The following is a 72,089-nucleotide window of genomic DNA, read 5'->3' as shown; positions in this document are numbered from 1 at the left end:
ATTTTATAATATTCTGTTACTATTGATATTACAGTATTTGTTAAATGTTTATTTAAGACTCTTTTGACTCTTTGTCTACTAATTCAATAAATTTTGTCAGTTATTGTTCCTATTCGACTTTTAATGTTATATTTCTTCTATATTAATTGTTTTTTGCCCGGCATTTATTTCTTCTTTCTGTCTTGATGTTAATAATTTTTAATCCTGTTTTTAACATTGTGTAATCGCTACCTGTGTTTATCGTGTTTAACACTATTGTATTTAATACTTCGTTTCTGTCGTTGCATAATATATTGTCTATTTAATTATTTGTTGTCATATCTAGACTTTGTTAGATCCATCGCCTCTTTTTGATGTGATAGTAGTATTTCTCCTCTGTTATTTCTGTCTTCTAATATATAGATTCCTATTAAAATTTCATTTTAGTTTTCTTCTTTTCCCATTTTTGCATTAAAACCGCTCATTAAGATTATATACTTTGTTTTATTTCTCATCATTGCTTCATTCATTTCTCCGTAAAATTTCCTCACCTTGGTCATGTAATGTCGGGGCATATGCCTGAATAATTTTACATGTATAACGTTGGATAATTAGGATATCTACTGATATTACTCTTTTCGATACAGTCTTATACTGAGTGTCCCTGGATGTAACTTTTGTATTAATAAATAATCCTAATAAAATAATATTGTTCTGAAGCTATTTTCTTGTGGCATGTTAAAGTACTTACTATTTAAATGAATCCCTAAGTGAAAATTGAAACGTTAATAAGCGTACTTTAATCTTTAATTGTGACTTATTCCCATTTAAATAGTAATTAATAAAATAATCCTCTACATGTTTTTTTTTTTCTGACACATCTCTACCCTATTCTGGTCTCTTCCAGTCTAGGGTACCATAATAACCCTAGCCGATTCGGCGTGTTATTCGTAGTTCTCTGGTGTTAATAACTGTTAGTATCCGTGCTATACTCCTTATGCTATGTTCATATACATTCGTTCTCATATTCGACGTACGGGGTCGCATGTCTCTCGGTGGTCTAACTTGCATTCTTTGCATAGCCAACTGAAGATTCGACAGTAAGCTCCCACAGTCTTGTTTCGAGAAGGGGCATTTTGTGGTAGTCGCTGCAAAGGGGCGCCTGTACTTGAATGATGAGTGGCATTTTTTCGAGGATTTATGTGAGGAGGTTTGTTTGTGGAAGCGGGAGAAAATATTTTAAATTATTTAATCGTGGCATTCCTGCCTTGTGTTATTCGAATCAAACCCGATCAAAAGTAAACATAACCGATTTATGACTTAATGAACTTTTCCAAATTTGTTTCCCAAAAAAATCAATTATGTAAACTCAATCCTAAATCAAATAATATAGATTTGTTAAAAACCAATGCTATAACCTAATAAATAATTGAAAAGAAAAAAAAATTAACATAAAACAGGCGAAAACAATAATAAATAAAAAGATATTTAAATACAAAAGAAAATGATGTGGAAAGAGAAAAACTAAAAAGAGATTAGACACTAAAATACGAATAAAGAATGTCAATAAAACTATATCGTATATTAAAAAAGATCCGTTTGTGGTATGGTGCCTGTTTTCAGACATTAGCCATTATCTCAATAATAGGTATATCACGGAAACTTTCTTATTACAGAAGATCGAAACACATCGTTCATCTGAAGGCTCGTTTATTATCTTACGTAACTCGACCAAGACAGTTTCCTAAGATCGGTGTTTGTATAGGGTTAAATAGTTTTAGGTGCTTTCTCAATCGGCAAAGTCCTACAAGTATTTTTATTAAAATACGTAGTCGTTTTTTGTGGGCAATTTTATTTACCTACACTGCAGTATATCTGGTAATTTCTAATGGAGTAGCCAAAATCAGGTCTTCCCTGAAATATTTTAAGATGCTAGACAATCAAACAAACAGTTTCTAAAATATATAAAGAGGGAAATGTCACAATTCTGTCATTTTTTGAAGTAGGTCTTGCAATGAGGTGTTTTTTTGAGACCAAATAAATATTGAGTTGCTTTTTTCGTAATTTAAATATAGTATCAAATTGGGCTGCTGTATTAGAACACCAAAAAGGAAGACCACATCGAACATAATACTCTACTACTATTTTTGCAGATGATAAATTGATTTACTTTGAAACAGATCTTATTGCAAAGCAAGCTAAAGCTAGTTTCTTACTTAAGGAATCAGTATGCAAGGACCATTTACGATTACTGTCGATAATAATACCTAGTAAATTTTACGCAATTAACGATTCTGATTTGGCTGTTATTTAAAAACAGGGATTAAATGGCTCCACGTTATCCACGTTAAAGCAAGTAAGTTGGAGTCAGACCAAGCCTTTATTGTCGGTAAATCAGCGGTTATAATTGAATAAAGAATTGAAAGATTCGAGTTGCTTGAGGTGACACTAAAGAAAAATCACTGTTAGTAAAAAGAATCAAGGTGCCACCATAAGCTGAACTTTAACCATCATACCTAGCAGTTGTGGTATATTCTTGAATGAAAATAGGCTCATTATCTTCAAACCAGTAATTCCTCTAGAAACAAAAATATAATAGGAAATATAATAGAATTAAATGAATTTAATGATTCTAGTCCCTCAGAACACGTCGAAATATTAAAAGATTATATTGAGAGGTAACAATCAATCTGAAGACCACTTAAATTGGACTTGTCTAAAAATGACAATTATTTTATTAATGTTGGTAATTTTCTTTTTGAAGTTATACTTCTATACGCGCGCACCAACGTTACAAATTTGTATGGGAGTGAATCTGTGAAATCATTACATATGTAAGATAATGAGTAAGAGAGAGACAGAAGATATATTTTCTCTCTCTTCCTCTCTCGAATATAAAAATATTCCTTTTGTATATATATTTTATATTATATATATTATATGTATATACATATAATATTATATATATAATAAAATATTAATTAATATTATTATTTATAAGATATGTTTTGTATTATTTATTAAATGTTCATAATTATATTAGTCTTTTGTATTTCAAAATAATAATCTCAATAAATCACTGTATGACCCAGAACTGTCAATTTTGAAATAAGTTTGTGTCATGTCCTTGATAGTATAGTAGTCAGTATCCCCGCCTGTCACGCGGGAGACCGGGGTTCGATTTCCAGTCGGACAGGACTTTTTTATTAATATTATTACATGGTAAATTGTATTATTATATTGAATTATGTTGCACTGTATTGTAGTGTATTTTTTTTATGTATATTATTGTCATTTTTAAATACTTATGAATATTGCATTTTAATTTATATTGTATTATTATATTGAATTATGTTGCAGTGTACTTTATTGTGTTTTTATATTAATAACAAAATAAACAATGAATTTTACTGCAGGGTATGTGTAAAAAAATTTTTGCATTCAAGTCCTTTCATACATATATGAAAATAAAAATATACATTTTCATCAAAATATTGATTCAATCCTTCATTTACTATACTCCTATTACAGGTCAAATGTTGTTTATTAATTGTTAGTAGACTTCAAACCATTTTCTAGGTTGTCTTGGTACCTAAGTCTCGGTCTTCCTCTTCTTCGTTGTCCGATCGGCCCTCTTCGGCCAAAAACTTTTCTGACTATGGCATCTTCCTCTCGTCTGATTACATGACCTATCCATCTGAGGCGTGCTACCTTAATGAATTTTACAACGTCAGGTTCTCCAAATCTTCTATACAACTCAAAATTGTAACACCTGCGCCACAAACCTTGGCTCTTTTATGCCTTCATATATTCGTCTTAGTATTTTTAGTTAATATCTTTATACCAATGTCATATGAGTCACTACATTTTTGAATGTTTAAAAAATAAAAATATACACTGTCATTCGTCACCATTGAATGTAATCTTTATGCTGCATTTGTTAATAAAGTTATAAAACGAGTCTATTAAATCGTTTTTCAGAAAGTTTTTTTTTCCAGTTGTTCCAGTTTGTGGTTCTCTCTATCAAAGTCATGTTGTCGTCTTTCACATGGATTACTTCTGTATATAGGTTTAGTAATAGACATACATGACGAAAGATTGACGAAAATTCTAGGAATAGCATTTAATTCCAATTTTGTCTATTTAGGTTTTTCAGCCACAACATGGCCCTCTTTGTCTTTCCATGTATGATGAAGAAAAATGTGTTCAGAATGAAAATGCTTAGCAAACACAAAAGAAGATTTTGTTAGGGTAAAATTGTCTCGTTTGATAGCTTTTAACCACTTATCACATAAGTGTTTATCTTTTGGGAAAGAAAATGTGCCTACAGGCCCATCCAACTTCAGAATGCTGGTGTAATAATTACTTTTGTATCGAGGTACACAACTTTGTCTTTGCATCTGTAAATGTAAAGAACAATACAAGAAATTTGTGGCATTTTAACTATTACGATATTAACCGGAGAATAAACCCACAGTGTGATTTCATTGCACAAAGGGTTAATATATCAAAATAGTTAAAAATTACGTAAATAAATACTACAAATTTAATTCGACACATAGCATAACAATGTTTGTTAGCAAAATTAGCTCACTTGAGAAAGGCACTCTACCGAAACAGCTGTAGTGATAAAAAATTTTGTGGAAGTATTGAAAACAAAAGTTTTCAGTGTTTTATTGCATGATAAAATAAACTTCTATCAAGTAACAGTCAAATCCATCACTAACTTATAATCTGTTGCAACACAAGTTGACTTCTTTTAGATGTGCTAACATAAATTTATATTAAAAGAAAACTTTGTCACATTAAATTCAATTATATAAATACTATAAATTCGCAGATGTTTGACAAAAGTACACAGTTTCAGAAAATTTTACATTTTTTGAAGTATTTTACTAAACTTGTATGTTATTTGGATGTAATAATCCTTTAATTAATTAGAACCTATAATACTAGGGTGGGCCTGGTGATTTTTTTAAATTCTAATAAAAAAAAACAATTTATAGATCTTGCCGTTGAAACGAAGATAAAAAACAATAAATGTGACATTCCTAATAAAACCCCCACCTATTCTCTAAATTTCTCAAACAGCAGTCCGTCCCGGTGACACCGAATATATTTTTTAAATATTATTCATCCTCTTCATTAGAATAAAAAATAATCAGTTAAGGCTTTCGAAAAAAGAAAGATATCTGTTATAATGAAGCAGGTAAAAATAGCTTGGATAATATTTTAAGTTTGTCATAGGAGCGTTATCTGTGGCCCAATCGACGAGTGATGGCTCTTATCTGAACGGTAGATTTTGAGAATGTATACAAAAGATGTTTCATGTAAAAAAAATAGTTCTTCTTGTTTGGTGTAGTTGGGCTTTCCGGTTCTGTTCGTCTTCTAAACATGGTTTTTAAGTGTTTTTAGTACTCGATACATATTTTTTTAACAACTAGACAAACTACTCAGAATATACTAGCGATATAATGTACAAGGAAAATTTATTTAGTGAATAGCATTAAGACACATCTGAACATAAGAAATATATGTTAGCTATGTAATTTATAGACTCATCGCATACAGAAACGTTGGAGAGCTGAATTCATACAATCGTTGGAGACATTCTTCTATTTTGTGTTCAATGGTTGTTTGTCTTGAGAATAAAGTAATTTACTCCATTTGTGTAATACATGTACACAATGATCATGTTACGATGATTTAGTGTGCACCTTTCTGTATTCAGTTGAATCCAGAGTTTCCAATTTATACAGGGCATATTCTGAATAAAGTTCTTCCGGACCTTTAAAGTTCTTACTAGTAATAGTTAGGATCATTTACAAAGATAATGTGTTTTTCGCAACAAGTATTTTGGATGACTGTTGTGTCGAAAGCAGAAACATATAACCAAATCCAAACTACCCTTATATATTTGTTATAACTAATAACGATATATCAATAAAATTTTCCATATGCCTTAGATTTTTTGTATCTTTGAAGCTTTTTTATAATTTGATAGCATTAAAACCACCTTTTCTGTAATTAAAAACTGTGAAATTATTTTTGCTTTCATATATCTTATCCATCAACCTGTTTTACCAACAATTTTTATATTAACTGATTTAAGGTAAGTGTATATTAATATAACAGAAGTAAACTGCGTAAAAGGATTAAAGAAAGATTAAATAATTAAATAGTTATAAACAAAACTCTTTAGATGGGTAAAAATTAACAATAACCAAAGCAACAAGAATCATTCAAACAAGAAATAAAATAATAAGATTCAAAAACCTTACTTAAATTCGTATTAAAGTTTCGATATTTCGATGATCCCCGTCAGATGTCAATTTTTTTAATAGCGTGGGTGTCATATGGCACTTCATTTGGAAGGTCATCAAAATCTGATAATTATTACACTAGTGGTTCTTGCCTACTTAATAATTGATTAAATATTACAAATTAACCTGTTTCATTTTTGATTCATTTATAGTGGTTATATGCCTGTTGTGTTTGTTGTGTTCTGTATTGTAAAAAGGCTTTCTTCTTTTCTTCACATCTCTTTCCTTCCTCTCTAAACCATGGTGTTTTCTTTTTTAATATATTAGTGATCGTTACTTTCCTCTCTTCAAGTGATTCTGTTGCTGCCTTATTTATGTTATTTTTTGAGTTTTTCCCAGCTTTCCTTGATGTCCTTTTCTAATATTTCATATTATTTTCCTGTATAAGTATTCCGTGGATTCCGTATTTAGTCCTTCAACTTTGATTTTTGTTTATGTTGGCACCGCTCTCTTGGGTGGGAAGTATTTCAGGATGATTCTTATTTTACATAATACTAGGCTATGGCCGCTACCTACATCTGCTGAGATGAGGCATCTTACGTCTATTATTTTCGATGGATGTATAATCTCTGTCAGTTATATTAACATAATCTATCATAGATATTTGTCCACGAGTGTTATTAAATGTATATTTGTGTTGGTCTTTGTGGTCAAACAATGTGATGTTGATTCTTAGTTCGTTATTCATGTCGAAATTTATCATCCGTTCTCCATTTTCGTTTTTGACATCCTCGTTATGTTTTTCTTAATTTCGGGTATTACTTGATTGCCTATTCGGGCGTTAAAATCCCCCAATATTATTATCTTCCCTCTGACTTGATCTACTACTTGTTTTAATTGTTCATAAAACGCTTTCGTTGTTGTTTGAGGCTTGTTATTTTCTGGGCGGTATACTTCAATGATGTACAAGTCTTCGTTCTCCATTCTTACTTTTGTCGTTACTATTCTTTCTGATATGTATTGACACTCTTTGATGTAATTTTGGTACTTTTGGTGTATTAGTAAGGCTACACCTTTTTTGTCTCTGTTTTCTTTTGCTACTTAACTGTAGATTAGTATGTATTCACTTAATTTTTGATTATCCTTTTCCTTTCTTGACTGGCAGAACACTGGCAGAGCTTCTTAAAACAGATGGAACACCACTTCTACTTAACACAAAAAGAAATATGAAGAATGATCAGAGGACAAAGAAAAGAGATGAACGAACTAATAAAAACGAATCACATTTAGAAGGAATCATGGGTAGACTGCAATACCTGGGGCATGTTATGCGTAATGAGAGATACAACCTACTTCAATTGATTATACAAGGGAAAATCCAGGGCAAGAGAAGTGTAGGAAGAAGAAGAATCTCATGGTTGCGTAACTTGAGGGAATGGTACGGATGCACATCAATTGAACTATTCAGAGCATCAGCATCTAAGATCAGAATAGCCTTGATGATTGCCAACCTCCGTCGCGGAGATAGCACGTGAAGAAGAAGAAGACTATAATGAACCACCATCAAAGGTGATGACAAACGAAAAAATAAATATTAAGGAGAAAGAGGTAAAGGAAGCATTAAAGAAATTGAAAAATAGAAAATTACCAAGAGAGGACAGAATACCGAACGAACTCCTAGTACGGAGGATTAGACCTGACCAAACAACTATTAGAACTAATCCAAAAAATAATAGAACAAAACAGAATTCCTCAAGAATGGAGATCAAGCATCCTAATACCTCTCTTCAAAAAGAGAGACCAATCGGATCAGGAAAATTACAGAGGAATTAATTTATTAAACACAACACTAAAATTAATAACCAAAGTTATAACAAATAAACTGAATGAAATTATAACACTAGCAGAAGAACAACAAGCTTTTAGGTCGGGAAGATCATGCAACGACGCTATATTAATAATGAGGCAAGTGCAAGAGACCTCAAGGACTATTAGCCGGACGGAACTTACGACGACGACACTGCAAACGAAAAATGGAAATATTAAGATTAGGAACATGGAACACCCGAACCCTGTACCGAGCTGGAGCACTCGCATCTCTACTAGATATAGTGAACATGTACAGAGTACATGTTTTGGCACTGCAGGAAATGCGATGGACGGGAACAGGCATTCTTGATAAGAGAACCCACTCCATATATTACACCTGCAATGAAAACCAACACATAGATGGAGTGGGATTTATAGTAAACCAAAGAACAAAAGGCCTAGTTATTGATTTTAAAGCCTACAGTCAAAGAATGTGCTATTTACGCTTAAAAGGTAAATTCTTTAATTACAGTTTAATTAATGCACATGCCCCGACCAACGACAAACTTCTTCTCGTGCCACTCCTAGCGGAGATTGGAAATCATCATGGCCACTGCGACTTTGTTAGCAGCGCGCCTAAAAAGTTCAATCGAGCTACACCCGAACCATTCACTTAGATTACGAAGCCACGATATTTTTCTTCTTCCCACATTTCTTTTGCCCTTAATTTTGCCCTGCATGATATTTCTTAAAAGTTCGTACTTTTCACCTCTCACAATGTGCCCCAAGTATTAACGACAAACTAGAAGACATTAAAGAACAGTTTTTCGAAGACCTAGAACAAGCCTACAGAAGATGCCCCAGAAATGACATTAAAATAGTGCTAGGTGACATGAATGCAAGAATAGGACGAGAGCAAGTTTTTATGCCGACTATAGGAAGGCATAGCCTACACAACATCAGTAGCGATAATGGATTACGACTGATAAACTTAGCAGCAGCACTGAACATGACCGTCGCTAGCACCTATTTTAAACACAAGAATATACACAAGGTAACCTGGACCTCCCCTGATGGAAGAACAACTAGTCAGATTGGTCACATCTTAATAGATTCAAGACACGGAACGGACATAATAAACTGCAGAAGTTATAGAGGCGCAAACATAGACTCAGACCATTGTTTAGTGATCTCAACACTAAGGGCTAGAATTTTAAACTCCAACAAAGAAAAAGAAATAAATAGAAAGAAATGGAATGTACAGAAGCTGAGAGATGCAACTGTTGCAAAACAGTACTGGGAAAATATTACCAATAGGTTAAGGAATTAAAGTCTAGTCGAAGAAGACCAGAGAGATATAGACTCATTCTGGAATAGCATAAGGGAAGATATTGAGTCAGCAGCACAAGATGAAATAGGAACAGAAACTTGTACCCGAAAAAATCACTGGTTTGACGATGAATGCAAAGACGAAACACAGAAAAAAAATGAAGCCTATGCAAAAATGCTTACCTGCCGAACTAGAACAAGTATAGAGAATTACTAGACAAAGAGAAGAAAAGAAAAGAAAATACACAGAATGAAGAAACGAAACCACTTAAAAAAGGAACTTCAATATATAGAAAACCTCAACAGAGAGAAAGAATTCAGAACATTCTATAAGAAAGTTAACATCAACAGAAAAGAATTTAAGGCAAACAAAAATCAATGTAGAAGTTTAAATGGCGATCTCTTAACAACAAGAACAGACGTACTAAACCGATGGACGAAATATTTTAACCAGATACTTAATATAGAGGAAGAAGAAGAAAACCCGGAAGACGAAAGCTGCGAGGTAAGCGGAGCAGACGAGAGGGAGGAGGATCCACCCACGATCCTGGAAGTTAAAGACGCTGTAAACAAACTAGCCAGAAACAAATCACCCGGAATAGATAATCTCCCAGCGGAATTATATAAAGAAGGTGGCCACGATATCATAATAGCGCTACAGCAGCTTATAAAAGAAATATGGATACAGAAGCCCCTTCCCAATGATTGGAATATTGGAATACTTTGCACCATACACAAAAAGGGAGATATCTTTGAATGCTCTAACCATCGAGGAATTACGCTCCTAAATGCAGCGTATAAAATATTCTCCAATATACTATGCCATCGTATGGCACCATATGCAGAGCGAATAATAGGACAATACCAGGCTGGTTTCAGAGGTGGTAAATCAACAATTCAGCAGATTTCAACCCTGAGACAAATTCTAGAGAAAACACTGGAATACGGTGTAGACACGCACCACATATTTATAGACTACAAGGCAGCCTACGACTCTGTAAATAGAAGAGAATTGTTTAGAGCAATGATAGACCTAGGAGTACCAAATCAATTTTTTAAGTTTAACCAAACAAAGGCGATGGATAGGGACGACTGGAGAAAAATTCTTGGGGAGGCTAGGACCCACACAGGGTTGTAAAGCAAGGGTTGTAAACAGGGTTTGTTTTGTAGATCTTAAGAAGGCATTTGACCGGGTTAAATTAAAAGGCGTTATCTACTTACTGTAAGGAAGATAGATACCTCTAGGAATAATCAAAAGGATCGATAATATCTACCAAAACAACACAATAAAAGTAAAAGTAGAAGAAGAACTAACCGACTCCATTGAAGCTGGTAATGGGATAAGACAGGGAGATTCCCTGAGTCCTCTATTGTTTAACCTGATTATGGATGAAATAATAAAAAAAGTAAGAACTAAAAACGGATACTAAATGGGAGAAAAACAACTCTGCTATGCAGACTACACACTACTACTCTCTTAAAGTGAAGATGATTTACAACGTATGCTGCACCAATTTAATACACCCGCCAGAAAATGTAACATGTTAATTTCCCCAAAAAAGACAAAATGCATGGTTACAACTTTGCAACTAATCCAAATTAAGTAAGATGTAAATTGGAGCTGGAAGGTCAGATAATAGAACAAGTGAGGGAGTTTTAATATATAGGCATTACATTATCTAGCTTCGGAAAGCTCGAAACTAAAGTGGAAGATCAAGTGAACGGAGCAAACAGGGTCGCAGGCTGCCTGAATAAAACAATATGGAGAAATAAAAATATCGGGAAAGAAACGAAAGGCAGAATTTACAAAACAGTCATTAGACCAATAATGACATACGCGGCAGAAACAAAACCTGATACAGAGAGGACAAAAAGTTGTTAGAAACAGCAGAGATGAAAATACTTAGAAAAATTGATGGTAAGACTCTATGGAACAGAGCTGTACAGATATACGACGTAGATGCAAGGTTAAAAACATCAAGAACTGGGTAAGAAATAGAAGAGTAGAATGGGACGATCATATAAGTCGAATGACAACAAATAGAGTAGTAAAGACGGCAAGAGACAGTTCCACAATAGAAAGACGATCAGTAGGAAGACCACGAAAACGATGGAACGACAACTTACAGGAGGCACATTGAAAAACAGACAGAGTCATGTCTATATAAAAAGAAGAAGAAGAAGAAGAAGAAATTAACCTGTGTTTTTTAAACGCAAAAGGTGATAGTCATGAAACTTTTCATACAAGTACAATGATACGTAACGCATCTAAAATAGTGCGATATTTGTTGTTACGACTCTACTTCCGGTTTTACGGAAATACCCTCAACTTAATCCGGAAACGGAAATACCCCAAATATAATTTAAATGCGACACACTGTATATTTTGCAGGCTTAAAAGAAAATTATTCTTAATTCATATATACCAAGTTCGGTAAAAGAAATTAGTTAAAACGAGAATAAAATCACTTTACAGTTAAAGAATAGGTACATTTATTTCCCAAGAGCAGTGAGAATAAATTTAAAAAAAATTCAAACGTTCAGCAAATGCGTCACATGTTTTGTTTTTAACAATATAGTAAGAAATAAAGGAACGCTATCTAGTAGGTAACTATTGACAAACCAAATCACAGTAATTTGTAGAATAAAAATGGTTCACTTAAGTAAAAAGATCGTATTGAAATATTAATAATGATTGTTTATGGTGATCGTTTGTTTTAGAACAGCATCCAAAAAAGTTAAACGTTTGGACGGAAATTGTCCAAAGTAGACACAATTTTTCATAGACGAAAACTTAACTGATTCATTAAACATATTTTTCTATTGCGACTATTCGCTATTTTATGATCAATATAATATACCTCACTTGATTTTTGTGTTCAATACTAAGGAATTTTTAGCAACAACCAGCGTCCTAAATAAAATTCTCATGCAAAGGAAATAGTTGTGGCATACCACAAAACGCCTTCCCATGTGCAATTAAAACCTGCGTTTATGTAGAGTAAAATAACGGCAATAAAGACCAGATTTTATTGATGTTTTATTGCTCAGTAATTTAGGAAAAAACATTTTTGTCGAAAGGCTGGTGGACAACGAGTTTAAGGGTCGTTTAACTCTTTTTGATTCGAAAAAAAAAGAGAGTTAACGCTGTATAAAGGCGATAATTGTTATTTTCAAATACCTACTATAAGAAATTGTTCTGTCGTAACTGGCTGATATAAATGAAAAATTCGTCTTCCGCGTTTAACGCTTTAAGCAAGCAGTGGTAGCGCTTGTTCTTCTTTAAACCATAGTCGTTTAAAGAGTTCCTTTGATTTTAATATTTAAATATCAAATTAAGTTTTTATGACCATTCGAGGACAATGATGATTATAAATGTACCACATGCGATGTTCTTAGTTGTTTCGGATGTGTTTATTTGGTTAAACTTTAGCACAACTATCCTATTGTTCTATATATCCGTAAGATGTGGTTCTGTGATAAGAACTTTCCCATCCAGTTTGTTCTGCTATAAGTACTGGAGAGCTCTTACTCAGTTCAGAGCTTCCACGGGACGGGCAGAGGGGAAATATAAGAAACAATATTTTTATATAAGAAATTAAGAAAATAAAATATGTATAGCGAATTATAGCGATTTATAACGAAACTCATTCAAGAGTAAGTAACTCAAATATTACCTTTAGCGGATGACCCCCCAGATGATATCTTATTGATAAGTGACACAAAACTTGGATTATAAAAAAAACAACGCAATTATTATACGAAAGATGATGCTGGAGTCTGTCAGCATATAACTGAACTTGTTACATCAAGTTTATGTAAAAAAATGACAAACAATTATGTAACATTTCGATGCTATTAGTTCATGTACCAAACAAAAAAGGACGATTCACTTAAGATGTCTTTAATGATCAGTTGGAGGCGATTCTTGTAGCTTAACCCATCTTATAAGAGATTATATTGATTAGAAAGAAAGAGAATTTAGATTTAAAATCGGTTAACACAGTTTAACGAACACTGCAAATAATAATAGACTAAGACTAGTGAATTTGGCAACATCAAATAATCGTCTTATTAAAGATGTTTGGCAAGAAAAATATCGATAATTTGAACTGGTTTCTAATCATGGAATTATGAAAAATTAAATTCGTTCTATTCTGATTAATGCAAAACTTGTCAGTAGCCATGATAACGTTAGAACTCTACGGGCCCTGGGCGCAGAGAGTGACCATTTGCTGGTAGAACCAAATTAATACAAATCATTACTAAACAAAATAACAATAAGCCAGAACAGATTCTGATATGGAACACTAAGGCACAGACCTAAAAATTTAACTAATTATCAAATAAAACTACGAATCACTTTGGGATCCGTAGCAAATCAAAATATTACTAACGCAATGTTGGAACTAATTAAAAATTCCAATACTCATAGTATCCAAACCACTGTAAGCTAAACAAAAAATATTGAAAAGCGTAACTGGATTGACGACGAATAAAACAGATACTTAAAGTTAAGGAACTAGACTCGACAACTAATGCGGCAACATTCAAAGCGTAAAAAAATGATCAAGTTTCCGAAGTAATGGCAAAACTGCCACTAAAAGCCAAAAACAAAAAAAATATTCTCGAACAACTAAATTCTAATCGAATAATCAACAGAAGTAGATATTTCTTCCGGAAGATAAAAATATAAAAAAAAACTTTTAACTAAGAGTTGTAACGGTCAAAAAGAATGACAAAGATAACCAGGTTAAGTCTGAACTGGTAGAGGCCTGGAAAGATGCTTTAGTAGGTGGATAAACGTAAAGGCAGATGACCTCAGGCGGTAGTATAGGTATTACGGCCAAATCCATAGTAGGAAAATCCAAAATGAAAAAAATATTAAAAGCTATTCCCAAACAAAAAAAATTACGAAGCCTCAGAAAATAACACTGTATCTGCTTAATGTTAAAAAACGGACGAGAAACTTTGATACATACTTTTTATCAGATAACTACCAAATTTACATAAAGACGTGGAGCAGGTAAAACGATTCGTAGCAAAATCTGTCAGAATGTGTGCAATTATAATTAAAGGAAAGAGAACATGATATCGCTGGTAAATATACATGCTCCCAGAAGAAAAAGGAGAAGAAGTGAAAGATGAATTTTATGAAGAATAATTAGAGTTATTGTCTAAAGAAATGCCCAGACAAGATATTAAACTTATTATAGGTGACGCCAATGCAAAGGTCGGAGGAGAAGATATATATAAAAACATAAAAGGGGGTAAAAGTACACATATGAATACAAATGATAATGGCCAAATATTGATTACATTCGCAATTGAAAATAGAATAAAAATAATGAGTACCTACCTACGCATTTCAGGAGAAAAAATATACATAAAGGAACGTGGAAAACGGCGAAGAAGTTACCAAGAACAAAAAGATTTAGAAAAAACCACTGGTTCGATGATGAATGTAGAACAGATTTAAAAAAGATCAGATTTGAGATTAAAAGGTTTACGATCGCAAAAACAAGACGACCTAGAAAGGTATGCTGAACAATGAAAAAAAGTAAAGAAAATCCTAAGGGAGCGGAAACGAAAGTATATGGATGATAAAGTAAAGGGTATTAAAGCAAATTACAAGAAAAATGAAATAAAAAATTTTTACAAAGAGGTAAAATACATTAAAACTGGGTATCAGGGAAGAACGATGAATGTAAAAGATAAGCAAGGAAACCTGATAGTGGACGAAGACCAAATATGTGAAAGGTGGAAAGAATATTTCTTAGAGATGCTAAATGACGAAGTGACTGCTGAAGAAAATTATAATGTTTCTAAACCTCAAATAGTAATAGAAGAAATACCAAAGTCCACAAGAGAAGAAATTGAAGAAATAATAAAAGATATGAAAAGTCAAAAAAGCCCTGGGGAGAGTGGCATTGTGGCAGAGAACTTAAAATATGGAGGAGAGGCTTTAATAAACCAACTTAGTGAGCTAATACTAAAAGTGTGGGATGCTGAAGAAATGTCTCAAGAATGGAATAAGTCGATTATAATTCCTATACACAAAAGGGAAGATAGAACTGAATAAGCAAAGTATAGAGCAATATCCTCATTAGAGGTAATATATAAAGTACTCGCCATACTTATTAAAAAACGATTAGAAATATATGTAGAGAAGAATCTAGAAGAATACCAGGGAGGATTTCGGAAAGAAAGATCAACAACCGAACAAATTTTTATGCTAAAACAAATCCTGATCAATTGCTATGAATGCAACATTTCAGTACAAGTACTTTTCATTGATTACAAAGCCGCCTACGATACAATAGACAGAAACAAAATAATAGAAACGCTAAAAGAATTCCAAGTGCCAGAAAAAATGGTAAGATTGGTAAAAATGACAATTAGACAAACCATTTATGCTGTGAAATGCAACGGTACAGTCTCAGAAGAATTCGAAGTGAAAAAAGGTATTCGCCAAGGAGACCCGTTGTCTACATTGCTATTCAATATAGTTCTAGAAAAAATTGTAAGAGTTAGTGGGATCAATAGGTCCGGCACTATTTTATACAAGGAGCACCGATGCTTAGCATACGCTAATGATGTGGTTCTCATTGCAAGAAATGGAAAAGAACTGGCAAATATAGCAAAAAGACTGATTCGGGAAAGCTCTAAAATGGAACTAAAAGTTAATATTCTTAAATTGAAGTACATTAAAATCAGCAAAAAACAAATAAGCACCAGATGATCCTTTAAATTGAAAGTGGAAGATGGATCAATTGTAGAATTCGAGAAGGTGGATGAATATATGTACTTAGGTATTCTTATTGTTCAGACATGTAAAGAAGAAACTGAAATCAACCTGAGACTGATCAAGAGCAACAGGTGTGCTAAAGCCATGAGCAAAATAATTAAGGCCAAAGGTATATCTCGTAAGCAAAAATGGTCCTCCGAAAAGGGGGTTGGTGAGCAAGGTTAGTAGTCTTCTTACTGTCAAAAAAATCAATGCTCAGAGAACCGAAGAGAAGTCTCCGAATTGGACGGATACACAGATGACGAGCCACGCAAGAAAAAGGACAAAGAGACCAAATAATTTACGAATTGGCACTTGGAACATCGCATCGTGGAACAAACAGGAACAGGAAGTTGTGCAGGAATTGGAGCTCCATAAAATTGATATATGTGCCCTGAACGAAACAAAAAAGAAAGGGAAAGAAAGTGCCAATAGAAACAAATTTATATTCCTGTATAGCGGAGTAGATAAAAGCAAACGAGCTCAGGCAGGAGTAGGCCTCTTAATGCACAATAAATATAGTAACAATATTCAAGAAATAAGATACATCAACGAACACATGATGCTGGTTTGACTTAAACTTCACCAGACGATACTTAATATTATCCCTGTATATGCACCGGATAGCAGCAAAAAACAGGGAAGACAAAGATGCTTTTTATGGACAGCTCCAAGATCTACTGGACACCACAATAGCTGGTAGTAAAACAATAATTCTCGGCGACCTAAACGCCAGAGTAGGCAACATACCTGTGGCTGGAGTTACACAAAGATTTAACGAAGAAATGCTCAACGACAACGGAGAAAGACTTCTAGAACTTTGTTAAATGAATAACCTCCGAATTAACAACACATACTTTGACCACCCAAAACAATATAAGATCACCTGGTCAGATACAAGAGGACGTAACCCTATGATTGACTACATTATAACAAACAGACAAATACACCCCAAGAATATAATAGATGTGCGCACTTTATCTTCCGCCAATGTAGGATCCGACCATGCCCTGGTACTAGGAAAAATAAATATAGCAATTACCACAAAAGGCAAGCGAAATACAAAAGTAGAAGAAAAGTTAAACATAGAAAGCTTAGAAGAAGAAAGGACACAAAACTTGTATAGAAACACTAACAGACTAACAGAAAAGCTAAACAGCCATAACCTAGAGACTAAAAAGAATATAGAAGAAACCTGGAAAATTATTAAAAAATGTATCCTACAAGCAGCGGAAGAAGCTTTAGGTAAAAGAAAAGTTAACAGAAATAAACGGGAATAAAAAACACCATGATACGCTGAAAGTACTAGCAAATGAAAAAAAAAACAAGCTTTCCTAACATACAAAGGAGTGAAGACACCGGAGGCACGAGAAGACTACGTGAGAATCAGGAATAAAGTAAACCAAGAAATAGGTAACATAAAAAAAGAATACTAGGAGAAATTTACCAAAGATATGGAATACGACCTCTATGGATCCCAAAAAAAGGTGTGGAAGATGATAAGGAGACAAGAAACAGAAATGAATGAATTTGTACGCATAGATAACATTACGGAGGAACAATAGACTGAGCATTTCACGAAATTATATGGAGAAGGAGAAGAAGAGAACAGAGAAATAATCATTAACGAAACTCACGATAGAGTACTAATATCAGAAGAAGAGCTACAAGAACGAAAAAAAAAATAAAAAACAGAAAAACACCTGGTCCTGATAAGATAAACAATGAACTGCTAAAATATGGAGGAACAACACTACGCAAATGGCTCCTAAAATTATTCGTCAATATAATAAATACCGGAGTAGTACCAGCGGAATGGAAAGAAAGTCTCCTGCTACCGATACTTAATAAGGGAGACTCGAGAAATCCTGAAAATTATAGAGGCATTATTCTGATGAATAGTACATTAAAATTGTTAACGGCAGTCATAAAAGATAAAATCGAGGAAAAAGCGAACATGGCAGATGAACAACAAGGCTTACGGAAGAACCGCAGCACAATACACGCAATTTTTATTATCAGACAAATAATAGAGAAGTCTATTGAATATGGAAAACCAGCATACATGTGCTTTGTAGATTTAAAAAGTGCTTTTGACAGGGTGAAGCGAAATGACATCTTAAATTTATTACAAGCTGAATAAATAGACCATCAGATAATAAGGACAATTAATGAAATTAACAAGAACAACAAGACCAGAGTTATAATGCCAACAGGGGAAACAGAATGCATAAAACTAAAAGGAGGAATCTGCCAAGGAGACTTGCTCAGCCCATTGTTATTCAATATGGCGATGAATCAAATAATTCACGAAGTAAGAAAACGACACGGATACCACATGGGAGCGCATAAAATCACGATACTATGCTATGCCGATGATGCAGTACTAATTACTGATGAAGATAACCTACAAAGGCAGCTCCACACCTTCAATATCACAGCAAACAAACTCAATATGAGAATATCAGTAGAAAAAACTAAATGTATAGTGATCAGAAATAACGAGTACTTTTAAAAAGAGAACACAAATGAAACTCATAGACACCAATGGAAAATTAATCATTGACACCCAAGAGATGAAGGACAAATGGAGAATATATTTGGAGACACTTTTTCAAGATCAAAGAACGGATTATAGGCATCCATTTTCAGAGAGGATGACGGGCCCGGACATACTTAAATCCGAGGTAGAAGAAGCAATAAAACGGATGAAAAGCAGAAAAGCTGTAGGGCCTGATAATATCGAAGCTGAATTTTTAAAACTCTTGGAGGATGAAGGAATAAATTGGATCACGGCTGTCTTCAATAAAATATACAATACAGGAATCATCCCTGATAAATGGCTAGAATCAGAATTCATAGCGATACCTAAAAAACAGGGGGCTAAAAAGTGCGAAGAATATCGAACAATCAGCCGAATGAGCCACATGTTGAAACTGTTTCTTAGAGTCATCCATGGAAGAATTTATAAGAAGTGCGAGGAACAAATATCAGACAGACAGTTCGGCTTCATTAACGCAGTGGGTACCAGAGAGGCACTTTTCGGAGTACAGGTACTGATTCAAAGATGCAGGGACGTTAACTGCGACGTATACGCGGGCTTGATCGACTATGAAAAGGCATTTGACAGAGTTCAACATCAAAAGATGATAAACATTTTAAAAGAAGCAGACCTGGATGACAAAGACCTCAGAATAATTTCAGAACTATACTGGAATCAGACCGCATACATGAAAATTAACGGAGAAGAAACAGATCACATAAAAATACTACGCGGAGTTAGACAGGGATGTATTCTATCGCCGTTGATATTTAATATGTACTCAGAAAAAATTTTTAACGAGGCTCTTTACGGAATAGACGAAGGCATCCTTCTAAATGGTGAAAGAGTAAACAATGTTAGATATGCCGACGACACCATGGTGATAGCAGATAGTTTAGAGGGACTTCAGAGGCTAATGGACAGAATAAACGAGTACAGTCAACAGTACGGACTAAACATTAATACCCACAAAACCAAACAAATGATTGTCAGCAAGGAGAATATAAATGGGGCTCATCTATACATTAATGGGACGCAGATAGAGCGAGTAAATCAGTATTGCTACCTGGGAACTATTATAAACGAACAGTGGAGCAATGTACAGGAAATAAAGTGCCGCATAGGAAAGGCAAGAACGGTCTTTAACAAAATGAGCGCCATCTTCAAAAGTCACAACATATCCCTGGATACAAAAATGAGACATTTGAGATGCTATGTTTTCTCTGTGTTGTTGTACGTGGCGGAGGCATGGACGCTTACAGACACCACTATTAAAAAACTTGAAGCATTTGAGATGTGGCTTTATAGAAGAATGCTGAGAATATCATGGACAGCAAGGATCACGAACAAGGAAGTTCTAGAAAAAATGAAGAAGGAACCAGAGATTGTGTTTACGATCAAACGCATAAAATTGCAATATCTGGGACATGTTATGAGAAATCAGCATTGTTACTCCCTGCTGCAGTCTATATTGCAAGGTAAAGTCAAAGGTAAGCGAGGACCCGGTAGAAGGATAATATCATGGCTGCGGAATTTAAGAACATGGTTTAAGAAAACCTCAACGGAGATGTTTCGAGCCGCAGCGAGCAAGGTCATGATTGCCAATATGATTTCCAACATCCGAAACGGATAGGAACCAGAAGAAGAAGAATAGTGATCAGTAAAGAGCCGCGTAGATGCAAACTAGAGATAGACGGCAAAATTGTAGATCAAGTAATGAAATTTAATTACCTAGGAGTAGAGATCACTAGTGATAGGGATATAAGAACAGAGACCACAAGGCAAGCATCAAAAGTGGCAAGAGTAAGTGGTTGCCTCCGAGAAACCATATGGAGAAACAAATATCTGACCACGGAAAGCAAAATGAAAGTATACAAGACAACAGTAAGACCAATCCTAACATATGCAGCGGAGACAAGGACCGACACAAGAAAGACGAAACAACAAATCAACAATATCGAAATGAAAGTATTAAGATCAATAGCGGGCATATCATTAAGAGACAGACAAACCAACAGAAGTATACGCGAACAATGCAAAATTCAAAATATTAACAGGTGGATAAAAACAAGAAAAAAAAAACTGGAACGAACATGTAAACCGAATGGGACCAGATAGATTAGCGAACATCTGTAAAAACAACAAGCCGTATAGCAGAAGACCCGTTGGAAGGCCGCCAAAAAGGTGGAAAGATAATGTACAGTCAACAACGACGGAAACAGAATAAGAGGCAGACAAACAGGAGTAATCCTAGTCGCGCGAAGAAGAAGAAGAGGTATATCTCGTAACACAAAAATAAGAGTATACAAAACTATTATTAGACCCACAATGCTATACGCTTCCGAGACATGGACTATGAACAAAATCATAGACAACAGATTCTAAGCATGGGATAGAAAGATACTTCGCAAAATGTTTGGTGGAAAAGTAGTAAAGGGAGAATGGAGAAGACGAACTAATTCAGAAGTGTACCATTTGTATGCTAACCCTAAAATAACAAAAATGGTGAAGAAACGTAGACTAGAATGGCTCGGACATCTAGAAAGAATGAAAGGTAATAAACTAGTAAAGAATATTGCTTGGACAGTACATGAGACCAAAAAAAGAGAGGAAAGCCAAGAAAGAAATGGAAAGATGTAATAATGGAAGATGTTAGAGAGATGGGAATCAGAGAAGAACAGACAAAGATGGAAATTATCCATCCAGCAATGAGCCTAAACGGCCTGTTAACGCTGTACATACCTACAACTACCAAATTTGAAAAAAGAGAAAGTCTCAACATATTAAGCTTAAGTAGAGGGATACGTAAGAGCACTAAGACTGAAAGAAAAACTATCGAACTTCTGTGTCCTCTACTGAGAGATTTTTCTTCTTCTTTAAGTTCCGCTCCTATAGGAGATTGGAAATCATTCTGGCAATTATAATGGAAAGATGTAATAATGGAAGATGTTAGAGAGATGGGAATCAGAGAAGAACAGACAAAGATGGAAATTATCCATCCAGCAATGAGCCTAAACGGCCTGTTAACGCTGTACATACCTACAACTACCAAATTTGAAAAAAGAGAAAGTCTCAACATATTAAGCTTAAGTAGAGGGATACGTAAGAGCACTAAGACTGAAAGAAAAACTATCGAACTTCTGTGTCCTCTACTGAGAGATTTTTCTTCTTCTTTAAGTTCCGCTCCTATAGGAGATTGGAAATCATTCTGGCAATTATAATGGAAAGATGTAATAATGGAAGATGTTAGAGAGATGGGAATCAGAGAAGAACAGACAAAGATGGAAATTATCCATCCAGCAATGAGCCTAAACGGCCTGTTAACGCTGTACATACCTACAACTACCAAATTTTAAAAAAGAGAAAGTCTCAACATATTAAGCTTAAGTAGAGGGATACGTAAGAGCACTAAGACTGAAAGAAAAACTATCGAACTTCTGTGTCCTCTACTGAGAGATTTTTCTTCTTCTTTAAGTTCCGCTCCTATAGGAGATTGGAAATCATTCTGGCAATTATAATTTTGTTGGTTACGTGCCTGAATAGTTCAATACTTTGTATTTTTCACCTCTAGATATGCCCCAAGTATTCCAACTTTATCAACATATTAAGCTTAAGTAGAGGGATACGTAAGAGCACTAAGACTGAAAGAAAAACTATCGAACTTCTGTGTCCTCTACTGAGAGATTTTTCTTCTTCTTTAAGTTCCGCTCCTATAGGAGATTGGAAATCATTCTGGCAATTATAATTTTGTTGGTTACGTGCCTGAATAGTTCAATACTTTGTATTTTTCACCTCTAGATATGCCCCAAGTATTCCAACTTTTTCATTTTTATGGAATTTAAAACTTCGCATTTTTTTTCCTGTTTGTTCGAGAACTTGGGCATTTGTTTTCCGTTCCATTCATAATATTTTCAGAAGACGTCGGTAACATTACATTTCGAATACTTCCAGCTTTTTAATGTTGGATTGTTTTAGTGTCCAGAATCCAACCTCATACAAAAGAGTGAAGAAAATATAACATCAAAGCATTCTTATCCGGAGCGTTATATTTATATTGCGATTACAGAAAAGTTCTCTCATTCTGTTTAAAATTGACCACGCAATTTCAATGCGGCACCGTATTTCTTTTGTCTGATCAGTATTTTCTATGATACATACTCTAAAATATTTGTACAAAGACATTTGTTCAATTTCTGTATTATCTAGTAGTAGCCTACCTTTAATGTTTTGGGCTTTTGTAAATACCATGAATTTTTTTAAGCCCTTCTCTCTATTCGGATTGCCGAATATAGGCCTAATTCTCGCCATTCATCTCTGTTGTTTGTAATACGTTTCCACATTGGTCCTGCAGTTCTTTTAATATCGTCGCTCCAACCCATTTGCGGTCTTCCTCGTGGTCTTTTGGCTTCATATGGTCGCCAATTCCCGATTTCTTTATTCCACCGGCCATCCTTAAGACGTTCGTTATGTCCAGCCCATGTCCATTTTAGTTTAGCTGCCTGTTCGACAGCATCTTTTACTTTTGTTCTATTACGAATGTCTTCATTGGTTTTATGGTCTTTGAGTGAGATACCCAGCATCTGTCGTTCCACAGCTCTCTGAGTTTTTCTGATCTTCTCCATGTTTATTTTAGTGAATGTCCAGGTTTGAGCTCTATATGTAAGTACAGGTAGGATACAGAAATTAACACTTTGGTTCGCAGTATTTGAGGTATATTTCTATTTTAAGTATCTATGAGAGTCTTCCGAATGCTGCCCATCCCATTTTTACAGGCCTGCTTATTTCGGTAGTCTGATTTTCTTTGCTTACCCTGACATTTTTACCCAGATATGTATATTCATCTACGTCTTCTATTCTGTCCCTTGTATGTTTATCATAGGTTTGTCATATTTGTTTGACATTAGTTTAGTTTTGCTGAAATTCATTTTCAGTCCTTTTTTAGGGATTCTGTGTGTAGCTCCTCAATCATCGTATTCAGTGCATTCCACGTGTCGGCTATTAGTACTACATTATCTGCGTATCTAAGATGGTTTAAGTATCTTCCGTTAATAGGAATTTCCTTACCAGCCTATTGACTTAAAGATATCTTCTAGGGCAGCTTCAAATAATTTTGGAGTTATTGTGTCTCCTTTTCTTACGCCTCGGTTGATTTTTACTGGTCTTGTTTCGATTCCATTACCCAACGTCACTATCATTTCAGCTTGTTCGTAAATATTATGTATTAATATTCTGTACCTGGAGTCGATCCGGTTGTTGACTAATGCTTCTTCTATTGCCCAAAGTTCTACGCTATCAAAAGCTTTTTCATAATCTATAAAAGCCAGACATAATGGGAGATTGTATTCGTTAGTCTTTTCTGTTAGCATTTTCAAAGTATATAGATGATTACAGGTGCTGCACCCGTCAAATTTAATTGTTAACCTGTTTGTAATAATCTTTGTAAAGGATTTGTAAAGTTGTGAAAGAAGTGAAATTGGTCGATAAATTTTCTGGTCTGTGGTGTCTCCCTTTTTGTGTATTAGTATTGTTTTAGCAGTATTCCATTATTCGGGTATGTTGCCTTCGAATAGACATTTATTAAATAGTATTTTTAGATATGTGATGGCTTCTTCTCCGCCTTCCTTCAGCATTTCTGCTAGGATTCCATCGCTTCCAGGAGCTTTATTTCTTTTTATTTCTTTTACTGATCTTTCTATTCCTCGTGGCTCATTTCGGGCATCACTTCTAAGCTGACTCTGCATTTGTTATCTGGCTTTTCAAGTTCTGCTTTGAGGAGTTAGGGGGATCGTTTCTGGAACTTTTCAATTGAGTTTGTTATATCAGATTTACTTTTTTCTAGATGCCCTTGTTCATTTTTAATGGTTTTTTTTTTCATAGTTTCGGTTTGGTGCATTTGAGGCTTCGGTTTTTCTATATGACTTGTTCTATATGGTATTCTTGATGTTTTTTAATGTCCTCTTTTATCTGTTTTTTATTACTCGATGAATTGCATTTAATAGTTCTTTTGTTAGGACTTATTAATTTCATTTAAGCTAAGTTTATCTAGATTTAATACTTTCGCGGATTTTAACTTGCTTTTATATTATTTTGTATGAGATTTTAGTTTATCTGTATCTATATTCCAAGTTTTTCTAAATTTATTTCTATTTTTATTATGTTTTATCTCTAATTTGGCCCTAACCATTCGGTGATCGCTACTTACTGACGTCGTATTTATTACTGTTACGTCCTGTATGATATCTGTTTTGTTACACAGTATGTAATCTTTTCGTTCCGAGTTTTTCCGTCTAAGGATAGCCACGTCCACTTTCTTTGAGGTTTTTTTCTTATAGAATGTGTTCATTGCATAGTATTTGTGGGCTTGTAGAAAGTTAATCAATGTTTCTCCTCTCTCATTTCTAACTCCAGAGCCGAATTGTCCTATATAGTTTTCGGTTATTTCAGGTCGTTGTCCGATCTTAGCGTTGAAGTCCCCTATTATCATCTTATACATGCTGTGATAATTCATGCTAGTTTTTGCAATTTTCTCATAAAATTCGTCTATCTCTTCATCGGGATGTGTTGCGGTTGGAGCGTATACTTGAATAATTTTAAGGGGGATGTTCTCGTTTACATTTAGCCTAATCATTGCAATTCTTTTAGATATTCCTACAAATTGCTCTACTTTATGTGCATATTTCTTGGAAATTAGAAATCCTACGCCATCTAGGCTTTGTTGTTCTTACCCTTTGTAATATGGGACATTACCGGACTCTAGTGTCATGCACTCTTCCCCTTTTCTGTTTACCTCTGCTAGACCAATTATGTCTCATTTTCAGTCCTTGATGTCTTCTTCGAGTTCGTAGAGTTTTTCATCTTGCTTAAGGACCTTACATTTAGAGTTTCGATGTTCAATCGTGTGGTTTTTAGCGATTTCTTGCTTCCCCCAGATTCCATGAAGCTGTCTATTTTTCCAAAGGAGTGCGATTTGCCATTACTGTATGGTCTACCCACCAGGGGATACTGGAATCCTTTTGTTTTAGATATCGCCATATTCCTGTTAGGAGGTTTTTTAGCCTTAAAACACCACGCTGACTAGACGGGTTGGTGAGTGATTTTATACAATCCCTAAAATCAAGGGATTGCCACTTCCGCCATCCACACCGTATCGAAGGTATTCTTCTCCGCCGTGGCTACCGTTGTGGACTTCATCCGTGATCCTGGACAAGGGACCCCCCAAGCAGGTACTAGTTTCCCGGGTCAGGAAACACCTGGAATCTGCGGAGGGCAGGGATTGATTTATTTTCCTGGATAAGCACATCCAAACGAGTTCCTACCCACTACCCACCATGAATTTAGTGTTTTTCAAATTTATTTTTAGTTCATAATCGTTGAAATGTATATTTAGTTGTTAAGCAAAGTGTTGCAGTTCTCCTAGTGTTCTTGCCAAAAGGACGGATCGTCAGCATATCTTATGTTATTAAGTGGCTCACCGTTTATTAATAGGCTCTCACTGACTAAACTATTGTAATAAAATGCCTCCCTGACTCACTCACAGCACATCTGGATATCCTCAGTCAGTTCGTTTTTAACTTTTACTTTCGCTGTTTAATTCCAATAGAGATTACATATAACTCTAATACTTTCTATGTTTTTATTTGACAAAATTTCTTTAAGCCGATTATGCTGCACTCTATCAAATGCCTTTTCCAAATCAATGAAACAGGTATATACTTGCTGAGCCATATCTAGGCATATCTGCGAAAGAACACTCACAGCAAATAGTGCATCCCGTATTCCCAGACTTTCCTAAATCCCATTTGTGTATTACTTATGCCTTCATCTAATTTCTTATGTATTCTATTGTGAATTACTTTTAAAACAATTTCCAGACATGACTCACTAAGGCTATGGTGCGATGTTCGTTCACTCCTTTGGGTATTATACCTGTTCTCTATATGGTATTAAATAGATCCAAAAAAAGGTCAATAGACTCAGTATTCACAAGTTTAAGTAACTTAATAGGAACTTCATCAAGCCAATTCTTTTGGTGCTTCTGTTCGCTTTTTGTCTTCAAAAAGATGTGCTATATATTGTGTCAATCTCTGTATTTTCTGGTTTGTATTTGTTATAAGTGCACCACTTTCATCTTTTAGTTGCCTAGTTTAAAGTTGTTTTTCTCATTTCTGTTAGTTCTCTAATTCTTTTATGCATGTTAAAAATGTCATATTTCTTCTTAATTTCTTCCAGTTTTTGACACTGCTCATATTACATTCTCTGTAGCTCCTTTTATGTTATTTTTAAATAATCGATTGGTTTCATTATATTTCATTGGATAAGGATTTTCTTTCATTTATTAATGGGAACAAAGAGGACAAAATCAATTTGATTTTGAATTATTAAATTTGTTATATCTCCAGGAGATTTCACTAAACTAAAAAATGGCGCAAAAGAAGTTGTCCTACAAATAAACAGAGATAAAACAATATAATGGCTACACCAAGAATAGAACGATGAGACAAAATAGTACAGAACCAAAATAGTATTTACCAGAAATTTTAAAGGGTTGATCAGTTTAAATATTTGGGAGCTACAATATTGACAATAACATTGCACAAGAGATGAAAAACAAAATACAAGTAGACAATCTATACAAAAATAATAAGATTAAAAGTCATAAGATCTATAATAATATATGTATATAAAATATGGACGATGACCAAAAAAAATTAGAATTGACTAAAAATCCCAAAAAGAAGAATTCTTAGAGTGAGATATAGACCGGTTAGGAATAATACCACACAGCAATCTTATTCTTTATGTATCATCTTCTACCGAAGGTTGGCGATCATCAAACGATGTCTTTGCCTGTTTTTTGCCATCGTTTTAGGGTTAAAAGGTTTACCATGGATGTGGTCACAAAAATGACCTCTACTCACGCAGCATACAAAGAGATGGGTGGCTCTCATTCTGCTTGACAATAATTCCTTTAAATGACAACATGAGAAAAAATCAGGTGCAGGCTGAGAGAATTGAGCTTTTGTGGGTACCTGGTCGACGTGGTTGACAGATATTTAACTATCAGTTCCATAAGGAAAAAAGATACCAGCATCGTGTTGTCGCAGGGTGTTCCGAAGGTTTCGATATTAGGTCCCACCCTGCAACCTGTGGAATGTCCTGTACGGCGGGGTGCTGAGGCGACAGATGTCAAGGGATATACTATTATAGCTTATGTTAATGATCTCGCACTGATTGTAAGGACTGAGATGGACCGAAGTATACCTCCAAAAGACGGTGGAGAAGACGGACCGAATGGGCAAATGAGAAGGGAGACTTCGAGAGGCGAATGAATTTCAGGCTGGATTAAAGAAACATGGTAAAAATAATGATAAGAGGAGAGAGAGAATGAAGAGAAGGACACTATCTGATCTCTGTGGTGATGAAGATGAAGGAACAGAAGGACAAAGGAAGAAAATAAACTAGGGATCTGAAACCTTGTTTCTTTTGTCTCGGGAGCCAAGAACCGATAGGTAATCAATCAAAATAGGAAATCAAAATTAGTTTATAACCGCACGGAAATATTTTTGTTCTTTTGTTTTCTTTTGGTAATAGACAGTTTTTAAACTATTTTTTTTTTCTTCTGATTTGTAGTGATAAGTATGTTTAGTTGTAAATTTTCCTAACATGTTCTTTTTTTAAGGTGACGGTTAATATACGAATTTTTATTTTTTATTGGGTGGTAAGACCACAACTCCGGAATGGTGATTAAGGTTTTAGCCGTAACACGGTTAATCCGGCACTACCCTGGAGTCTTCTGATCTAGTGTCATACTTGGCCCGAAGATGACAGCGTGTCTTGATTTGTGACATTAAAAGTGTAATAAAGATTTCCCCACCCGCTGTCTACAGAATTCAATGGATACCTTCTTAGGCTCTTACTGGAGTCTGGCAATACGGCAATTAGAAAAAAGATGTGACGCTTTTCTCCTTTTGACAATTTTAAGAAGAATACACAGTAACACAGAGTGAAAAGTAACCAGGAATCGGAAGAAATTTATATCTAGCTAGATATAATAAAATCCAATTTAAGGAGACTGACCATGTCAAAAGACAAGATCATCGTATTGTCAGGTTGGTGTAGGAAAGGAAGACCAACGATATCGTGAGAAGGTAAAATTGAAACCTTTTTACTTATCTTACATATCAAACAAGCAACGAAACTAATAATGGATGCCATCAAGTGGAAACAGAATTACGAAGTCAACAAAAACCCACTCCAGGCTGTAGTGATAGAAAGAAAAAGACCATTAATAGGTACCTACATAAGGTGAAATAAATAACTCGAATATACTGGTCAATATCAAATTGTCTTTCTGACAAATTCGGAGAGGAAACACTATCTTCACTGAACTAGACGAATTGAAGAATTAGATAGAAAAAGAGAAGAAATTTAGGCCGTGTTTAAAGACGAAAGAACAGAAACTAAAATAAAAATATATCGATAGGACCAAAAATAACCTTTGATGAGACAAAAAGCTAAATATTAGCAATGAATAGAAAAGCAATCAGACCAGATGAAATACCCAGAGAAGTAATAAAAGGTAACAGCTAATTGGTGAAAACACAACAAAATTACTCTAAAATCTACTCCAAATTGATCTTTAAAGAAATCCTTGGTCGAAAAGGGAAAAGTTAGTCTTCTATTATTAGCAAAAATAAAAAATTACGATGATAAAAAGTTCAAAAAAAGTTATAACAATTAGTTTTACAAAACAAGAAAATGCTATAAAACCTTAAGAAGTAACACAATAGAATATGGTAGAAAATTCTTTAAACCGCTGTCCTATGTTCTAAGTAAAACAGTTAGAATAAAACAGAATTTTGTTTTAGTCATAACAAATATTGCTACTAAGAATGTCTTGATGGGCCCCTAGACGAGAAGCAAGTGACCCTGTAAGTTTCCTGGCCGTATATTCTTCTATTAATTATCCGCTAGTTTTCGATTAGGGATAGAGTTGTGTATTTGTCTGATTGGAAAATCTATTGCAACTGGCAACTGAATGACTAATGTCTATGCCATTAAAAAAAAAACAACAATTGCAACGTTGTTACATTCCAAAGCAATTTTTTTCATACCGTTTGTAGATATAACGGATTTTATCATCATAATTGTAAGATTCAAACTAGGCTCGGAACTCCTAGAGGATTATTGAATTTTTGAAATCTGTAAATTTAAAAATTTATATTTAGCAGACGCCTTATCTATCTGGAGACCAAAACGTCAAATAAAATAGTTTGAATTTTACAATTGAGAATCATTCCCGGTATTTATTAATTGCATTTACGTAAAATACGACAAGAAAAGAGTTTTAGTTCAATAAACATATTTCATTTGGTCGTCGGTACCAACAGTTTAAACCTTTGCATGCATAATACGTACCAAATATTGTGATAGGAAGAAACTATACATATAAAAACTATTCTTTACTGACTTGACTGACCGATTCGCTTATAGTCACTTCTTCCATTGGTCGTAGTAACTTCTTGTCGTACCTGCAACTGCGCCGACGATAAATCATGTTTATCAATGCATGAGGGAAGCCATCCATTAGTAATTAAAAACGAAGGCTCAGGAACCCATAGGCGGAAGTTCCCTCACCAAAAAGTAATTTATAGATTGACTGAAGTCGGATTCTTGCGACAAAAATAAAAAAAGAGAAGAGAATATATAGTGCGGTAATTCAGTACCTTCATAAATAATGTCAATAAGGTATTTAAGGTCGATACAGGTATATATTTTAGGTCACAGAAAAAGAGATTGTTGGTGATCTAATGAACATCTTTGTTATCAGGAATAAAGATCGGCAATTTTTAGATTTAACATAATTTTTAACTATATAATTAGCATTTTATAGATCAGATATTTATTTATCACGGAGCCAGGATCTAAAAACCAATAATATGTCAAAATAAATAGAAAGATAACTGTAACGATAGAATATCATATTGCAAATTTCATGGCAAAAATATCTACACAAGTAGCACGGAAAGACGTTAACACATATTTTCGGTAATTTCCAGTAAAAATAATGTCTTTCAGTAAGTTTCATATTTAAAACAGTTCAAAAGCTATTAAATTCAAATTCTAACCAACCACGGCGATTGTGAGAAACTTGATTAAATGTCTGTGTATAACTGTAATTAGAAAAATATTCTACTAAATTAGCTAGTAAAACTTTGCTTTTCAACCAATCCTTTCAGGCAAAGTTTTCAATAAATTTCATATAAATTAAAATAACATTCTACCATATATCAAATGTTGAACTATATAAATATCTTTGTTCAGCTCAATACATACGAAAGATTTAAAAAACATGCAGCAACTAAAGAGATATTAGTGTAACCAGTTCTATAGGAAAGCTGTTTGGTAGAGAAAAAGAAAGGTATTGAAAATTATTTTTCATACATCGATGACTAAAGCGTTTTTCCCACTGAGCAATCCTGTTTGAATAATATATTTCTATTAAAAAATTTTAAAAACACAGCTACTAATATTTGTTATCCTGGAAAAAAAACTTACGAGGATGAAGCACATAAAACATGTATATACACTTCTCCAAGAAATTAACGCACCACTTTGAAATATTAAAATATTTTATTAGCGTTAATAAAAATTTTCATTGTAATGTTATATTTTGCAAGCCCCTTTTATATGCTATTTGTACACTCTATATTTATTGACTGTGTTTTACCGCTATAGTTTTTTTTTGCAACAAAACAAAAAGAAGCAAAAAATGTACTAATTCTATAAATATAATAATTTCCAAGTGTTCACGAATTTTATTCGGCTACTGCTTAATTGTTGATTATTGTTAATTGTGTTTATTATGGAGCGTCAATCACGTAATTTAACCCGAGATGAATGTGCCCAAGCAGTGATACTGTCGGAAGAAGGTTGGAGTTACCGAAGAATTGGTCATCGGTTAAATGTGTCCCACACATCCGTCTCACGGGTGTTAGAAAGATTCCTCGAAACAGGGGATCATACTCGCAGACCAGGGCAAGGACGAAACCGGGTAACTATATCTATTCAAGATCGATTTTTAAGAATTTCTGCTCTTCGACAACGTTTTGTAACACATCGTAGTCTACAAATTTAACTTCGAGACGTGCATTCTATACAAATTAGTACTGAAACTGTTTGACAGCAACTTAGGGAATACAACTGAACACCTAGGATTGCCACCCGAGGTCTTCTATTAACTGCAGAGCATCGAAGGGGGAGACTACATTTTGCCAGAGAACACGTTAATTGGTTAGAGGCTGACTGGGAACGAGTGCTATTTACTGAAGAATCCCGATTTTGTTTGTACAATAACGACAGACGTGTTCGTGTGTTGCGACGACCCAACGTATGATATGCTCAGTGTAACATCTCACACACCACATTTTTTGGTGGAGGATTCGTTATGGTGTGGGGTGGTATTTCTTTGACCCCACGTACGGACCTAGTGGTCATACAAAATGGAACTGTTACAGCTGAAAGGTACATATTGGAGATCCTGGAGCAACATTTAGTACCATTCGCTCCTTATATCGGAGAAAATTTCTTATTAATGCAAGATAATGCCAGACCTCACGCTGCACAGATCGTCAGAAATTATCTAGAAGAGGTAGAAATTAACACTATGGAATGGCTAGCACATAGTCCGGATTTAAATCCGATTGAAAATCTCTGGAATATCCTTGGTAGGCGATTAAGAGCGACACCGATCCAACCAAACAACTTACAGGAAGTGGGAGAGAGGCTGATCCAGATTTGGAGAGAACTAGACCAAAATGAAATACGGCAATTAATTTTAAGTATGGGCCAACAATGTAAGGCTGTTATACGTAGTAGAGGTGGAAACACTCGTTATAAAGACTTTTTTCATATTTTAGTTTACGTTTATTATCATTATTTTTTTAGAATTTTCAGTTTTATTTTTTTTTCTCTTGTACTTCAACATTTTCTGATGATTAGACAAATTGTTATAATTACCAATAAAATGTAGAATAAATCTGGTGAAGTTGTATATTTTATTCTTTGCCTGTTTACAAATAAAATTGATTTATTGAAGTGGTGCGTTAATTTCTTGGAGAAGTGTATATATATATATATATATATATATATATATATATATATATATATATATATATATATATATATATATATATGTTCTTATATTAAGCTTTCGCAAAATTTATTTGCTTCTTCAGGATATGCTAAAATATGGTATCAGTAAATACAATGAAATTAGAATTAAATAACATTATATAAAACTAGTATAAAAACTTACAACATGAGGTTAATCCATTAAATTTTTAAATTTACAAGACATTAAAACTTAACTTATTAAAATGATATAGTTATCTAAGTACAATATTTTAATTTTATTTAATTTTGTACAAATTCATTATGACATTGATTATGTTGATGTTTGATTTATGTCAGAAAGACACTCGTTTCTGTTTATTATATTTTTTGATGTTGATAACTAACTCTTGATTGTTATTATGGTTAGGTACAAAGTGGCGCCAAATATGAATATTTAAATTTTTTGAAATTATAGTATTTATGTCAGAAAACTTAATATTAGAAAATTATACACTTCTCAACAATTGAAGTGGATATTATGAAAATGTGTATTTTATTTTTTGTTCATAAGGTCAAATAGAAAAATGAAGTGATATAAATAAAGATTTATTTTTACTTCGTATTTTCATACAGATGAACGGAAAGAAAAAAAAAATAGAAAATAAACAAAAATTTTAAAATTAACAACCTAAAATTTCTATTCATGCTCAATTTCTAATATCCTGATAAGAAAAATTAATAGTGTGTGGGTCCACCTCTGTGTCGCCTTAGTGCTCTAACTCTATTTGAAAGACCTCTTAATAAATTATTGATGAACTGCTGCGGTATATGTTCCCAAATCGCGCGTAATGTATTGGCCAACTGATCTATGGTTTGGGGCGGTAGAAGAAGCCTGTTTTGTAGCCTAGACATTTCGGCCCAAACATGTTCAATGCAATTCATATCAGGTGAACACGGTGGCCAGTCCATTCTTGTAATGCCATGAGCTTCTATACACTCGTTGACAATTCTCGCACGGTGAGGGCGAGCATTATCATCAATCAGAACAAATTGTTCGCTTATTGCACCAAAAAATGGAACAACTATTGGTACTATGACTCTGTCTCGATATCGTGTAGCAGTCATTGTCTCATTAATTAAGACGACTAAGTCCGTGCGACCGTCAAAACATATGCCTTCCCACAAGCAAACGGATCCACCTCCAAAAAGAGTGGTTGGGACTCTCAGATTTTCATTGTAACGCTGTCCTCTTTCCCTCCACACCAATATTCGGCCATCATTCCTATACAAACGAAATCTGGACTCGTCTGTAAAGAGACAATTCCTCCAATTTTCGAAATTCCACTGATAGTGTTCCATCGCCCAGCGATATCTGCATGCACGCTGCTCCCTAGTTGGTGGATGGGTAGTGCGCCGTCTAGCCCTTAAATTGGATGCATGTAACCGTCTTCTGACAGTTTAACTGGAAATCGCTCGTCCAGTAGCATGCCTGAAGATACTGTTAATTCTGGAAGCCGTGAATGTGGGGTTTCTTCTTGCCGTCAGAACTACAAAACGGTTTTGCCGACGAGTTGTAGATCGTTCTCTTCCTCCTCCATGCCTGTATATTGCAGATCCAGTTGCTACATACCGATTCCATGCACGACTTATCAGACTTTGCGACATATTTAGCCTCATAGCAACCTCTTGTTGAGTTATGCCTTGTTGGATCAAACGAACTAATTGCTCGAGCTGAACTAGTTCTAAACGTCTTTGCGGCATAATTTTTTTGTGATAAATAGATTTCTTGACTTATTGACGACTGATAAAGCTAATACAAGCACTTTTATACGAATGATATATTCATGTTTGGAACAACATGTCTGTCTCTCTTTGTACGAGATAAGGGCCGATAAGAATAGGGAGAAAAAAACCACATGCAAAAAATATTGGCAATAAAGATAACATATAGAGTATAGTACAAGCAATTATTTTAAAAATAGTTTTATATGTTAATTTTAGGAATTTTAAAATTATCCACTTCAATTGTTGAGTAGTGTAGTATTAATTTTCGTAAGACAGAATGCAATTATAGATATTACTTAGTTTATCAATATCAGTTTTTTTATTAACGCATTGATATTTATTTATGCATACCATTTCTAAGAATTCTTTTATTTAATTGGTTTTCACTATTGATAAACTAAGCAATATCTATAATTACATTCTGTCTCACGAAAATTAATACTATAATTTTCTAATATTAGACTTTCTGACTATAAATACTATAATTTCAAAAAATTTAAATATTCGTATTTGGCGCCACTTTGTACGTAACCATAATAACAATCAAGAGCTAGTTATCAACAACAAAAAATATAATAAACAGAAACGAGTGTCTTTCTGACATAAATCAAACATCAATATAATAATCAATGTCATAATGAATTTATACAAAATTAAATAAAATTAAAATATTGTACTTACATAAATATATAATTTTAATAAGTTAAGTTTTAATGTTTTGTCAATTTAAAAATTTAATGGATTAACCTCATGTTGTAAGTTTTTATACTAGTTTTATACAATGTTATTTAATTCTAATTTCATTGTATTTACTGATACCATATTTTAGCATATCCTGAAGAAGCAAATAAATTTTGAGAAAGCTTGATATAAGAACAAAGAGTTTCACTTTCCTGCCCTATTAATGATTGCAACCTCAAAATAAAACTTTATTTTACATAACGTGTCAGTCAATAATACCTAACTACTTTATATATATATATATATATATATATATATATATATACATATATATATATATATATATATATATATATATATATATATATATATATATATATATATTGAGATGATTGGTGTTTAAAGAAAATAATTTCTAAATTATATACTAGATAGTATTAGATATTAAAAGTATTTGGTTATTTTAATAAGTTATATACTAGAGAATTTTATAAAAATATATTTATGTGAGGGCATTTTTAAGAAATTAGCATATAATAATTGTAAAAAGTTGTATTTTATTGTTGTAAATATATTTAAGTGAGCCATGTGATTAGGAAACCAGATATACATACTCTCGAAGTGACAGTTTAAGTAATGATTACGAATATAAAGTGGGGTTATAATAATAGGTTGTTTAAAATGTGTATTTTATTAAATTAGAATGTTAAGTTACTGATTTAAGTGTATATTCTGATCTGAAAAGCCTAAATGTCAACAAAATTATCAATAGAAAATTAAAGAATTCTCCAGAATAGAGAATTTGACCTTTGTTTACGGTGGAACATTCTCGAAATAATGGTTATGTCTGTGGATCGAACATATACTTTTTTCGAGAACATCCATATAGAAGAAATAGAACAAATCGAACATGATTTCTTACCAGATGGTTCTGGAACATGAAAAAAGGATATAAATACCCGGTGATTTGGATTCAAGAGGTCCAGTCCATTCAGTTAGTCAATCAGTTATGAGTTACAGTTACTATGATGGCCAGTTTTAGTATGAAAATTAGTTAGAGGCAGTCAATCAGTTACAATTGTTCAATATAGTGAGTTAAATCAAGATTAAGAAACAGTATAAAGAAAATATTTTTGAAGATTAAAAATTATGTTATGTATAAATGATGATAATGGAAGAAGTATTAATTGAATATTAAAATTAAATAATATTTTTGGTGATTGGATATTGATAAATTGAAAAGAAGAATAAAAATAAATGCTGTTTGCTGGTTTGCTTGGTGGTTTATAAATGCTGGTGAAGAAAAATATCTTAAATTGGTGGAAGCTGATAATTGGAAAAAGTAATTTCACAAAAACAAGGATAACCGAAGCTGCGAAGAAGACATTGAGTGGTGATTATAATCTATACAGTGGAAAATAGTTCATTTAGGCATTCAGTGACAGAAAGGTACAAAAATTTGTTAATATAATTTAGTTAGTGTCATAACAATTTCAATTTTGAAGATAGTTTGTTTAAATTTTACATTGTCTATAGAATTTAATTAGTTTCATAAGAATTTCAATTTAAAGATAGTTTATTTTAAATTTACATTGGCTAGGTTAGATATATATATGTATGTTTCATAATAGATATAATAAAGATAATTTAAAAAAGTACTTACAAACTAATTCTTTGAGAACCGCGATAAAAACCCTATATTATTAAAAAATACTCATTGCTCATCATTCACAAACAATACATCATAACAATATATATATATATATATATATATATATATATATATATATATATATATATATATATATATATATATATATATATATATATATATATATATATATATATATATATATATATATATATATATATATATATATATATATATATATATATATGTATACATATATAAGATACATAAACATGTAGATTTCTGCGGTTAGAACAATTTAAAACTAGAGCTATGATTAATACTATTACAGGAATTTATATTAAATTTAACAGTCTTTCGGGTTGAACCGCGTCTATTATCCATGCGCCGAGCTTTCGACATCCTCTTCGATGTCTTCTTCAGGGCTTCCGAGATTGCAGTCTCCAGAGCCCCCAGACACTACTACACTTATCACCAACCGATGCATTACTAGTACTGGGAACAGAGGACGGTTCAATTACATCGTCGATAGTGACGAGGTTTGGGTGAAGGTTTTCGTGGGGGGTTAGCGTGGGGATTGGCGCAGGAGTTGGCGCGAACATTTCTGACAGTAGGACTTTGACTGACGGGTGGGGCTGACGATATTTTCCTTATGAGAGGTCTCCAAGTCGATGTTAACCGTATGCCGTCATCTCTTATTGAGACAATTTGGCCTTTTTTCAGTTTCTTTGGCTTCTTGGATAATTCTTGGTTTATAGAAGCGGATGGGGGCTATGGTTCTGAAGTTTTCAAAATCAATTTTGTGACCTGTATAAAGATGGTGTTGAACTAGAGCTGAAATTGAGTCAAAATTGCAAACACAAATGGAATGTTTATAAATTATATTTTAGATTTTTCTATTTGTTTGGCGTATATAGGATCTGAGGCAGTCTACACAAGAAATTTCATAAACTCCGTGTTACTCATTTTGAATGTTGTCTGGGATTGATTGAACAAGAGATGACAGTTTTTGTTGGGGGGTAAATATTGTCTTTATTGCTCTTGATTTAAGAATTTTGTCCAATTTTGTCGGTGACACCTTTGATGTAAGAAAGAAAAGCTTTCGCATGATATGAGGATTGGCGCGAAGATTTCCGACATTGGGATTTTGATTCGAGGATGGAGGGGGCGATATTTTCTTTATGAGAGGTGTCCATGTAGAAGGTGGTGTCATCTCTTTCATTAAGGCAATTTAGTCTTTTTTCTATTTCTATGGCTTCTCAGATAATTCTTGGTTTATAGAAGGGGATGGGGGCTATAGTTCTGGAGTTTTCAAAATCAATTTTGTGACCTGTATGAAGATGGTGTTGACCGAGAGCTGAAATTGAATTGGATTTGCGAACAGAAATGGAAGGTTTATAAATTATATTTTGAATTCTGCGATTTGTTTGGCCTACATAGGATCGGGGACAGTCTGCACAAGGAATTTCATAAACTCCGTGCTGTTCATTTTGAATATTGTCTTTGATTGATCGGACAAGAAATGAAAGTTTTTGTTGGGGGGTAAATATTGTTTTTATTCCTTTTGCTTCAAGAATTTTGTCGATTTTGTCAGTGACACCTTTGATGTAAGGAAGAAAAGCTTTCGTATGATAAGGATCTGAGTCTTTGGATTGAGATTGAGTGAGAGATTGATGTCTGCGGATGCTCCTATTGATGTGATTTTCGCGGTAACCGTTTTGGATGAGGGCTTGTTTTAAACAAGAAAGCTCAGCGGATCTACTTGCATCATCGGAAAGGCGTATTGATCTGGGACAAGGGTATTATTGACTGAATTATTTTGTGAAGGTGGATGGTGAGAGTTAGCATGCAAGTAACGATTGGTATGTGTGGCTTTTCGATAGACAGAATAATGAAAACCTTGGGATTGGTTTTTCTTTATGAAAACATCGAGAAACGGTAGGGATGAATCAGTTTCCATCTCCATCGTGAACTGGATACTAGGATGTATACCATTCAGATGGGTTTGAAAAGACACCAAAGCATCTTTGCCATGGGGCCAAATGACGAATGTATCGGCAAAATATCGTAGCCAGCATGTGGGCTTGAGCATTGATGTGGATAGGGCTCAGGTCTCGAGTCCTCTAGACAAAAAGAACTGCCATTTATAGGACTGTTAAAGAAAAATGAGAGATGGAAATGGGGCAAAGAGCAGGAAGAAGCATTTCAAAATCTAAAGATAGTATTTGCACGGGGAAGTAAGATATACCATCCGATATACACAGCACCGTTTACTTTACGAACAGACGCTTCAATGAATAAGTTTGCTGGGGTTTTATCCCAAATACAAGCAGGAATGGAAGTTCCAATATGCTTTGTGTCCAGAGTAACAAAAATATACGAAAGACGATATAGCGGAATAGAGCTAGAATTTGAAAGTAGTCTTTTTTGCGTGAATAAACTCCAATTTTATCTATTGGGATCAAAGTTCACCACAGAAACAGATCATGCCGCTCTCGTTAACATCATGAACAATAGAGTAGTAAATAACAGAATAAACCGTGACAATTTATTACTACAAGAACATGAATTTAAATTTAAAAATTTAAATATATGAAAGGAAAAGATAATATCATCGCCGATGCTATAACCAGGGATGAATATTTTAAAAAAGGAGAAAAAATGGAAGTTCAGGTTGGAATGAACATTCTAAGAGACGACGACGGAATCTATTCTTTAGAGGAGGTCATGAGAGACCAAGAGAATTTGACAGAACATGAAGAAAATAGAGCAATATAGGAAAAAGGAATTTATATAAAAAGAACAGAGGGAAGATATGCGAAAGGAAAAAGACAGTTAAGATTTGGTTTCACGTACAGTGCATCTGTGTATCCGCTTATACGTATTTCACCCTAATAGTGATCATCAGAGATGGTTATTCACAGTCGCTCTGAAAGTGAAAATAAATCTTTTCTGTCTTAGGAAGCAACTCTAACATGGCTTCGTATAGAAGCAAATAGCGACATCTGATTAAAATCCATAAACTAATTTTCGAAACCAATTCAGATTTTTGCTTTAATCTGTGCCTTCTAAGAATTGCAAGGCAAAACAGACGTTGATAAATATGTTAATAAGAATTATATGTGATTACGGACGAACTGGCTAACAAAATATTGATTTACATACACCGAAACAACGGACACGTCGGAAGCAGGAAAATATTTCTTGTTCAGGAAAATTATATTTGCAAAGGCGATCATAAGTTGGCAAAGGACATCGTGAAAAGGTGTGAGGTCTGCCAGCAATATAAATCGAGGAACTTTAAAAATACAAATATACCTAAAAACATATATCTGGCCAAAAATTAGATCTAATAGCCATCGATATGCTATATATATATATATATATATATATATATATATATATATATATATATATATATATATATATATATATATATATATATATATATAAGAAATACTGGATATATATATATATATATATATATATATATATATATATATATATATATATATATATATATATATATATATATATAGATATACAAACATATCCTTTTTCGAGGTATCAAATAAAAAAATGCAACGGGAATTTTTTTAATTTCGATAATGTCCACGACATTCAGCTCTCTCTAAGATAAATAAGTGCAAAAGATTCTAAATTTGGAGGACAATGCTTTATAAAATGCTTCTGCAATAAAAAATGCTCTTCAAAATTACGTACATGTAAGAAACTCTAACGTATTGTAAAATTCTAAATGTCATGATGTTATAATAAAGGCAATTTTTTTATTTTAATTACAACAATATAAAAACAATAGATATTAAAATTAAAAAATTACGCCTTACTAAACATAATCTAACAAATTATGACATTTTAATACCTAATTGGAGTTTGACTGCTCAAACCCCGATTTTATGAAATTAAGTTTCTACGTTTGCCTTACCAAATTAGTATCTTCTAGATTTAAAGAAAGTTCTTTAGTCATAGGCCGACAAACTATTTTTGACTAAGACCTTAAGTCAGACTCAATTAATGAAAATATTCCACAAGACATCATTTTGGCGGCAGTAGAAAATCCACACTGTTTTTTTTTTTTTTTTTTTTTTAGCCCTTTTTCTATCCGAATTGTCGAATAAAGGCCTCTCCCATTTCTCGCCATGCATCCCTGTTGTGTGCTAGGCGTTTCCACATTGGTCCTGCGACTCTTTTGATATCGTCGCTCCAGCGCATTTGAGGTCTTCCTCTTGGTCTCTTCACATCGTACGGTCGCCAGTTTCCGACTTCTTTGTTCCATCTACCATCTTCGAGACGTTCGTTGTGTCCAGCCCATTTCCATTTTAATTTAGCTGCTTGTTTCGCGGCGTCCTTTATTTTTGTTTTGTTCCGGATTGCTTCGTTCGTTTGCCGATCTATTAGTGAGATACCAAGCATCTGTCGTTCCATGGCTCGCTGAGTTTTTCGAATCTTGTCCATGTTCTTTTTTGTGAATGTCCAGGTTTGAGCTCCGTAAGTGAGAACGGGAACGATACCAGAATCGAACACTTTGGTTTGAAGGTTTTGGGGTATCTTTTTGTCTTTCAGTATGTATGAGAGTTTTCCAAATGCAACCCATCCCATTCTTACTCATCTGCTTATTTCGGTAGTTTGGTTTTCTTTGTTTACCTTTATATTCTGACCCAGATATATGTATTCTTCTACATGTTCCACTTTTGTTCCTTGGATGGTTATCGTCGGTTGATCATCTTTATTCGACATTAGCTTAGTTTTACTCAGATTCATTTTCAGTCCTTTTTTTATGGATTCCGTATGAAGCTCATCGATCATCGTCTTCAGTTCTTTCCAGCTGTCGGCTATTAGTACTACGTCATCTGCATATCTTATATGGTTTAAATACTTTCCGTTTATCGACAGTCCCTTCGTTTCCCAATTTAGTGATTTAAAGATGTCTTCAAGTGCGGCAGTAAATAGTTTTGGAGATATGCTGTCTCCCTGTCTTACTCCTCGGTTGATTTTTATTGGCCTCGTTTTCATTCCGTTATCCATCGTGACTACCATTTCAGCGTGTTGGTATATATTATGTATTAATATCCTATATCTAGAATCTATTCTGCTGTTGACCAGTGCTTCCTCAATAGCCCATAATTCTATGCTGTCAAAAGCTTTCTCGTAGTCTATAAATGCTAAACAGATTGGTAAATTGTATTCGTTAACTTTTTCTATTAGGACCTTTAGTGTGTGAAGATGGCCACATGTACTGAACCCTTTTCTAAATCCGGCTTGCTCTACTAGTTGATATACATCGAACTTTGTTGTCAATCTATTTGTAATTATTTTTGTTAATGTTTTATAAAGTTGTGATAGTAGTGATATTGGACGATAATTTTTCAGATCTGTATTGTCCCCTTTTTTGTGTATTAATATTGTGTTAGCAGTATTCCATTCCCTTGGTATGTTTCGTTCAAATAGGCATTTATTAAAAAGTATTTTTAGGTACCTGATGACTTCTTCTCCTCCTTCTTTCAACATTTCTGCCAGCATTCCATCACTACCCGGTGCTTTATTTCTTTTCAATTCTTTAATTGCATTTTCTATTTCTACTTCGCTTATTTCGGGCATTACTTCAGGATTTACGTTTGTTATTTGTCTTTTCAGATTTTGCTTTGAAGAGTCGGGGGGATCGTTTCTTGAGCGGTATAACTCAGTATAGAAGTTTTCAACTATGTTTGATATCTGAGCTTTGCTTGTTTCTAGTTGGCCTTGTTGATTTTTCATAGTTATAATATTTTTCTTTCCTAATTTCGGTTTGGTATATTTCAGACTTTGATTTTTCTCTATCACTCTTTCTACATGTTCTTGTTGATGTTTTTTAATATCGTCTTTTATCTGTTTTCGTATGGCTCGATTAAGTTCTTTGTATTCTGTGGTATTTCTTTTGTTTAGTGAGAGGAGTTCTTTTTGTTGTTTCAGCATATTCTTCGATTCTGCACTTATTTTGGATTTTTTGTTGTTATGGCGGGTTGCTACTTCTGAGCTAGCATTCAATAGTTCTTTTGTTATAACTGAGTTAATTTATTAACGCTGAGTCATTCTAGATTCAGTGCTTGGGCGGTTTTTAATTTGCTAGCATATTTTTCTTTATCGACTTTTAGCTTTTCTGTGTCTATTTGTATCGTGTTATTAAAGTTAATTCTACGTTTGCTATACTTAATCCTTAGTTTAGCTCTAACCATTCTGTGATCACTACCCAGAGAGACATTATTTATTACTGTTACATTTTCTACGATAACTTTCTTGTTACACATGATGTAATCGATTTCGTTCCTTGTTTTTCCGTCTGGTGATAACCACGTCCACTTTCTTTGCGGTTTTTTCTTATAAAATGTGTTCATTACGAAATATTTGTTGCTATGTAGGAAGTTAACCAGGGTTTCTCCTCTCTCATTTCTAACACCATAGCCGAATTCACCAATATAGTTTTCGCTTTCTTCTAGTCGTTGTCCAATCTTAGCGTTGAAATCTCCTATTATAAGTGTGTAAGTGCTGTAATAGTTCGTGTTGGTTTCTATTATTTTCTCGTAGAACTCATCTATCTCTTCATCGGGGTGTGTTGAAGTTGGGGCGTACACTTTAATGATTTTTAGGGTGATTTTCTCGTTTATATTCATCACAATCATTGCAATTCTTTCTGAGACTCCCACATATTGTTCTATTTTATTAGCATGTTTCTTAGAAACCAGAAATCCTACGCCGTTTAGACTTTGTTCTTTGTGCCCTTTGTAATACAAGATGTTACCTGATTGCAATGTTATGCGCTCCTCACCTTTCCTTTTTACCTCTGCGAGACCAATTATGTCCCACTTTAGGTCCTTTATTTCTTCTTCTAGCTCATAGATTTTTTCATCTCTGTTTAAGGACCTTACATTGAGTGTTGCTATATTCAAGTTTGTTGTTTTTAGCGATTTCTTGCTTCCCCCAGATTCCATGAAGCTGTCCTTTTTTATAAAGGAGTGGCACTTGCCAATACTGTATGATCTACCCACCTGGGGACTTATTCCTATCGTTTTAGAATTCGCCATCATTTTGGGGAGGTTATTAGCCTTAAAACACCGCGCTGGCCAGACGTGTTGGTGAGTGTGTATTCAGCCGTCCATTCTGGATCAGACGCTGTTCGTAGCCGTCCACTCTGGATCAGACGCTACAGTTTGATCTTATACTATCCCTAAAATCAAGGGTTGCCAGCTCCGCCATCTTCGCCGTATCGAAAGTATTCTTCGTCGCCTTGGATGCCGTTCTGGACTTCATCCGTGACCCTGGACAAGGGACCCTTAGCAGGTGCTAGCTTCCCGGGTCAAGAAGCTCCTGGAATCTGCGGAGGGCAGGGATTGATTTACTTTCCCTGATAGGACTATCCAATAGAATCCAAGGGACTCCAAAGGAGTTCCTACCCGCTACCCCCACACTGTACAGTGCGAGAATTATCTAGGGATTTTAATGTTGGAAGGTCTTAAGTATCTTCTTCTTCTTGTAGTTCTTTCTCCTATCGGAGGTTGGCTATCATCACAGCTATCCGTACCTTATTGGAGGCTGCTCTAAAAAGATCTACTGAGCTGCAACTATACCACTCTCTTAGGTTTGTCAGCCAGGAAATTCTTCGTCTTCCTATGGATCTTTTAACCTTGATTTTACCTTGCATTATGAGCCTTTATATCTCATATTTCGCACCTCTGGTAATGTGGCCTAAATATTCCACCTTTTTTGTTTTGATGTGCTTTATGACCTCGCAATCCTTTTGTAACCCTCTTAACACTTCTGCATTTGTAACTCGTTGGGTCCATGGTATTTTCAAAATCCTTCTATAGCACCACATATCAAATGATTCTTTGTTATCCACTTTTAGTGTCCAGCTTTCCATTCCATACAACAAAGTCAAGAACACGTAGCATCTTAAGGCTCTTATCTTCAGATCCAGAGGAAGGTCTCGATTGACAAACATTATTTTCATTTTTATAAATGCTTGTCTTGCAATTTCAATGCATGTCCTTATTTCTCTACCTTGGTCATTGTTTTTATTTACCCAGGTTCCCAGATATTTGTAGTTATTCACTCTTTCTTCTTGTTTTCCCTCGATATCTAGCCTTCCTACTGTATGTTGCTTAGAAATAATCATGAACTTGGTTTTCTTAACGTTCATTTGTAGTCCATATTTGATACTAACTTAATGTTATCTATTTACTAAGCGTTGCAATGCTTCTAGACTTTCTGCAAAAACAGCGGTGTTGTCTGCGAATCTTATGTTGTTTAAGATTTTTTTCGTTTATTGATATACCCTGTTGTTCCTCTGATATTGCTTCGGTAAAAATAGCTTCGCTGTACAGATTGAATAACAATGGGGACAGCACGCAACCCTGTCTAACACCTCTTTTAATTTCTATTGTTTCTGTTTCGACATTTTCGATTCTAACCTTTGCTTTTTGATTCCAGTACAGATTGACAATAACCCGTATATCTCGACTATCCACATTCTTTTCTTTAGTTTTACGAGTTTCTGATGTCGTACTCTATCAAAAGCCTTTTGATAATCTAAAAAGCAGACATAAAGATCCTGGTTCATATCTAGTCGTCTTTGTGCGAGAACTTTAGAAGCGAACAGAGCCTCTCTTGTTCCTAGTACTCCTCTGAATCCAAACTGGGTGTCATCTATATATTCTTCTATTTTTGTGTATAGTCTTCCATGTATTATTTTGAGAAATATCTTAAGTGTGTGGCTTATTAAGGAAATTGTTCTGTACTGGGAGCATTCTGTCGCATGTACTGACTTTGGTAGTGTTACAAACGTGAACAGCAACCAATCTTGGGGTATTACTCCTGTTGTATATACTTTGCTGAACCGATCTAAAAATATATGCAGTGTTTCTTCGTCAATGCATTTAATTAGCTCAGTGGGTATCTGATCTGGGCCTACTGATTTTGCGGTCTTTGCATTTCTAATTGCCTGTTCTAATTCGCACATTATTATTTTCGGTCCTGTTTGTTCCTGTGGTTCTTCTTTTATCATTCTATCATCGTCGAATAGTTTCATTATGTATTCTTGTCAAAATCTTAGTTTATCTTTGATGTCTGCAATGAGTTTACCATTATCATCTTTGAGTACCTATCCCATAGTGTGCTTGCTTTTTGGTATTTGTTAGTTCTTTTATTTTTTTATGCATATTAAAGCTGTCGTTTTTTCTGTCATACTCTTCTATTTCTATGCATTGATCTGTTAACCACTTTTCCTTGGCCTTTTTTATCTCTATTTTAATTCCACTTTGTAGTTCTTGATATTTTGGCTCATTTCTTCCTTTGGCTTTTCTCCTCTCTTCCATTAATGCTAGAATTTCTGAAGTCATCCACTTCTGTTTTTTATTTGTCTTTTCAGGCTTTAACCCTTTATAGGTCTGTGGTCGATATTTCGACCACTGCTCTTATTAATACTTATGAGCTAGTAATTGACATGAAAAGTTACCGAAGTGCAAATTCAGTGTTTGTAAATGAATTGTACCCAAAATGAACACCACAGAACAAAATACGGCAACGTGGCAGCAATGTGGTCGATTCGCCAACCACAACCCATCATACTCTGTAAGTTACCGTTGAACGTGATCACAGGTTTTTGCCGTTTGTAAAAGTTAGAAAAATAATTTACAAAAGATTTATACATCAAACTCAAGGTAACACATCACAGTATTATGGTCTTTTATTATCTATTCAGATTTTATTGGCGCTAAGATGATATATCTTGATTTACTAAACATAACCTCAAAGTAGCACATGCTGATTTTACAATTGTTCTATTGAAATGTATTTTCACTCTTGTTTATTTTAAATCTAGATATACAATTATATTCTTTTTTTCCGTAAATCTGACTTACTTGAATAATATTTCCAAGAATTAAATTGCTGTGCGGTAGATCAAGTAATTAAATTTTTCAAGTATTTGTATACAACAATGTACGTATCTTTTGCAGTAAAATGGAACACCGCAATATACTTGAAAATTTACAAAATATGACTCAGGATGATTTATTTGATTACATAGATGGTATTCCATATCAACAAGCCATAAATTCAGATTTTGAGGGTGATTCTGATGCAGAAGATAATCTTCCTATTTTCAACCGAACGTCGGTTACATCCAACGCGACTATTACTTCATTGTCTAATGATGACAAGGTTGAATTTCTTGATGTTGATTCAGATGACTCAATGGATGATATAGCTTTCCACCCTCAGGTAAGAACAAATCGCATTTTTGACGACGTCGATACTTATTCAGGCGAAGACGAAATAGAAGAGAACCAAGAGAACACAGTAAAGTGCGATGATACATATAAATGGAGAAAGAACGCTTCTGATGCACAAAAATATTCGAATGCGCCGTTTACCAGACCATTTGGCCCACCAAAACCGGTCAATATAAATTCACCATTCGACGTGTTTTCTTTGTTCATGAGCAAAGATATTATAGCTAATATAATTACACAGTCAAATCTCTATGCTCAACAACAAAATCATAATAATCTCGACCTAACTGAGGAAGAACTGAAAGCATTTCTAGGGGTTCTTATAATCATGGGGTTTCATAAACTACCTAGTTTGAGACATTATTGGTCAACTGATATTAACATGCACGTGCCAAGAGTTTCGCAAATTTTTACGCAAAAACGATTCTTAAAAATTCTTCGTTTTCTCCATCTAAACAATAACGAAAACATGGAAAGAAATCAAAATAACCCCAATTTTGACAAACTGTTCAAAGTAAGGCCTTTGATAACAGAACTGCAGCAACGCTTTCAAGAGAACTTTTATACAAGTAGAAATGTTGCGGTAGATGAAAGTATGGTTGCTTTCAAGGGGCGAAGTTCTCTCAAACAATATATGCCGAAAAAGCCCATAAAAAGAGGCTTTAAAGTTTGGGTCGTTGCATGCTCCGAAACTGGATACGTGCACAAATTTAGCATATATGAAGGCAAATCTCAATCACAACATGCTGAATATGGTTTAGGCGCTAAAACGGTATTAGACATTACCGAGTCTCTTAGAGGCGCAAACTACTGCATTTATTTCGATAATTTTTTCTCGAGTTTTCCTCTTCTTAAGAAAATGTTAACCTATGATTTGTTCTGCTGTGGAACTTTTAGAATAAATCGTAAAGGCTTTCCAAAACAAATGAGAAAAGACAAAACAATGAAAATGGTAGAACACGATTATTTCATGTCCAATGATATATCTGTTGTTAAATGGAAAGATCGGGGGCGCAAATGCGTTTTAGTCGGCAGTACTATGCATAATCCACTTGAGATTACTTCAGTTTTGCGAAGAAAACCGAATGGTGAACAAGAAAGTGTTAAGTGTCCAAAAGCCATAAGTGATTACAATCGCTATATGGGTGGAGTCGATCTATTCGATCAACTTCATGCTTCTTATCCAATTTCATGGAAATCCCGAAGATGGTATATGAAGATTATTTACTATTTGATTGATGCAGCAGTGGTAAATTCATATATAACTTATAAGACTACAATGAAAATGAGGTCCATTAAATCGAAACCAATGAGTCACCTGTATTTTAGAAGTGTATTGGCCAACGAGCTCATAGGTGATTTCTATAACAGAAAGAGACCAGGACCTAAGGTAACAATAGGAAGAAATAAACTGAAGAAAATGGGAGCAACCACTAATTCTGTTAGCGTTGAAAGCACGGTGAGACTAAGCGATGTTGGCAATCACATGCCAGAAAAAGGAACATCAAGACGTGGTGCACTCTGTTCAACGAGAGCAAAGCCAAAACGTTCAAGTATTAAATGCTTAGATTGCCAGGTTGCATTATGTATTCAATGTTTTCCATTATTTCATAATAAAAATGTTTAATTCATGTGTTATTTTCTGTGGTCGATTATGGAACCACAACTAAATTTAGCAAAGTCAACATACCTAATCAGGCTGTGGTCGAAATTTCAACCACCTAAAAAAACAACAAGGAGTGAAAATAAAATGAAAATACGAATGAAAGTTCAATAACGGATCATTCCTTATCTATAATCTGCAAAGAATTTGTTTATATTACCAAAAAATAATTCTGCCCTATAAAGGGTTAAATTTTCTTCAGCAGCCTTTAGTAATGCCTCCTGAATATTGCTACACTTTTCATTGACATCTTTTGATGTTAAGATTTCTTCTCCCACTTCTGTTAGATTTGAGTTAACTTGTTGGATCACTTTTTGATGTATTTCTCTTTTTCTTATCTTAATTTTGTGTAATCAAACGTTGGTTTATTTTTAGGTATTACAATCTTTTTGAGTTTCACGTAGATTCTAGCTATCAGCGGGTTATGGTCAGAGTTGACATCTGCTTCGGGGTATGCTTTTACTGCTTAAATTGAGTTTTTATATCTATTTTTGACGAATATATAGTCTATTTGATTTCTGGCTATGCGGTCTTTGTTGACTGCAGGAGATCTCCAAGTGTACAATCTTCTATCGGGTAGTTGGAACATTGTGTTCATTATTACAAAATGTTCATTTTGACAAAAATTTACAAGTCTATTACCTCTTTCGTTTCTCTCACCTAGTCCAAATTCCCCAACATATTCGTCAACTTTTTCTCTCCCGACTTTAGCATTAAAGTCTCCCATTACTATTGTAATATCTTCTTTTTTAATAGATCTTAAAAGTATGTCTAACTCCATATAAAAATGTTCTATCTCCTCTTCATCTTTATCCGCTGTTGGTGCGTATACTTGAATTCAGTTAACTTGTATGTTTGTCTTCAGTTGAACCATTATCACTAGTTTCTGTGTCTAACAAGATTGTGACTCCATAGCGATGAGTCGGATCGTTGTTTCCAGCATAATACATCATGCCGTTTTTGGTTATAAGTTTGCCGGTGTCTGGCCATTGTACGTTACTTATGCCCAGTATATTTATTTCCATTCTGGTCATTTCTTGTATTAAATTGTCTAATTTTCCTGGCTGGTACAAGCTTCTTACATTCCATGTTAAGTTTTATTGGTCTATATTTGTGTATTCTTAAACGTGGAATTTTATTATCTAAACCTTTTTAGAAGATTTTGCTTGCTAGCGACCTGGAAGGCCTCGTCTTTTACATGATTTTTTCCTTCCCTGCCGGATTTTGGTGTCCGGATTCCATGATCAGTAACGGTTTGATTTTTTTGCGTATTTGCCATGATGAATTCTGCATTCTTCTGCCGTTGACCAATTTATTGGTCCTTCCGCCTTTGGAGTCGATTTCTCAGCTCCAGGACAACCTACTGACTCATCCGCCCAACTGCTGAAGTTACCAGCTGAAGTCCGTTTGAAGAGGTTTACTCTCCGGACACTGGAACTCACTTAAGCATGGGTGTATGTTACCTGAAGTAAAATTTAATTAAAATATTAAACATCATACAATATTATTAACATCATGTACAATCGTTGGTAACACATTACATTTTAAAGGGTTTTTACCCAAATATTTTGGTGGCTCAGGCATGGTAACCTGTATTTTAACCTGATGATGGAACAGTTGTTACGAAATCGTTCGTGCTTTTAATGTTGCCCTTTTAAGGGTTTTTATAAAATAAAATATACCCACATACAAAGACTAACCTCTTTTTCTTATTGTATTATACATTTTTAGAATCAGCTCAGCAAGGGAAATTTATAAATTTGAAAAAAAATGGGGGTTCCACTTTAAAAAAATGGTGATGACGTTATGATACGAAGGTGGTTCATCCTGTATATTAGATTATATCTTGAAAAAATAGTAAATTAAAATCAAAAATCAACCTATTTCAGGAATTTCTAATCATCTTCTTTTTCAAGTGCCATCTCCGCGGCGGAGGTCGGCAATCATCATAGCTATTCGGACTTTTGAGACGGCTGCTCTGAAAAGTTCATTTGATGTACATCCGTACCACTCTCTCAGGTTGCGCAGCCATGACATTCTACGCCTCCCTATGCTTCTCTTTCATTGGATCTTTCCCTGCATAATCAGTTGGAGCAAGGTGTATTTCTCTCCACGTGTAATATGTAAATTTCTAATAATAATGTTTATGTAGCTAATAATGAATTTATGCGTTATTTTATGGACGCACTGTATAAAAAGATGTTGTTGACAGTTTATAACAGTAGAGGCCATTCCTAAAGCGGCCTCCTGTTGCAAAGAGTACGACCGTTAATTAAATTTAAAATATATTCAATGGTGTTCAATGGTTGAATTGCAGAGGTTTGATCGGTCAAGACCGTGGACATCTTATCAGTTTTTCACTGCTTTGATCCTCACCCACAAATTACATGTGAATTTGAGGTTCACCTGATAACAGATTAGTCACTACCTGGTACAAAAAAGAAATGGCTATCAACCGTTTCTTAAATTACCATTCGACACACCCAATCAGATATAAACTTAACCTGGTACAAGCCCTTAGATTTAAAGTACACACTTTGACACACCCGCTTAACAAAGAAGAATCTCTCAATCTACTGAAGTCCATTCTCATAGATAACTCATTTTGCAAAAGCTTTACACAAAATACAACCACTTAACAGGACATTCATGGAATCTTTAAAAGTCATGTACAGCGAAGAAATTTGACAATGGTTATGACATGATAACCAGCCTGTTAGTGCTTATGATGTAATGGAGCTTTTTGGGAGAGCCTACAATAAATGTGATAGACTGAGACCATTAATGACGTCAGCGTTACTAAAATTTTTCCTATTAACAGAAACATATTCACGAAATCTGAGTATTGTGAAAGCACGCAAGAATCAAGAGATTGTTTCAAATTCTACCATTTCTCAGGGTCTAGATGAACAAAGAGAGTTAACTTCCAGTGAAACTGAATTGAATAGTGTTGAAGTTAATCTGGCTGTACCACCAACATCAAGAGTATCTGATTTAGTTGTTCCACCAAAGTCATCTGAATTCTATCAAGCTAACCTGTTATCTTCAGAGAAACAAAACTCTACTCAGAGACAACCTTAGAATGGACATGAAGCACAGCAAAATTCTTTTGATATAAGCCCATTTCGTATCAATTCTATATTAAAAAAGAAGAAAGAGCTTCCACTAGAGGACGTAAAGCAACCAGTTCAACTCGTATAAATTCTTCTCCTTACAAATCGCAATTAGAAAAGGCTGCAACAATTAGAGAGGAGAAAATAACTAAGGCCAGTAAACAAACAGCACGTGGTAGAGGTCGGCACGAGGAGCCTCCTGGCTGACGTTGAGTGTGCAGAGGCAGAAGAAGACAACTACATATGCGACTATTATCGTACTGGACTGTCAAGTATTATATTTTAAGTGTAAAATTACAATTTGGTTCATTTAAATTGTTAGTGTTATTATTTTTAAGTGTTACTTAAAATTTCCTCTAATATTTTTTTATGGAAAACATTAGAAAAAAAATTTTCTCAAACTCACAAAAATGCAATGTTTGAGAAAAAAATTTTTTACGCCTACAAAACTTGATAACAAAATATAAGTAATCACCTATGTGGAACATAGCAAGAAAAGTATTGTAAAATGTTTTCTTATTTTTTTTTTTTCATTTGAATTTTTTTTAAATTCAAAAACGAAGTGGGGCCCCGGATTTAGGCAACTTCCTCTGGTATTTTGAGTTTTGAAGTTTATAGTTGTCGTTCTGTTAAAGCATTGTAAAGAAGTTGGTGTTGAATAAAGTTATTTAAAAGAAGTGTAACAATATATAACTATACGATAATTATGATTTATAGTGTGATATAATAAAACTATATGTTGAACATAAACATAACGACTATTAGAAAATTTAGGTACCTTGTATGCAATCAGGAATAATACTGTCATGCTTACCTCTAACCATAAACTAGATCGTGTAAATATTCCAGAGCAAGAAATCCTTCCCTCTTGAGCTTTGTTAAAATATCGTCAACCACTATCGATCACAGTAGTAGAGGTGATGACATTACTTCTTAAAGAAAACTTTCCCCGCTCTCCCCAGAAAACTTGTGGGACTTAAGTATCTGATAGCCCATTTGATTCTATTATTTGGGAAGATTTTCCCCGCTAAACCCTTTGATATCCATGATGATGTGTATAAAGATTCAGTTGTTGCTTCATCTTCAATAAATATTTAACCAGAAAGGTGAGGTATCTTATACTTTCAGTTCAATGTTGTACATCGCGAGGGGAATTAATGATCTATTCACAAGATTGTTACGTAAAACTCGATATAGATAATATATAAGCCTTAGCTGAACCTACCTTGTAGGTATACAAAGATGCTTATTATTATTATTAAAAAAAATTGTTCTAATACTTATCTATTCATTTTAAAATAACTACTATTTTAATGGGAATAAGCCACAATTGTAGGTTTAAAAAAAGTTTATTGACGTTTCAAATTCTACTTCGGAAATCGTTCTCCAAATATAAACAATAATAAATTAAACAAATTTTGTTTTTTGTTACTTGGTAAAAAATTATTGTAAAAATATGTAAACACGCATGGGAAAATGAATACAGGGTTCAATGAAACGATTCAAGTATAGTCCTAAAAGAAACAGATGGCAAAAAGAGAAAAACCGAAGAAGCGGCTCTAATTTTATGCTAAATGAGACCAATTGTGTCACAAATTCCTCGGCAGAATGCAGTAGGATCTGGTTACCCATAATAAAAGAGGAAGTTAATAAAAGGAAAATACCGCTATTAGTAATTCAGTAACATATCAAGGATGCATCATTAATATTTTTTAAATAACATACATATAAAATCAGAATTTGGTGTTTATTGAGAGTAAACTAAAGGTAAGACCAAATACTTACCACGTCGGGATAGTATTATGAGGTTTTTTCCTGGTTTTTTTCTCATGATTTATTATACTAACAGGAGAACTTTACTGTTATCATGGCATGTGGTTACCTTTTTAAAGACGGATCACATACTATGATTTTTTCTAACGAATATTCTCAAGTTAAAGTTGATTTTATGTAATCGAATGAACTATCCTACAATAAAGTGGTCCCCGGAATGCAACTTAGCAATATTGGCAATATCATTTTACAGTCGTCTACTTTTAAATGTATAATATATGTCTGAATAATTGTCAATATAAATGAGTCGGATAAAATTAAATTAGTGGAAATTAAAACGTCAATAAACTTATTTCAACCTTCAATTTTATTGTGGCTTATTCTTATTAAAATAGTAGTTACTTTAAGATGCCACAAGAAAAAGCTTTAGAACAATTATAAATATTTTGACAAATATTTTTTGCTATTTGAAAATAAATGTACAAAACATACAAAATTAAACATAATTTTTCTCAAATAAACTATGTACTTTATAACAATAAAGAAGATATATATGAATAAAAGACCACCGATGCCGTACCGGTCTGAAATCTTGAGTTCGCTTCCACTCCACACAAGACATACTGGGTGGAGAAGTTCTCATCGCCGAAATGACACACCTCAAAAAGCTAGGGCCGCTAGGGGACGTATGTTTCTCATCTGAGACTATTCTCCTCTACTAACTCAGGACAGACTTAGTTGTGAAGTTTTCATAATATTTTAAGAACTTAAGTTTTAGTTATAAGTTCAATGTCAGAATTATTTTGAAAATAAGTTTGAGAGATTGACTCATGCGATTAATTAGTTTTACATGATAATATATTCAGTTTGTTGAAAATAAAATAAATAGAGGGAAGTAGATGTCAGCCATATTTGTGAAAATATTCCAAGTTCGTAAGTGTAGTTATAGATGTGTGTCAGCTTTGCTGCATTATTCTGAATCATCTCGTTGTTTTGTTTTTTAAGTCACTCTGATCGTGTTTGTTTTTGGGCCCGGGGCTTCCCCATTTTTGCTTCCCCGTTTTGGGTGATCGATTTTTGGTTAATGTTACGCAATGCCTTTGTATTAAGAAAGAGTCGATATTGAGGTGTGAAGTTCTTTTTCTCCAATTATTATGTATTATAGTAGGTGGTTTTTAAAATTTTTTTGAATATCGTCGTCGTGGATGTGAAGAGAGCTAACCCACATTTTCTTAAAAATGAGCTAACTGCAGCATCGCAATCAGAAAGAAAGATTTTATAATGTAGTGAAGAGATCTAAGTGAATATGTTGTTTCAAATGGTTTATATTCTAAAGTGTGAAAGGACGCTAAGTGAATTCACAATCCTTATTTTTTGAAGTGAAGTGATCTATGCCACTTACCACCACCGGGTTCTGAAAATATTGTCAGTGGTGAACAGAGCTATCAGACGCTTGAGCTTAGTGTGCAAATAACAACAGACAGACTGGGGTTTGCTGTTAAAGCAAAATCTCATGGTACTCGATTGTAACAATTATTAAATTTATTTTATTTGAAAGCTTCTTTGTCTGCGAGTAGTTATAATCGTAAGATAATTTTATTGCTGTTCATTTATATTGATATACAATTTTTATGTAATTGAGCTTAGGTTTAAGACAAGTGGGTGTACGTGTACAATCTACAGATGATAATAATATTTCTGATTGGGTACATTGATTTGAGTGTAAAATCTTGTTGCAAAGAAAAGTTAAATCAAATTAAAAACGTACAATGTCGTATTTATCACAAATAGTAATAATAAAATAATAAAATCCCACATAATCAAAAGGAGGTAGTACGTAATCACATTAAATCACTACCGGTGATTGATTCTCACTATTGTCGAAGTTCAACCAAAAGGAAATACTTAACTTCTGGTTTATCTGAAAAACGACTTTACCAGGATTATTTAAAATACTGCGAAGAGTATCAGGAAGATGATTCAGTGTCGTTTTATTATTATAAACATATATTCAGCACCGAATTTAACTATGGTTTCCATAAACCAAAAAAAGACCAATGTAGCTTTTGCACGCAATTCACAAAAAAAAACCGAAGACGAAAAAGAAAAACATCAAGATGAATACAATTTACATCAACTTCGAAAGAAGGAGGCTAGAGAGCATAAGAAAATTGACAAAGATCGTGCTAAAATTGATAATATTTTCAGCACCTTCACTATGGATATGAAAAAGCTTTTACTGACTTCCCAATTAGAAGTGGGGCAATTATATTATAAACGGAAACTAAATACCTATAATTTTACGGTGTATAATCTCAAAACTACTGTTGCTATTAACTACATGTGGCATGCATTGAATGGTACAAAAGGATCATCAGAAGTAGCTACATGCTTATGGAACATGCTTTCTGAGCTACCATCTGAAGTGAGTGAAGTAACATTTTATTCTGATACTGTAATAGGTCAAAATAGAAATTTCATTTTATCTGCAATGTTTGTAAAAGCTTTGTCTTCTTTTAATAATTTGCAAATTATTAATCAAAAATTCATTGAATCCGGACATTCCAAAATGGAATGCGACAGCGTTTATTCTGCGATTGAAAGTAGGGGACGAAAAATAAATATATATGTGCCTGACGGCTGGTGCCTCTATACGTCGTTAAGGAATTAGATTACAGTCATTTTATAGATTTTAAAACTTACAGCGAAAAATTAATTATTAACAAAACAAAGACAGTCGATGACGATGTTATGAAGTGGCTAAATATCAAATGGCTGCAATATAGAATAGAACACCTTGATATAATCTTCTATAAAACACAACTTAGTCAGGTAGACTTCAAACAATTGTGCATTCGTTGAAACACTCGAGTTGAAAACAATGTTTTCAGTGAGGTTCCGAAACTTTATCCTTCTGCTTTAGGAATAGAGCCTAAGAAACTAAAAGATCTACAAGATCTTTCTAGGTCAAGTACTATCCCAGCCACCTACCATGATTACTACCTCCGACTTTTAAAACCAATAGAGAGAATCGCTGCAGACGATTCGGAATCCAAGTAGCGATAAAATAATAAGATTTCTGTATATTCACTGTTAAATAATATTCAATGTTAAAGACTAAAAACTAAATTAAATTTATTATACTTTTGTGTTATTTTTGTATCCAAAATTAAACATTTTAAGCATAATATCACCTTGTATTATTTAATTTCGTAGACTTAGATCTTTTCACACAACAAAAAACCAGTATGACTCGTGAAAAGTTATCTAGTGGTGAATGGAGCTAAGTGAACGAAACCCTTCTACCCTCATATAAATCAATGTTTTATTAGTGTTTGGTTCAGTACAAAGTAGGTAACAATTTGTTTGATAAATCCTTTAGGAATAGTTCAATGAGCAGGAAAGTTATAAGCTAAAATGTATTTTTTCCTGGACATGGTAATCTAAATTGCTCATTATCTCGAAACTGACTTTTGTTGGTTAGCTCTCTTCACATCCACGGCGACGTTATATTGAACTTATGTTTTAATGCAATCCTTTCATTTCACGAAACCTTTGTTCCATCCTTTTGCTCCCTTAATCTCATACAATATTTATCGATAAGTCTCTCTATGTTAAAACTTATCCTTAAATTCCCACCTGCTCCTTTGTTAAATAAGGTCTTATCTGCATTCCAATTTTTTTTCTTTATTCTATGTTTTGCTGGTTTTATTATTTTATATTTTATTCAAATTATTTAAATTGTTTTAGGTATATATAAGAATTGTTATACCTACTAGTTTATTTCTTATCTACAACTATTGCTATTTATTTTAAATATATGTGTACCTATTTTAAAGAACCAAATTCTTACATCTTATTTAAAAGATTTTTCTATGAGTCCTTCCACTAGCTGATTAAAGATGAATATAAATCAACTCATAAAACTTACGTCATACAGTTACCCATACAACGTTCGGCTTAAATATGCGACAGAAAACAAATTCGTAAAAAAATTGTTAATAATCAATTACGATCTGTAAAAAAGAAAATTAATTTTTCATATTTGTGACATTCTACGTTGATAAATTACAATTATCGTAGAAAAGAAGTCAAAAAGACTAACCAATACTAAAATTTTTCAAAGCAGTGACGTCCATGATTTTATTAAGGAATAGGAAACAGTATTTTTCTTACTAAAATATAAAAAATTAATTTACTGTGAAAAACACACACACGAACTCAATAATTTGTCGGAATAGATTGAATTATGATAAATTGGGTTGTACAGAAAATCTTAGTTCTTCCCAGTTCGATGTGTACATGTAGGTACTTTACTCTATCCGATTTCTCCAAAATTCTAGAATACCAATAAGTCTTTCTAAGAGCTGGCAATAGATATATCTGAAAATACTGAAAAACCTCTCCCAGAAATTTTAGTCGTATTACAAAAGTATGCATTATGAAGTGTCTTGTTCGTTACAAAAGTAAAGTTTATCTCTTTGAGATAATATATCAAAGACAGTGGCATTTGACACATTTTTAACAAAATTACACACCACAAGTTTTGCTCATCGTGAGCCCTAATATGAGATCTGTTATAATAATTTTTTGATTATTCTCAAAATGGACCTATTTTAGATACCCGAAGGCTATCTCCAGTTTTTTATTAAAAACCAGTTCGTGACAATTTATTTACATCAATTAAAATATTAAACTTCTTGTTTTAATTATAATTGAAAATATTACAAAAGCTAAGAATAAATATTATCTAATACTAATGTAAAAACAAAGACATTTTAAAAAATATAGCATATGATCCAAAACTTACAGAGGTTCTGTTGATTGTATAGCAAATTAGATTTTACATTTTTTGTTTTGACGTTTTGATTTTCAATTCGGAAATGGTTTTCAAAAAATTAAGAAATTTTCAACATGTGATATTTACCAATTGTCATTTTGTAGCAACCAATTTGACAGGCAAACATTTGTAGACAAACAACCATGTTTTTAATTGAAATTCCGAGTGCGATGTCGTACCCTTAGATTAATATGATATGCCGCTTATTTATCCTAAGAATTAGTGGTCTTCGGTTCCAAGGCTGTATATTGTTTCTTTGAGTAGTATTTGTTTTTACGATTCTTAGGTTACTAACCTTGCCAATCAACCTCCACATTTTATCCGAGCTTGAGTCCGGCTGTGGTAACCGCAGAGCTACTCAATCCACCCCGCAATCACCCAAGGCAGGTCTGGTCTTCTTTCGGTCCCTATTTGCTAAAGGTGACGATAATGAATCACCAATCCAGAGGTGACGACAAACGAAGAAATAACTATTGAGGAGGAAGAGGCAAAGGAAGCATTAAGGAAATTAAAAAATAGAAAATCACCAGAAGAGGACAGAATACCGAACGAACTCCTAAAGTACGGAGGACCAGATCTGACCAAACAACTATTAAAACTAATCCAAAAAATAATAGAACAACAAAAAATTCCTCATGAATGGAGATCAAGCATCTTAATACCTCTCTTAAAAAAGAGAAACCAATCGGACCCGGAAAATTACAGAGGAATTAATTTATTAAACATAACACCAAAATTAACTACCAAAGTGATAACAAATAAACTGAATAAAATTGAAACACTATTAGAAGAACAACAAGGTTTCAGGTCGGAAGCTCTATTTATAATGAGGCAAGTGCAAGAAGAGAAATCGTTAGAATACAACAAACCGGCATATCTATGTTTCGTGGACCTTTGAAGGCATTTGACTAGGTCAAATTAAAGGACGTTATTCACGTATTGTACGCAAGATAGATACCTCTAGGAATAATCAAAACGATCGAAAATATTTACCAAAGCAACACAATAAAAGTAAAAGTGGAAGAAGAACTAACCGACCCTATTGAAGCTGGCAATGGGATAAGACAGGAAAATTCCCTGAGTCCTCTATTATTCAACCTGATTATGGATGAAATAATAAAATAAGTAAGAACTCAAAAGCATACCAAATGGGAGAAAAACAACTTAAAATAATCTGCTATGCAGACAACGCCATACTACTCTCTCAAAGTGAAGACGATTTACAACGTATGCTGCACCAACTTAATATAATCTCTAGAAAATTTAACATGTTAATTTTCCCAAAAAAGACAAAATGCATGGTTTAAATAGCAAATTTACTATGATGTAAATTGGAGCTGGAAGGTGAGATGATAGAACAAGTGATACGAGTTTACATATCTAGGCATCACATTGTCTAGCTAAGGAAAGCTCGAAACTCAAGTGGAAGATTAAGTGAATAAAGCAAACAGAGCCGCAGGCTGCGTGAATGAAACAACTTGGAGAAATAAAAATATCGGGAAAGTAATGAAAGGCAGAATTTACAAAACAGTCATCAGACCAATAATGACATACACGGCAGAAACACGACCTGACACAGGGAGGACAAAAGGGATGTTAGAAACAGCAGAGATAACAACACTTGGAAAAATTGATGGCAAGAAACAATGGGCCAGAGGTAGAAATACAGATAAACGACGTAGATACAAGCTGGAAAACATCAAGAACTGGGTAAGAAATAGAAGAGTAGAATAGAACGATCATATAAGCTGAATGACAACAAATATAGTAGTAAAGACGGCAAGAAACGGATCCCCAATAGGAAGACGATCAGTAGGAAGACCACGAAAACGATGGAACGACTGAAAACTTACTGGAGGAACATTGAAAAACGGACAAAGTCATGTCTACATAAAAAGAAGAAGAAAAGGAAGAACTGGCGGTTTTTCCCACATAAAAATTGTTGCATTCGTATTATTATAATATATTGTATTATATTGTATTTCTAAGGTATTTTATAAACTCAGTTCTTTGATCTCCCCTGTGTATTATTTGGTTTGGTTTTGGAAATAATAGGTCTTAGTGTCTTGGTTGTTTTAAATGTTGTTGTATTTATTTCATATCCTTTTTAATTTTTATGATAAACCCTTTACATATGCTATTGTCATCATCAAATCCGTTCTTGTGATCATTTCTAAATTGAATTTAGTGTTATGTTGTCACCTGTCTTTAATTTCGTAAAATTGAAGACAGTGACTTGTTTATAAATGACAACAGATAATAAGTTTTTGTCAAGACCTGTGTTAGCCGGTTTTTTTAATTATTGTAATTTCGTCATGATTAGCCGTTTGTCCATTTCATCATCATTAGCCGTTTGTAGGCCCAAAAGTCCACTGCTGAACATAGGCCTCCCGTAAATAATTCCATTGCATCTAATCTTGAGCAACCTGAATCCAGTTGTGCCGAATGGGCTTGATGTCGTCCGATCACCTTGTTAAAGGACGTCGTCTATTACGATAAACATCGTGTCTAGGTCTCCATTCTAAAAATTTTTTGGTTCACTTCCATCTCTAACTCTGGCAACATAAACCGCTACATTTCAGCGTTGTAATTCTTTTAACTGCATCCTTAGCACCAATTGTAGTTTAATCACATGTAAGTAACTAAAACTCATAGACCTTAATACAACAATATTCTACCTAATAAAGAGAAACGCTTAGAGCAGAGATGAAAAATTTGGGCTATTTTCGAGATTTGGTTCGTTGGTTCGTTATAACATATATATTTGTGTTAAAGACAGATTTATCAAACATTCAGGATATAAGATTCAGGATCGATTTGATTATGTGCAATTCGAAAATAGATTCCTCATTCAGCTGTACATAATTTTATAGTTGTATTTAATGTAAGATCCTGAAATACTTCGTCTTGAATTATTAATTAATTTTAAATGTATGAGCATATGCAGAACGTAAATATACTCAAGTAATAACCCTAGTCTTAAAATTCAGACGCTTCGTTTATTAATTCTAGTTCGGTTTCTGTGGAGAGAAAAGTATGCCAGTCGTGTATCATGGATAAATATCACCATATCTCATCAACCTTTAGTTTCTTTACATGCTTTTATGTAATAGAGTATCTCCTAAAATATTTTGAATTTCAAGAGGGGGTCATTTGAAACGTTTTTTTTACAGTGATTCCTGATCTCAAGTATTCTTTCACTGTATGTAATGAATGAAGATGCTCTGATTGCTACTTCAGATATTATTGTTGAGTCCTTTAGTTTCTTACATGCTTTTATTTAATAGAGTATTTATTAAAATATTTTGAATTCTAAGAGAGGGTAATCTGAAACGTTTTTTTACAGTGATTTCTGATCTCAAGTGTTCTTTCACTGTATGTAATGAATGAAGATATTCTGATTGCTACTCTAGACATTAGTCTTCGTATCTACTACCTCGAATACTTCATAATCTGTTTATGTATGTGCTAGTATTGTTTCGAGGCATATTTTGAAGTTTTTGTAACTTGTGTATGCAATGGCCTTTAATTTGTAACTTTTAGTAAGTTTTTTCATCAAATAAAATCTTTTAATTATTTTTATTTTAATCTTTGTCTTTTACATTAATGGAGATTGGCGATTAACTTCGCAAAACCGGCATGATGTTCTTATAAGTTCTTCGAAGCCTAGATCGGTCCATCTTCCAATGTCTGTCATCATGGACTGCATTTTATTTTAATACTGCGTCTTCACTATATTTAACCCTTTATAAATAATTGAAGGATGTAGTATTAAACGGTGGATGAGCTGTCTTATTAGTTAATTTAAAATTCGGTTCTTCTGTCTCCTTTACTTATAAAGATTTGTGTTAATTTTTCATTTTTTTTTATCAGATAATATATATATTATTTATATATAATTTTAATAGCTTAAATTTTTCCACTTCGTATTGTACGACTTAATCTTTTGGAATCTTTCTTATACATGAAGTTGCCTAAAATATTTAGTATACAAGAACGAAATGCAGAATCAAGACCAATTTTTAAGAAAAATCTATAAAGTTGCAAATACATAGTTTCCAATATAACAATGTTTCTCTTGATAACACAAATGATTATTTAAACACAATTGTAGGAAACTTTAATTAAATTAAATTGTTTTTAATTTGTTTTTTTTTATTAAAGAACTATTTTCTATGAAAACCCCAGTTTTACTAGGCAATTTCGGCATATAAATGCCTAGCATATTTATATCTAGCATTTTTTTTCGAAAATTCTTGAAAGAACGAGATCGGAAAAGTATACATTTTGTATTTAAAAATAATGATTTTTATTATTTGACATGTTATCATCCCCTACAGTCACGAACAACGACTTCTTAATATGTCAATATTAAAGGCATCCAGGTCCTTGATAACGCGGATTTGGTTAGAGGGCAGAAGAAAAGGAAGAGGCCCGCCCAGTTAATTAAGTAAAAAGTAAAAAGTAGGGTGAAGTGAAAGTAATGGTATACAATAATATCTATGTAATATCCACAAGGAAACAAAGTTCCTGTATTTGGCTGTATACCATATATTAAAAAATTTTGAATAAAATCCTTTATAAAAATATATATATATATATATATATATATATATATATATATATATATATATATAAAATATCTATGTAATAAATATTAGAACCTAACTAAGGTATACTACTGAGTTTGTCCTTAGTTTTTATTAATAATTTAGGTTAGAAATTGTTTATTGGTCGTATTGATTGATCAGATTTAAATGTTGCTAATCATCTTATCGGTGTTTGTTAGGCAGAGCAAATAAGAACCATATTCCATAACCGATCGAACTAAACTAAAGTTTTTCCAAAATTGTACTGAAAACTAATTACAATTTCTAGGAATTAATCCCAATATCTTTAAAGTTTTAGTTAAAGTTTCATTAATATTATATTTAAAAGTTAATGTAGAATAAAAGTTTATACCCGAATCTGTGATATTATTACGTGCCTCTAAAGGTACATTATTAGATAAAAAAAAATAGATAAAATTCTACCATTTATTATATATGGAGTAACTAAAGATGTTCAGGTACTGCTAAAACTCATTCGAGAAGAAACTACAAACTTAAGGTATCAGCTTTTAATGGAAAACAAGATGAAAATCTATGGAGCAACGGTGGAAGATTACAAAACGATAAAACAAATTCTCCACAAAAACAAAGTAGTTCGGCATACGTATAAATTACCGGAGGGAAAAACTTACTGAGTAGTCTTAAAAAACTTACACCACAGTCCAGATGTGGCTGAAATCATATTCACGCCAAAAGAAAAAGGTTATAATGTAAATCTAAAGCAAATCAAATTGTAGGCAAGTAAAAGCACCAAAGGACTTATTTTTTATAGACCTAGAAAGTGAAGAAAATCACGGGGACATATATTAAATAAACCAATTATTAAATGCAGTAGTTCGATTTCAACAATCCCACAGAAAACAATCTGTCACTCAATCTAAACGTTGTCAAAATTACGGACATTTGAGGAATCACAAATCATTTACACTACAATGTCGATGCGTAAAATGTAAGCAAAATCATGATTATCGCACTTGGTAAAAAACGAAGGAGGATGGAAATCCAGCAAAATGTGTTATGTAGTTGACTTAACCCAGCAAATTTGAAAAGATGTCAAGTCTACCAGGACATCTTAAATAAAAAATACCCCACAAGAAATGACGCACCAGAAACACTAAGAATCTAGCAGGAGGAGGCATAAGAAGGAAATCAGAAAACTTAAGCAAGAGTTAAAACAGGCCATTACAAATAAGTATAATAACTAAGCTACTTACTATAGCACTATGAAACGCAAACGCCATAAAACAACACAAAGGAAATAGAAATATTTCTAGAAAGCAACAAAATTGACATAGTGTTAGTCTCTGAAACACACCTTACCTCAAAAACTAGCTTTAGAATCCCAAATTTTCACGTATACAATGCAGCCTTTTCAGATGTGGACAGATTAGCCAGAGCTGGGGCGGTAGTGTTAATTCGAAATGGAATTATAAACTCCTTAATAAAGTAAAAAAAATGACATGCAGACAACCAGCTTGGTAATAGAGGATTGGAATGGACCCATTATAATAACAACAGTGTATTGCCCACCAAATTACCAAGAAAGTAAAGAAATATTTACAGAATTATTTAGAAACAACGGTAACAGATTTCTAGCAGAAGGCAACTATAACGCTAACCACACATGCTGGTGATCTCAACTAACAGCTCCAGGAAAAGAAAAAAATTTTATTAAGTCATTCAAGAACTATACCTAAATTATCTGGCCACCTATACACCAACCTACTGGCCTACACATCCTCAGAAATACCCACATTGCCTTGACTTATTTGTAACCAAAGGATTCTCCAACAAATATCTGACTATCGAACCTAATTATCTTACAAATATCCAAGAAAAACCAAAACCACTGATACAATGATGGCAATCAACTCCACCATTAGCCAGAAGCCAAAACAGAAGTCATTGTCCTCCTAGTATAAGAGAGAAGATTAAAGAAAAATGCCACCTCAGAAAAATCTGGCGAAACGCAAGACACCCTGCAAATAAAAAACGACAGCTTATGGAAAGCAAATAAAAAATTAAAGCTACCCAAAGAACATCTCCCACCTGTAAAAAATCGGATAGAAGTTGGGCAAAATCGAATAAAGAGATAGCAGACATTTTCACTTTACACCTCAAAACAGTTTTTAAACCTCTCTGAATATGAGAAGATACAGATGACGAAATAACAGCCTTTTTTTATTCAAAAACACCATTGAATAAACAGATACAACATATTACACCAAATAAGGTTCAATGCATTAAAAAAACAGAGCTAGATCCTAACAAAAGCTTAAGGGCGACTTAATCACTGGAATAATTTATCAAAGAACTATAGCGAAATTGGGATACTTATATTAACCTACCTTACAAACGACGTCATAATACTTGAATAGTTTCCAGCACAATGGAAGGTAGCGCAAATAATCATAATCCCAAAACTTGATAAATCTCAATACGAGACAACTTCTTACCGACCAATAAGTCTACTGCCTGTCATGTCGAAAATTATGGAAAAATCACTAGCACCAATTTGGATTTAGAGCCAAACATTCAACAACTGAACAGATTCATCGACTGATAGAAATAATCCAAAATCCTTTTTTGGAAATAAGCAACGGTGCTCATATGTCTTCATCAGATCATATGTATTCATCATCATGCACCAGAACATGTATGGCATACTATACTTGTACCTAAAAGAAAGATATTTCCATGTAAAATATGAAGACAAAATAACCGGTAACCGGTCTACATCTCATAAAGGCAGGCGTTCCTCAAGATAGCGTTCTTGGGCCGATTCTTTAGCTACTATTTACCTCCGATTTGTCTACTGACAATAAAGTACAAACAGCCACATTTGCGAACGATACCGCAATAATGGCAGTACATTCAGATCCCGTTGTTGCAGCAGAACAACTCAGAAAAGAAAACTTAAACAAAGTCCAGAAATTGACTAAGAAGTGGAAAATAAAACTCCATGAATCTAAATTAAGCCAATATTATACACTAACTACCATAGCGATTCAACTCAAATATTACACAACAATGCTCACCCAATACATATAGGAAATAGTGGAGGTTACTCAAGAGAAAGTTCTTCTTCCTCTTTATAAGCAATTCTGCTTGTTCATTGGCGGATTAATACCTCTATGGAAGATTGTCACTCCATCTTTTGTGCGGTTGTCCGATACTTTTTCTGCCCATTGGTGGATTATCTCTTGCTATTTTGACGACACGGGTCTCCTCCATTCTGCTTATGTGGTTATTCCATTCTTTTTTTCTATCAAAGAAACTAAGTTCTCGTTTAAAAACAGACCACTAGCGTAAAATGCCATACTGAAGCCAATTTGGACGTACAGACTAGAGGTATGGGGTACTGCTTCAAAATTCAACCTAGTAATGATGGACCGATTTCAAAACAAGGTGTTACGAGCAATAACGTATGCGACATGGTGTATAAGCAACGTAGACATACTACAAAACCTACAAGTGCCAACTGTGAGTAAAGTGATAGTGTCACATAGTAATAAATATTTACAAGGATTAGAAAACCACCCAAATATGTTAGCGTTAAATTTATTGGACAATAGTCAACAAACGACACACCTGAAGCAAAAATTACCATTAGATTTAGATTCTTGAGTTAAGAATCGATAGTTGTAATATTAATTCATGGAGAGTTTAGAATTCATTTCATTTATGGAAATATTTCTCTTCGCGTCAATGATATAAAGTCTAAAAATGTGTTATGGTTTCTTTTTAATTGATTGCACAGTAAACGAATAAAATAAAAAAAAATGAGTTGTCTAGTTCATCACTAACTTTACACCAATATAAGAGAGATTGATATTACTAAAACAATATATAACATACCCCATCAAACATCATTTAAATTTATGCTCCCACAAAGAGGACGAAGAAACAATTGAGTTTTATTAAAAATTAACAGAAAACCATACCGAAAATTCTACGTCAGAATCTTTTCACCATTATGGGAAATTTTAATGTCAAGTTTAAAGCTGAAGATAAGACACACTATATTGGAGCACATGAACTTAAAGTCAGAAACGAGAGAGGAGATCTCCTAGAAAAATTACCTTAAGGCTCAGAAGTAGTTGTCACAAACACATTCTTTCAATTACCACCTCAAAAGCTGTACACGGGGAAATCCCCTCAAGACAGACCCAATTCAATGGGTCTCTCCCCAATAAGATTCAATAGATTAGATTTTAGTAAATATAAGAATCTGAAACAGCTTCAAATCTGTTAAAACTTATTCTGAGGCATACTTTGAGATAGACCACGTTCCACTGGTGAGAGTATTCTGTATCAAACTCAGAGGAGTGTAGAAAAGCAAATTACGTTCAAATGATATACGTAGTAACAATATTAATGCTTACCACGTTGCTGGGAGATAGTTGTATCAATATATAAAATTGCTTATAGGGGGTTGAAAGTGGGAACTGAACAATTACTGGGCTGGAGATAGCGTAAGCATATAAATTGCAACGTTTGCGAATGGCTACTCGTGTTTTGGTTCGAGAGCTAGGTCGTGGATAAAGGTTTCTTTATTTGACGGCCTGGAGAAACTAACTACAAAAAAAATAAATCAAAAAAACTACTTACAGAGATTTCCTGGGCAACAATACACAAGAAGATTCCTAAACTTTTTAAAATGGACGCCGTTAAAAAAATCCTTTTGCTGGTTAGAAAGAAAAGCTTTTCTTTCCTAAAAAAATTTAAGAGTAAAATCTTTTTAAAAGAAATAATTTTAAACTCCTGGTTTAAAGAGAAACATTACATATGTCTTAATATTTCACATAATCAGTTATTACAAATAAAATTATAAAAAATTATTAACAAACCTTACATTAAGTTTTTGAACATTGAACCTTTTAATAAAACAGAATTTAAAATTTTTGGTTATGTACCAAATGACAGAAAAAGGATAATACTGACTTTCATATGTCCAAATGAAATATCAAACTTTTTTAAATTATCAAATAATTATTAAAGTCAAATTTTATAAAACGAAAACTAAAATATGACAAATAGCTGATCCATAAAATTTATATTTATTTTTAATTTTTTAATTGGTCATGAAAGCAAATTTTAGTATATTAATGAATAATGTTTATTTTACTTAAAAAAATTTAACAAAAACTATTTTGCTTAACTGGCTTTTAAGTTATTAAGAAAGTTTATTACCTTGAAATTTAATACAAAAAAACACACTGTCCCAACAAACTTCAAATGATTGGATTTTACCCATATAAGATGGAAACTGGACAAATCTTGGGAAAGACATGGAATTGGACTTCAGCCTATACTGACGATAACAATATGTATTCTTTAAAACTCGGCTACTTAATTTTCACTTAAAACCATGTGGCCCTAATAAAACCTTGGAAACGCTGTTTTTCAAAGCCCGTGGCACAGAATACAGCAATAGGCCGGTAATTATCTCACTTTACAAAGACTGCTAAATAACATTTTAAGATTAAATTCACCTCCTTCCAAGTCATGGAATTAAACGAAAATTTTGCTGTTTTTTTAAAACTATCACCGAAAAAGATCTTTCCCATTCAGAACTCAATCTGCATTTCTGACTACTACACTTTACACTATCTGAAATCCTGATGTTACCGCTACTTTAACGAATTTTCGATGACAAATTCGTCATGACTTCAACAATTAAACCAACTGCTCTTGCAAACAATTCATCTAAGAGTCGTCTCATCACCCAAATCATTATCTCATCCGCATCAAGTAGAAAGATTAATATTTATTTGATGCGCAAATATCCAAGAGGAATCAAGATCAAACGAAATAGCAATTAAAATTATTATAAACAGACTCGATTATGCTTATATTACGAATCTGAGCTACGCAAAAAGATTAAAAATCTTTTTCGGTGTTTTATTATTATTATACGGGGTGAAACGGACCTGCTACAACGTAGCTGGAAGACCTTAATCCGAAAATGAGGATACAAGCAACGTTAAACGAAGAAGTGATTGCGATTAGAGACAAATTATGAAGAATAAAAGACCGGAACAGATTACAGAACTAGTTCAAAATGTATAAGAAAAACACTTAAATGCAGATAAACTAATAAAAAAAATCGTGTATGAAAGATGAAATCCTAAAGATAATGGACTGATGAAGAAAAGCGAAAAATGACCTAGACATATATAAAACGATAAATATAACAATAGAACGTAAAAAGCAGTGAAAAGATGTGAAGAAATTAAGACTACAGTTAAATTACTTAAATTACGATAGACAAAATATACGTAGGAAAGTTAAAAAACCTCAAAGGTGGACTTTTGAAAATAACAACTGACGGAAACATCATCTTGGATAAACAGATTAAAATACGTGGAAACAATATCTATAGAAACTGTTTGAAGACCAGAAACAACACTTTTAAACTATAAGGGGAGGAAAATGATGGACCAAGAATATTATAGCAGAAAATTTATTCTGCAATAACACAGCTAAAGGATAGTACAGCAGCAGGGTACAACAACATATACAACTCTAAAAAAATACCAACAGAATAGCAAGTCTGAATTTATTGCACTTCCACAAAAAACTAGTTACCCAGAAATGCGAAGAATACTGTGCGAATATGAAGACTCATGAGTCATCTCCTAAAATTGCTCCTAAAGATAATTTATAAGAGAATTTACAAGCTGTGTGAAAGTCAAATATCCTCTAACCAGTTTGGGTTCATAAATGCTGTTAGTACTAGAGAATTGGCGCCAGCAGCGGGTGCAAAGTGGAGCAATTACCTTCTGGAAAAAAGTACGTAGCTATACATTGTATAGTTCTAAATTTGTATTGGTTAATAATATGTGTAGATCCAAATGCACCCCTCTGAAAATCAGATGAACTACCCTGAAATAAACCTAACAGCGTCCATGCGAGAGAGGCTTTGTTCTCAGTACAAGTCTTATCTCAGAGATGAGGAAACAAAGAGAAGATGATGCAAATACTTGCTTTACTAAAATCAGACCGCAAATCTCAGAGTTATGAAAATCATGGGTGGAGTGAGATAAGGCTGTATTTTGTCTTCTTTATTTTCTTCTTTTGTCTTCCAATCTTTAATCTCTACTCTAAAAGAATATTTAGCGAAGCTTTGCAGGAAACTAAAAAAGTATTCAACTAAACGGGTACTGGTTAAACAACATCAAATATGCAGGTGACACCATAGTATTGGCGGACAACCTAAAAGACCTATAAGTCCTCGTGAACAAAGGCATGTATTACAGTCAACAATAAGGAATTAATATAAATGTATAAAAGATAACGTTTATAATAATTAGCAAGAAAAATATAACAGAAGGTCAATTCTACGTCAACCAAACCACAGTAGAAAAAGTGATGCACTATAACTACTTCGGTATCATTTTGCATGAAGAATGGACCAACCAGGAGATAAGAGCAAGCATCGGAAAAGTTGGATCTACCATCAACCGGATCAGAGCCTTCTTCACGAGCCCCAACCTATATCTTGATATAAAAGTAAGAATGTTGCAATGCTACGTCTTCTCTGTCCTTTTATATTGTGTTGGATTGTAGACATTAAACAAAGATATATGCCAAAAATTGTAAAAAATTGGGATATGGCTATATTGGAGACTATTTAAGATCCCGTGGACTCACCGAGTCAAAAATACGAAGGTCCTTCAAGAAGAAAAAGTTTATTTTTTCAAAAATAGGGAAAGCTCTAATACATATAAAATTAATCAATTTATAACATGAATACATAAGATAAAAATAACAATTACACTTAAAATATAGTACCTACACTTATTAAAAAATATAAAACAATAATATATAACATAAAACATGACTACAAAACACCTACCTAACTATTGGTGCTTTTAATATGGTCCATTAATTTGCTTTTAAACATTTGTATAGATGAACAACTTTTAACTGTTTGAGGAAGCTTATTAAAAAGATCAAAACCCTTAAATAATAAAGAGTTTCTTAAAGCTGTACTTTTTATTTTCACAATGTGTAAATTACACTTACCTCGAGTAGGGTAATTGTGAATATCACAATTACGTGTAATAAACTCACAAAAGTAAGCAGGGGCCAAATTATTTAGAATTTTATAAATCAACACCATTGTAAGGTAAAAGACCCTTTGTTGAACTAAAACCCACTGCAGCTTGCTAAGCATTGCAACTGGGCTGATTGATTTAAATTGAAGAGAAAAATAACTGACGAGCAAAAATCGAAGTGAGGTTGAATAATTGCATTAAAAACTGTAATTTTAGTTGAAGTTGACAAATTTTTAGATATTCTTAAAAAAAGTATAATTTTTTAGAAATCTTTTTTAATATGAAGGTAATTAAAATAGTCATTAAAAGACAATAAATTATCCAATTGAAAACCAAGGTACTTAAATTGTTGTGATGATTTCTATTTTGTCATTGTCAATTTGAAGATCAATAGTATTTATATCAATATAAGAGTATTTTTATTTAGTTGTTATTATCATAGCCTTGGTCTTTAATACATTTAACTTTAGTTTGTTGATTTTTAAATATTTATTAACAGACTACAATGCTGAATTCATTTTAGATACAGCATTTTCTAAGTTTGAATCAAAACATGCAAGTAGGGTGTCATCTGCATACAAATTAAAGAAATCACATTTAACAAATAAGTTTATAATATATCATTTAAATACAATATGAACAAAAGGAGTCCTAAGACACTACCTTGAGGTACCCCAATATTAACACTAATTGTATATTACGATTAATAGTTTCAAAAGCTCTTTTTAAATCAAGGACTACTACTACTAAATAATTATCATTGTCCAATTCACACCTAAATTTACAAAGTGAAAGTTGCA

Source organism: Diabrotica undecimpunctata, chromosome 3 (genome assembly GCF_040954645.1).
Source record: "Diabrotica undecimpunctata isolate CICGRU chromosome 3, icDiaUnde3, whole genome shotgun sequence".
NCBI lineage: Eukaryota > Metazoa > Arthropoda > Insecta > Coleoptera > Chrysomelidae > Diabrotica > Diabrotica undecimpunctata.
This window is presented reverse-complemented; position numbering follows the sequence as displayed.